At 46.2% G+C, this 70,527-nt stretch overlaps 3 protein-coding genes across 6 annotated transcripts; all 3 read right to left on the bottom strand.

The window, feature by feature from the left end:
• Positions 1-13,383: 13,383 nt before the first annotated feature.
• Hmgn2 (high mobility group nucleosomal binding domain 2) lies at positions 13,384-17,743 on the bottom strand. The gene is made up of 6 exons (XM_052715754.1): positions 16,567-17,743; positions 15,724-15,768; positions 15,532-15,561; positions 15,185-15,235; positions 14,657-14,752; positions 13,384-14,230 (listed from the first exon to the last, which is right to left on the bottom strand). The coding sequence occupies exons 1-6, from the start codon at positions 16,579-16,581 to the stop codon at positions 14,195-14,197; spliced, it is 273 nt and encodes a 90-aa protein (XP_052571714.1). The 5' UTR covers positions 16,582-17,743; the 3' UTR covers positions 13,384-14,194.
• A 123-nt stretch (positions 17,744-17,866) lies between these two features.
• Positions 17,867-46,510, bottom strand: Dhdds (dehydrodolichyl diphosphate synthase subunit). 4 transcript variants are annotated; one of them, XM_052715750.1, is made up of 9 exons: positions 46,332-46,509; positions 45,880-45,993; positions 42,588-42,704; positions 40,333-40,475; positions 38,629-38,745; positions 37,517-37,618; positions 30,710-30,824; positions 26,992-27,099; positions 17,867-20,054 (listed from the first exon to the last, which is right to left on the bottom strand). In XM_052715750.1, the coding sequence occupies exons 2-9, from the start codon at positions 45,940-45,942 to the stop codon at positions 19,815-19,817; spliced, it is 1,005 nt and encodes a 334-aa protein (XP_052571710.1). In that variant the 5' UTR covers positions 45,943-45,993; positions 46,332-46,509; the 3' UTR covers positions 17,867-19,814. The 4 variants fall into 4 exon arrangements, with proteins under 4 accessions (XP_052571710.1, XP_052571711.1, XP_052571712.1 ...); XM_052715751.1 differs by having other exon boundaries at positions 46,339-46,509; XM_052715752.1 differs by having other exon boundaries at positions 17,867-20,051; positions 46,332-46,508.
• Positions 46,511-51,344: 4,834 nt separating this feature from the next.
• Lin28a (lin-28 homolog A) lies at positions 51,345-63,441 on the bottom strand. Its single transcript, XM_052715575.1, has 4 exons — positions 63,411-63,441; positions 62,746-62,942; positions 52,550-52,734; positions 51,345-51,640 (listed from the first exon to the last, which is right to left on the bottom strand). The coding sequence occupies exons 1-4, from the start codon at positions 63,439-63,441 to the stop codon at positions 51,424-51,426; spliced, it is 630 nt and encodes a 209-aa protein (XP_052571535.1). The 3' UTR covers positions 51,345-51,423.
• Positions 63,442-70,527: the final 7,086 nt, after the last annotated feature.

The raw sequence follows: 70,527 nt of genomic DNA, 5'->3' as shown, positions 1-70,527 counted from the left end.
CTGACCATCGGAGCTCACAGAGTCTGGGGAAACAGCCAGGGAGCCTGCATGGGACCAACCTAGGCCCTCTGTTTGTGCATGTCTGTTGTATAGCTTGGTCTACTTGTGGGACTCCTAACAGTGGGAGCAGGGGCTGCTGTGGGATGTTCTGTATGATAAATGTGTTGCTCTGATCGGTTAATAAATAAAACACTGATTGGCCAGTATCCAGGCAGGAAGTATAGGCAGGACAAGGAGAGAAGAGAATTTGGGGAAGGGGAAGGCTGAGGCAGAGAGATGCTGCCAGCCGCACCATGACATGCAACATGTAAAAGATACCAGTAAGCCACAAGCCATGTGGCAACTTATAGATTAATAGAAATGGGTTAATTTAAGATATAAGAACTAGATAACAAGAAGCCTGCTGCAGCCATACAGTTTATAAGCAATATAAGTCTCTGTGTGTTTACTTGGTTGGATCTGAGCAGCTGTGGGACTGGCGGGGGAGAGAGATTTGTCCTGACCATGGACCAGGCAGGACCAAAAAACTTTAGCTACAAGGGGCCGTCCCTAACACTTTGGCAAGCTTTTGGGAACCTGTTCCTCATAATAGGTTGCCTTGCCCAGCATTAATACAAGGGGAGGAGCTTAGTCATACAGCAACTTGATATGTCATGCTTTGTTGATGCCTGTGGGAGGCCTGAACCTTTCTGGGTGAAAAGGAGGAGCAGATTACAGGGGCACAGAGGGGAGGTCAAGGGAGAGAATGGGAGAAGGGGTGAGTTTATAACAAAAGGTTAACTTAACACATAGCAAAAAAGGTTGATAATTAAAAATCTATACATGAGCTGGGTGGTGGTGGCACACTCCTTGAATCCCAGCACTTGGGAGGCAGAGGCAGGCGGATCTCTGTGAGTTTGAGACCAGCCTGGTCTACAGAAGGAGTTCCAGGACAGCCAGAGCTGTTACACAGAGAAAACTTGTCTCAAACAAACAAACAAACAAACAAACAAACAAAAATCTATACATGAGTAATTTTAATTTATTGCAATATACTCTATATATAACTTGGATTCAACTCCTATGTGAAACAAATTTGAAGCCAGGTATGGTGGCACACACCTTTAATCCCTGCACTTGGGAGGCAGGGGTAGGTATAGGTGGAGTGTCTCTGTGTCTCAGCAGCTGCTCCCAAATAACCACACAGAAACTTATTATTTATAAATGCTCAGCCGATAGCTCAGGCTTATTACTAATGAGCTCTTACAACTTAAATTAACCCATTTCTATAAACCTACAATCTGTCAAGTGATGTTACCACTCTTTCATCTTGCACCTCCTGTTTCCTCTCCATGTCTTCTGGTGATTCCCCTGACTCCACCCTTCTTCCCAGCATGCCCTCTGCCCCCAAAATCCTGCCTAGCTATCGGTCAATCAGCTTTTTATTCACAATGAGAGCAACACATTTTCAGTGTACAGTACTTCCCTTTTTTGTCTAAATAAAAAAGGAAGGTTTAACTTCAACATAGTAAAATTATATACAATAAAAAGTTATCAAGTAAGAATTACAGTTACAGCCGGGCGGTGGTGGCGCACGCCTTTAATCCCAGCACTCGGGAGGCAGAGCCAGGCGGATCTCTGTGAGTTCAAGGCCAGCCTGGACTACCAAGTGAGTTCCAGGAAAGGCGCAAAGCTACACAGAGAAACCCTGTCTCGAAAAACCAAAAAAAAAAAAAAGAATTACAGTTACAATATCCAGTCCATTTGTATTTGGCAAATTTAGAGAAAATACTCTATTATTTATCTTATCTTTGTGAGTCTAATGTTTTATACCTAATTTACATTTTATCAAAGCTAAGGAAAATTAAGTTTAGCTATTTAGTCTTTAACTCCATCAAAGACCCCAGAAGGGTGTAATGTTACCTGAGGACAAGGACATCTTGCTGCCTGGGCAGTCACCCTGGGTTCTTCTGTAATGTTGGGTTATCTATCTTTGATTATAGGTCTAGTGTATCTGACAGACTCTCCTGAGAAGCAGGGAATTTTGACAGACTGTCATACCTTGTCTTGGCGAAGTTTGGCAGTTGCTTTCTTTTGTGTCCTGCTGGTCCAGTTTGGACAGTATACTGTCAAAAATTGAAGCAAGGGCAGTTTCTTGCCCAGTGGCTAACTTCTGCCATGAAGAAAGTAAACTCCATATGGAGTTTCTTTGATGCCCATCATCTTCTCTGAAGTAAATTGGTGCTGCCAAGAGCAGATGTGTCTCACTGTCAAGAAAAGTCTTATGCTATTAGACATTTTAAATGACACATTTTGTAGGTCATTGAGTGTTTGAAGACCATCTATCTATCTAAATATATGTTTAACCTTGAAAACATATGTAATATGACTATGAGTTTAATTATTATAGATGACTACTAACCTGTATTTCTTAATTATACATTTTAAATGAGATGTATAAGCACACTATCCTAAATAAGAGTAGAAACATATAGTAAGTATAAGTTTAAATTTGTATTAATAAACCAAAATCCATATTAATGTAAAATATGATTTTGAGATCAATAGTTGTTTTTTGATTAAAGTAGATTCAATAATCTACCCTTTTCCTATCATTCCTATATCATATCCCCCTTCTTCCCTTTAAAAAGAGATATTAAATTTAACTATTTTGTTTAGCTTTTTTTTTTTTTTTTTTTTTTTTTTTTTTTTTTTTTTTTTTTTACTAAGACCAGTAACAATTTATAACCAACTCCCCTTAAATGATAGTAAACATGCATAACCCATCTTTTGGGAATGTGGATGTCGTTTTCTAGACTACTTCCTGTTGTCTGTGGATACTGGTATCTTTGGGGGAACCTTGAGAAAATCAGGATAATTGTTAGTTCTTGACTGGAGTAGTTTGTGAGGCTGGACCATCTCAGCCAGGAACTTTGAAGCTGTTTTCTGCTACAGGCCACAGAAACATGAAATAGGAATTCAGCTGACTATGTCAAAGCTATTACCTGGAAAAGTCATGGGTTTCTCCAGAGGAAGCCAAGTCTCAAGGTGTATTGGTGTTATTTGGGCTTTTTAATATATCAACTGTTTTCTGCTATGAATTTCATGTGTGCTATCATAGCTTACCCAATTGATTCTTTTTCCTAAGAACTTCTAAACAGTGTGGATTGATCATTCCTTGGGCATGTACAACTAAGGTATTTGGATACAGTTATGCAGGCAAGGCTTCCTGCTTACAGGCTTTCTGCTTCTTTTTTTTAGCATTAGAATTCTGATGCTGCCTTCTGCAATTATCTCCTTTAGCAAGCACACAAAGCCAGGGCCAGCTCTGGACAAAAGCATCCAAGGACAAATGGCAGACAGAAAAAGCTCTCCAGACCATCTGCTAGTCCCCTGAATTAAAGTAAATATCCATATGGAGACACTGCCTAGGACAGGTGGATGTTAGGTACATAGCTTTGCTTCTTGTACATATTAAGCTCAGAACCTCCTTTCTCTCACAGCCCAAGTGGCACCCCTAGACTTCCCCCTTGAGCACCCCTAGACTTCCCCCTTGAGCAACTTACTTAGAACAAAAGGGCTTTTTCATACCAGGTACAGTCAAGCTATGAGGCAGGTTTCCTAGATCCGAGCAGACTTACCCGCCCAACCAGAAAGCGTCAGGGCCAGAGTATTGATAATGGTAGGTGTATGGAGATGGGCCACGAGGAGAGGAGAGGAAGGAACAAGGATGGAGAGAGGAGTGAAGATGAAGATGAGAATGAGATGGAAAGAACTTAGAACCATGAGAGGACAGGAGGAGAAGGAACAGAGAGGAGCTAAGGATGAGAATGGAATTGAAGCTGTGTAGATGGAACTTTTTCTTAGAAGAATAAAGCCCACCCGGTGGTGGTGGTGCACACCTTTAATCCCAGCACTTGGGAGGCAGAGCCAGGTGGATCTCTGTGAGTTCCAGGCCATCCTGGTCTACAGAACAAGTTCCAGGACAGTCAAGGCTACACAGGGAAACCCTGTCTTGAAAAAACCAAAAAAAAAAAAAAAAAAAAAAAAAAGGAAGAATAAAGTGAGTGGACTAAAGAGTTTCATGTAAATAGATTCATTTGCTATCCCTCAGATTAGTATTCTCCGCCACCACTCCTAGGGTCTTCCCCAGGACTCTGGGAGAAATCTCCTCAGGGCAGGCACCTGAGGGGCTTTCAGTAGTTTTGGCTGTGGAATTTTGAGGAGACCAGGTGGTGGTGGTACATGAGTTTAATCCCAGCACTCGGAAAGCAGGGGCAGGTGGATCTCTGTGAGTTTGAGGCCAGCCTGGTCTACAGAGGGAGTTCCAGGACAGCCAGGGCTTTTACACAAAGAAACCCTGTCTCAAAAATCAATCAATCAGTCAATCAATCAATCAATCAATCAATCAGTCAATCAATCAGTGAGGAGACTGTAACAGAGGCATTGTGAGAGGCAGGATCACCTGGGCCATTAGTTTTCACTGGTGTCTGGTCTCCTTGTTCTGAAAATACATAAACTTTTAAAGGTAACATACATTACAAGTATGGAATATAGGATGTGAACAAGTCAGTTAAAGATGATTTTTTGTTTTACATATGAGCAATTAAAATATGCAGGATTTCAGGGGGGTCTTCCCTGATAAAACCTGATCATCTTTAACCTGGAATGAATCCACAGCCTCTCATTTCCTGTGGAAATAAAATCATAACCTCTTTCCCAAAGTAACATATCTTTTGACTTCCATTTTGAAGTCAAGACATTTTAAAAATACATAGGTTGGTTTAATTCAGCAGTTTTTATAATCCAATGTGTCTTAGCAGCTGCTGTTCCTTCATTAGCAATCAGAAAATCTAAAGATAGCAAAATAACACACAGAATCCAGACTCTCTGTGTATTTACCATCTTTACATGTTTTTTTCTTTTATATTACATTACTCTATTTTTAAGGACTTTATTATTTTAAAACTATATGTTTTTATGACTGTCTATATCCTTTTACTTTTGTTCTCAAGGCTTTGTACATTTTTTGTTTGTTTGTTTGTTTTTATGGTTTTTTGAGACAGGGTTTCTCTGTGTAGTTTTGGTGCCTGTCCTGGATCTTGCTCTGTAGACCAGGCTGGCCTTGAACTCACAGAGATCGCCTGGCTCTGCCTCCCAAGTGCTGGGATTAAAGGCGTGTGCTACCGTGCCCAGCCCTTTGTACATTTTTAAACACACATTTAACCCTTTATACATTTTTAATCTGTTTATGGAATTTTTCTGTCTGGATCTATCTTTACTGAGCATCTGAAACCTTTCTGTCTGCATGAGCAAAACCCCAAACCTGCCACACAGCATGCTGGCTGAGCTCACAGCCCACAGGCGGTGTCTGGGAGCCTCTCTATACCATGGCCCAAGTGAGAGACTGCGGAAACCTGCCATGAGGCTTAGCTTTTGGCATGCTGGCAGCTCTCAGAAGACATGTACTGTGGCCAGTGTGAGAGACACAAGACTAGGAAGCCATGTTTGGCTCTGTTTTTGTGTGTTTAGAACTTTTTTTTATGCTTTCTCAGGTCTTATGTGGATATCGGTGCCAGACGTTGGGTGCCATTTTTAGGAAAAGTTTTTGTATGTCTCAACAGTTGTTCCCAAATAACCACACAGAAACTTATTAATTATAAATACTCGGCTGATAGCTCAGGCTTATTACTAACTAGCTCTTACAACTTAAATTAACCCATTTCTATTGATCTACATTCTGCCATGTGGCGTTACCCCTTTCACCTTTCACCTCCTGTTTCCTCTCTGTGTCTTGCTGGCAAATCCTCTGACTCTGCCTTTCTTCTTCCCAATGTGCTTAGTGTGGTTCTCCTGCCTAACCTTATCCTGTCCAGCTATTGGCCAGTCAGCTTTTTTATTAACCCAGTCATATGTGTGACATATATTCACACGGTGTAAAGCAATATTCCACATGTAGGTGGTTCTCCCGGTTCAAGGCAAAAGTAATTTCCAGGAGAGCCAGGGCTATATAGAGAAACCTCATCTTAAAAAAAGACAATCAAAAAAGATGTTAAAAGACCATTTACTTGACTGGTGGTGGTAGTGCACACCTTTAATCTCATCACTTGGGAGGTAGAGGCAGGTAGATCTCTGTGAGTTCAAAGCCAGTCTGGTCTACAAAGTTCCAGAACAGCCAGGAATGTTATACAGAGAAAACCCTGTCTTGAAAAACAAACAAACAAATAAACAAAAAACAAAAACAATAATAATAATAATAATAATAATAATAATAATAATAATAATGAATAAATGAAAAAAATTCTAAGTAACAGGTCTTCTGGATAACAACTTTATCTCAAATATCATGAATTGAAACAAATATCTGCTGGGGATGTCTTTCTGTATGCTGTGAATGTGTGTTTCTCTGAATTGGTTGATAAATAAAATGCTGATTGGCCAGTAGCCAGGCAGGAAGTATAGCATAGGCAGGATAAGCAGAGAGGAGAATTCTGGGAACAGGAAGGCTGAGTCAGGAGTCGCCAGCCAGACACAGAGGAAGCAAGATGTGAAGGCAAAACTGAGAAAAGGTACCAAGCCACATGGCTAAACATAAATACTAGTCAGTAGTAGGCCTGAGCTAATAGCTGAGCAGTTTTAATTAATATAAGCCTCTGTGTGTTTACTTGGGTCCAAGCAGCTGCAGGACTGGCAAGTGAGAGAGATTTGTCCTGACCATGGGCTAGGTGGGACACAGGAAAACTTCAGATACAAATATCTGTTCTTAAGTGTTCTCAAATTCATTGAACCTTGGCCGGGCGGTGGTGGCGCACGCCTTTAATCCCAGCACTTGGGAGGCAGAGGTAGGCGGATCTTTGTGAGTTCGAGGCCAGGCTGGGCTACCAAGTGAGTTCCAGGAAAGGCGCAAAGCTACACAGAGAAACCCTGTCTCAAAAAACCAAAAAAAAAAAAAAAATCATTGAACCTGCATTTTTCAAACCAGAGATGATGTCATCTGATATATGCAAAAATTCTTCTAATAATTTTGCCAATTCTAGTTTATACTTTGAATAGAGGAAGAAGCCTAAAAAACTCCATTTAAAAAGCCATGGCAAAAGTGACACCAAAAGCAAAACCAAATAGGAGAGGAGACAACAGAAACCGTCTCATGGAGGAAAAAAAGTCAGGCCAGGCCCCTCCTGGTTTAGGGCTGCTTGCCTCTCTGGCCAGATTTTGATGCCAACCTGACAGTCTCGAGCAGGGACCAGCATCCCTAGTTGGGTCTTCTGATTAAAATATAACTGAAGCCGGGTGGTGGTGGCGCACGCCTTTGATTCCAGCACTTGGGAGGCAGAGCCAGGCTTATCTCTGTGAGTTCAAGGTCAGCCTGGGCTACAGAGTGAGATCTAGGACAGGCACCAAAACTACATAGAGAAACTCTGTCTCGAAAAACCAAAAATAAAATAAAATATAACTGAGAAGGACCAGCAGAGGTTTAATGCCATGAGGCAGGATCTGGCCAGAGTTTGGGAAAGACGAAAATTGCAAAAGTCTATATTAGTCTAGATAAAAAATGAAAAAGCTAAAGAGTTGGAGCCACATCCACAATTAACTAACCCTGGAGCCTAGTGTAACCATCCAGGTAACCTGTAGCCAGTTTTCCTGCCTGGCACATAGTCAGGACAAATCTCTCTCACTCGCCAGTCCCGCAGCTGCTCAGACCCAACCAAGTAAACACACAGAGACTTATATTGGTTACAAACTGTATGGCCGTGGCAGGCCTCTTGCTAACTGTTCTTATAATAATCTATAAGTTGCCACGTGGCTCATGGCTTACTGGTATCTTAACATCTTCTCATGGCAATGCTGGCAGCATCTCTCTGCCTCAGCCTTCCACTTCCCAGAATTCTCCTCTCTCCTTGTCCCACCTATACTTCCTGCCTGGCTACTGGCCAATCAGTGTTTTATTTATTAACCAGAGCAACACATTTAATATACAGAACATCCCACAGCAGTACCCATGAGTCTCTTGTCATTTAAATTGATACATAGGCCATTGGGATTATAGTTTCTGCTATAAATGATCCTTCTCAGATCTCTGAGGGTGTTGACAGCTAACTGTACCTTTATCAGTTTAGCAGCAGCTACCTGGTCAGTACATTTCATTTATAAAAACCAGGCCTTCCTTTTCTAGAGTTATTAGGTCATCTGATGAAATAGACAAACTCATAGGCAGGTTTGCCTGACAAACAGGCTTCGTATTCAAGGATAAACAGGTTTCAGATGTAACTTTTACTATTTAAAGGAACTTGCTTAGCAAAGACTACTCTCAGAAACCACCATTTATAATATGTCTAATGGTAAATAATTGGCTACAAAAGTGTAGGGTTTATATAAATTATAAAAATCTAAAATAACTTAAATTATAAACATCTAAGGATATAAAGCCTAGATAAATTTCAAAGGTCTAAGAAAATGATTTAAAATATATAAATACAAGTTACTCTATACTATTATATTATGATTTCAAAGTTTCAGAGTTTTAAATCAATGGAGTTCTGGTAAGTTGATAAAGTATTGACTCTTATCGGTCACAAGCTCAAGATTTTAAATTTCCTTAAAGATGCTTATCAGCCTGCTAAAAACGTCTCTGTCCAATCTATTTCTCCAGTCCCCTGGACAGGAAAAAAAAGAATGCTTATGCTTTTTTTTTTTTTTTTACCCAAAGCCATAGGTTTTGCTGTGACTCAAAGGCACGAGTCTATTCTAGTTGTTTTACAGTCAACTGTTATCTGATTTTTCTACAACATGGATTTCAATATAGATTACAAACAATGTTAATGCTAGTATAACTAGAAGTTGCATCTGTTTTATAAACTAAAAATATTCATGTAAGCCTCAAGGAATTGAGGAAATCATAAATTTGGATCCATCTCTCACAGGTCAAACAGACTCAGTGCTGGGTAGTGGTGGCGCTCACCTTTAATCCCAGCACTTGGGAGGCAGAGACAGGTAGATCTGAGTTTGAGACCTGCCTGGTCTACAGAGTGAGGTCTAGGACAGTCAGGGCTACACAGAGAAACCCTGTCTGGAAAAAAACAAAACGAAAGAAAACAAAAGCAGAGTGTAAGCTTCCCTACTTGCCTTTTCCTGAGGTTAGGATCTCTCTCCCCTGGACTTGGTACTCCTCCCCTCCCCCACCTACCAGGACTATGTTCCTGGAAGCTTAAAAGAAAATGTAATATTTTTCTTTTTTTTTTTTTTGGTTTTTCGAGACAGGGTTCCTCTGTGTAGCTTTGCGCCTTTCCTGGGACCTACTTGGTAGCCCAGGCTGGCCTCGAACTCACAGAGATCCGCCTGGCTCTGCCTCCCGAGTGCTGGGATTAAAGGCGTGCGCCACCGCCGCCGCCGCCGCCGCCGCCGCCGCCGCCGCCGCCGCCGCCCGGCATATTTTTCTTTAAGTTCCTTAACTTTAATTTCTGTCCCTAGTCTACAACTGTGTCTGCAAATTTCCACTTGGCTGGTACACACAATCAAGGAATCAGCTGTACACTACAAAGTGCTCCAAACAGCTACAAGTCTTGGACTTGATGAAAGCAGATATAAACCATTCTAGCCCACATGATTGCTCCCTGTCTCTTCAGCTAACCAGATGCTTCTGATGAATACCCGATTGCCTGACTCCCCTCCCAGCCTTTGACTAGCATTCTAGCTTTCACGAGCCCTGACAATTTCAACAGAAAGTAGTTACAGGGGAGAGTACATAACCCCTTATTCTTAACAAAGGCTGGAGGGGTAGATCCAAAGGAAAACCCCTGGTAAAGGGGGCAGAGTGACTGTACATATAACCAGTTCCCTCATTAACAGAAAGGTACCTGTTGAAAACCAAATAGATCAAGAGCTATCAATAAGTAATTAGCTAAAATAGTTCTACAATATGATAGGGTGTTCAACCTGCTCTATGCAGAAAAATGATGGCTTTAAAAAAATTATCCTTCTTATGCTAAAAATTATTCTTCTTATGCTAACCAATCAGACATAATTAGAGAGACCATAGCCATGATACAAATATTGTCTCCCTCCAAATAAAAAATATTATGATACTTGCCCCACCCCCAGCATTATCAGCCCATATAGCATATAAAAGTAACTGTTCCCTGCCGGGCGGCGGTGACACACACCTTTAATCCCAGCACTCAGGAGGCAGAGCCTCCTGTGGATCTCTGTGAGTTCAAGGCCAGCCTGGACTACAGAGCAAGATCCAGGACAGGCACCAAAACTACACAGAGAACCCCTGTCACAAAAACAAAACAAAACAAAAATAACTGTTCACTATTAAGGATTTGAAAGAGACACATAAGACAAGGTGGAAATGATGGACCAGCTTGACTCCATCTTAAGATTAAAAGCCACTGCCAGGTGGTGGTGGCACATACCTTTAATTCCAGTACTTAGGAGGCAAAGGCAAGCAGATCTCTGTGAGTTTGAGGCCAGCCTGGTCTACAAAGCAAGTTCCAGGACAGCCAAAGCTGCACAGAAAAACCCTGTCTCTGTAGACCAGGCTGGCCTTAAACTCAGAGATCCACCTTCCTCTGCCCCCCAAGTACTGGGATTAAATGTGTGTGCCACCACCATTCAGCTAAAAATATTTTTGAATTAAATATTAATTTAAAAGTTTTAGGACACTGGGTAGTGGTGGTTCAAAACCCCAGCTCAGGGGAAATGAGGCCAAAGGTCAAAGTGTGTCACTGGATAACGCGGGGAGAATCACACGCGCTAAGAAACTCTGGTGTTGTCATGAGGTATCTCCAGCAGCCATGGAGAAGGTCTAGAACCATTTCACAGGAGAGGGAATGCTTGAACTCCTGAGCCACACACTATGTAAACACAACACATCAAAGGACTGTGTTTAAGAGTACAACAATGGAAATGTTTTGGAATACACAGGTGTGAACCTTCTTGACCCTAAATGAGGCCATTGTTTCTTAGCTTTTCTAAAGGAAACAGCAACCAAAGGTAAATACATCATATCTTCACCAGAACAAGTTTTGTTTTGTTTTGAGTGTGCCAACTATATAGCTCTGGCTGTCCTCAAACTCACAGAGATCAGCTTGCCTCTGCCTCCAGAGTGCTGTGATTAAAGGCTCACATCTCTACACTCGGCTTAAACAAAATTTTTATGTGTGGTACTGGGACTGAACCAGAACCTTAAATGTAGTAGGCAAGAGTCTACCACTGTGTGAGTCACATCCCCAGCAATAAAATTTGCTTTCCAAGGACACTCTCAGCTGGGCACAGTAGCTGACCACTGTAAGTAACTCAGTTATAGGGAGGCTGAGGCAGAAGGACCAAGAATTTGATAGCAGCCTGGCTGCACAGGGAGACCTCATTTCATAACAAACCAGCTGGGCATGGTGCAAAAACCCTGCACTCGATGCACTCTGGAAGTAGAGGCAGGAAGAATCAGAGTTCAAGACCGTATTGGGCTAAATGGGGGCACGTGTTTCAAAGCATCAAACATACCCCACAGATATAGCAGCTTCTGCCGTAATCCCACATTTGACAGGCTCAGGCAGAACTGCTGTAAACTGAGGGCAGACTGGGCTACATAGTGAGTTCTACTGCAGAGTGAGACATCCTGTAAAAAAATAAAACAGCCTATAGAATGAGATAGTCATAAATTATATAAGGATTTAAAGTCCAGAATACAAAGCTCTTACGTGCCCAGTGTAAAAACAAACAAATATGGGCAAAGGATTTGAACAGAGGCATTTAAAAAGATCCACAGTGAGGCTGGGGCTATGGCTCAGTTGGTAAGGAGGAAATTAAAAAAAAAAAAACAATCAGGTAAGAATATTATTTTTAAAGGCCGAGTTTGGTTGCTTTGAGTTGGGAAAGATCCACCTTTATTAAAAAAAAAACCTTGTTTGCATATTATGTCTGTGCACCATGTGTGTGCCTGGTGTCTGTGGAGACCAGGAGAGGATATTGGATTCTCTGGAGTTTAAAGTGTTAGGTGTTAGCAGGTTGTGTGTGCTGGTAACCAAATTTGCATCCTTTGAGTCACTAAGGGCTCTTAACCACTGAGCCATGTTTCCAGCCCTCTAGGGGTCCACGTTTTGCTACTGAAATGGTTTTCATGTGGCCACGTCTGGTCTTCAACTCATGTAGCTTAGGATGGCTTTGACCTCCTGATCTTGACTAAGCCTCCCAAGTACTTGGGCCATAGTATAAAAGTATAGCCAAGTAGCACAGGGCTACATCCAGGCTTTAGTTCAGCACAGGGCAGACACAGGTGGTCCACTAGGCCAGCTATAGGATTAAAATTCAAAGCTCAAGCTCAACATACTTACCCCAATCATTTGGCAACAGGTGACCAGAACAGAAAAACCCCAGCCAGTCACTTTATAAACTCCACCTTAACAGTAACCATGCAGACAGCCCACAGATCCCCACTAGAATCGTCTCACCAGTCAAAATGAAGTGCCCTTTGAATAGAAGTCTGAGATTCTTAAGTCTGAGATTATTTGTCTTAAGACAAATAATTTGAAAACTCATTTCATTGTTCAGTATATTTATTAACCGTATGTTTGGGCTGGGCAGTGGTGGCGCACGCCTTTAAACCCTGCACTCCGGGAGGTGGAGGCAGAAGCAGGCGGATCTTTATGAGTTCAAGGTCAGCCTGGGCTACAGAGTGAGATCCAGGAAAGGTGCAAAGCTACACAGAGAAACCCTGTCTCAAAAAATCCAAAAACAAAAACAAACCCAGTATGTTTATAATCAGTATGGTAAATTTAAACTATGGTTTCTCATCTTAGTTTCTTCATCCAGAAAGTTCAACACACTTAGCACCCACTGCCTCAGAACACCCATCCCGAAGCTTCAAGAGTTAAACTGTCAACTTGATCTTTTGACAAGAGGAAGAGAATAAGGCAATTTCTGTAGTCTCCCAACTTATTTCCCTCAAATATAAGCCACATGAATTCTGTGAAACAAGTTCAAATCGAAGCCACAAATCCATCAGGTCTGTATTTCTATACATTTCCACCAGCAAAAGTCTCTACTAACATTGTTGCAGGTGTTAGTAGTGGTAGACCATATTGATCTACATGGTCAAACACAGGAGCATTGCCCCAAGAGACAGTCAGCAGATTGTCTGTTAATGTTAATCAGCGGGGTGCCCCACTGTTGGTAACCAAACCTTTGACTTGCCGATCTTTGCTCATACTGTAAGGATCGCCAAACACTTCAAGAACCATTTCCCTGCACCCACTCTCCTCAGTCTACTTCTGGGACGCACACCCACCTCCACTCACAACTGTGTTTGGGAGACTGACTGGATCTAAGACCATTCAATCAATCCAAGAGAGCTGGAAGCCAGGTTCTCCAATGCTGGAAAAAGATCAGAGGCAGCATTCCAAGCCAAACTGTATCCAGCTTTATTAAAGATACTTTCCATAAACAATCATGGTTTTTCAGGCAGGACATGGGCAGACAGTCATTAACAGTATACAAGAACTTCCAAACTCCCTTCTTGTATAGACTACCAAAATCAGAAAGCCACTATAAAACCCGATGAGTCTTCATTCGATGCTTTGAAAAGGGGGAGAGCTTAGAGTGAGGGCTGACAGTTCACATTGAGGATGTTGTTTAACAACTTTTCACAAGCCGACCCTGACTTTCAGGAAACCAAACGAACACAGCAGAATTATCAATCTGAAGATCCACAATCTTTTATAAAAGGAACCGCTGCTCTTTTGAGGACACAATGATACCACTGCAAAGTCCAGATTGCCTGATAGACTGGCAAAACCAATTTTGGGGGTCAGGTTCCAACAGGTCTCTGGTTTGAAGGGAGTTAAGTCTATGTTGATGGTCCAGGGGAGGAGGACACAGAAATGAATTTAGAGTTTCCCACACAAGGCATTTTGTGCCATGGTGGCCCATATGTCAACACCAGGACGTCTCTCCTGAGAGCCAAGAGGAGTCTTTCAAAATTAGCAGGGAAAGATGTTTTCCAACATCAACCATCACCAATCCAGCTTGGGAGACATTTTGTTAGTGACACATGTTCCTTCCCCCCTCAAAACAATGAAGTGTTCTGTGTGCTAACAACATAGCTTAAAAAAAAAAAAAAAGTAAAACAAAATTCTGCATTTTTATAAAACTTGATAAAAAATAGTATTTCAAACTGTACAGTCACCAGAAGTACACAGTTATCAAAAATGCACACATTTCACTTGGCATCTCCAGCACCTTCAGCTTTTTGTGCCTAAAAGAAAAAGAGATAAAGTCAACACATAAATTAAAATTTATCTTTGCTTATAGTCTACACATGGTATCACTGTTTCATTGATAAAACCTGGGTTTTTGGGTCCTTAAAAACACCAAGACTGCACTTCGAGAATGGCACTCATCAACTTTACTCAATCACTCCCTCCACTGACCAACTAGGGAAGATCGGAAGCCCCAAGGTCACTTCCAGTTTTAAAATTTCACACTGCAGCGTGAGGGACACTTTGGGACAGGCCAACACAGCAGTGCCTTTTAGACTGTAATACAGTTTTAGAACTGAGGATTCAGACAGGAGGAAAGTCACACTTTAGCGGAGTGATCCAGATATAAGGGGTAATAAACAATTTTGTAATCAAGACTCATTTGACTGCATACCCAGTGGAGAGCAAGGCTGCAGCTGTACCTGGTCTGTTTTGGCGTCTCCGTTTTCTGCAGGATTATTCGCATCCTTCCCGGCATCGGCCTTCCCCTTCTTCCCCTTGGGGACCTTCTCTCCCTTCTAAAACCAAGGAAGGGCGGGCGGAGAGAACGGTTCTTCATTTTGCACACCAGGACATAACCTACCAAGTCCTGAAAGCAGGCTTGCCTATGAAGATACACCCCTCCACGAGGCTAAATTACAACTGACACTGCTCTGCATACACCGTCCTTTAAACGTAAGTTACAGAACACAATAGCTAAAAATACTCGTTAACAGTCAAGTGTAGTTTTCTGGAATTCGTGCCAAGGATACCAACATGACAAATATCAGGAATTCGTGCCAAGGATACCAACATGACAAATATCAGGAATAAGGCTATCAAAAGAACTTACAACATCCACTGATGGAGTCACCATTATGTTGAATTAGGTTAAGGTGGTGAAGGACAGTTCTCTTTCTGCGAAAATTACCAATCTAGTATTAGCGCCACAGTCTCTGAGTCCCGCTTACCTTTGCAGGGGCCTTTTTAGGCTTGGGCTCTGGCTTTGGAGGAGCAGGTTTCTTATTTTGGTAGGCAGAGGGGAAGAGGAAACTATTAGTACGATGGACCAAAAGAAACAAGCCCCAAACCACAGCTGGGAAAGCCCCTCTCTGGGACTGCCTTTCTTTTACAATCTAGAAGTGAGCTTCCGCTTTGGTCATAACCATCAGAACTCAAGACAACGGTAAACTCCAGATGTGCAACACCACAATTTACTCAAAACCAGCCACAAACTATAATTCAAAGAAACCAAAGGGACCCCCAAAATGTTTCCCAACCTCAGGGTAAGTAGGAAGAATTCAAAGTATTCACTTACAGCAGACAACCTTGCAGATCTTCTCTGTGGCTATTAAAATAAAAACAAAGTCAGAAAAATAAGCACGAGTTTCACACCGTTTTTTTTACACATTAAAGTGAACAAGCAATCAACTCTAGGGCAACTTCCAGACCAGGGGCTGTGGTCAAATAACAAATACTACCAAAGGAGCCCCGTGGCGTTAAGACTCACCTCGTCCTTCACCTTGGCTTTATCTCCTTTAGTATCCCCTTCAGCCTACAAAAAAATAAAAGACCGAAATTTGTAACCTCGGAAGTAAATCTGTCATCGAGAACTTAACAGAAAGTGACACCACGTTTCGAAGACGTATCCACTCAGTTTCTCCTAAAAGTAGCTTCAGTGGGGCTGGAGCCCAACTCAAGCCGGAGGCGCGCACGGAGGACCCCGCAGGTCCGCCGTGCAGCGCGGGAGATGCTGGAGCGGGGCCCGGGACCCGGCGCCCGGTGCCACCAGCCAGGCAGGAGCAACAGCTGCAGATTGTGCAAACAAACCCCTCCGGAGGCGGAGCCCGGCGCCGTTGCTATGGCAGCCGTCGAGGGCGGGAGCTCGGGGAACTCGTGGGCGGCGACGCGCGGCCCCTGCGCCGGGAACGTGGGCGGCCGGGGGCGGAGCCACGCCGCGGCCCCGCCCCTCGCGGCGTCGGTTTTTTGGCGGCAGAGCGCTCCCCCGCCCGCCCAGCCGAGCGCCGCCTTCCCGCCCTTTCGGGTTTGAATCGCCCGCTCGCTCGCTCGCCCGCCCGGAGGAGGAGGGGAGGGGGCCGCCGGTGGGGGAGGGGGCGCGGGCGGCCGCGAGGAGCGGGAGAAACAGCTGCCAACATGGCTCCTCCCGCCGCCGCCGCCGCCGCTCCTCCAATATGGCTTCTGGCGCCCGCGGGCAGCGCGCCGCGCAGGGTTCGCCCGCGGCCCGACTCGGGCTGGAACCCCGCGCCGCGCCCGCTCTGCCCGCCGAGTTCGGCGCTCGAGGCGAGCGGTGGCAGTGGCGGCGCCTGGGCGCCCGCGCGCTCGCGCCACGTACCTTTCTTTTGGGCATGGCGGCGGCGGCGGCGGGGGACGTCGGCGCTGGACGCGGGGATGCAGCGGTGCGCGGGTTTGGTCCGTCCGGGGGTCGTTCTCGCCGCTTCTTCACACTGCTCGGGCTCCGGGGGGTTTATAAAGTTTTTATAGCGCTGGGAGCCCCGGACCGGTTAGAACCGGATTTCACCTCCCGCCGCCGCTCATTGGCCCAGTCGGGGTCACGTGGGCGGGGTTTAAACTCACCTCCTCTGGAGTGAGGAGGGGGTGTAGGGGGAGGGGGAGCGAGACGGCGGCGCGCCTTGGGGGAGGGGGCGCGGTGAGGGAAGGCGCGCGTCGGAGGCAGTGGATGAGGGGCGGGCGAGGCGGCGGGCTCGGGGTTCCGCTCCCGCCCGAGCTGGCTTTTGCAAACTACCAAGTTCCTTCCACCTTATGCAACCCTGCTACCCACTTCTCCCGGCCGCGCGACAGCGGGCACAGCTCGGCCGCTTCCCTTCCTGCTCCCGCTGGGGCCCCCAAGAGGGGTTTGCGAGGCCTGCCCGCGCCGCCCAGCTCCATCGGCGGCGGGAGGCGCGCCGCTTCGGGCGCCGGCGGCAGCCCCGGGGGCCACGGGCTCCGGTGGGGTGAGCGCGAGGAGGCTGGCTTGGCGCAGTCGGACGTGCATCCTTCCGAGCTGCCACCTTGGGGAACCCCTCCGTGCGCCTCACCTGGAAAGCAGTCCCCTGGAGGTGGGGGCATGGGCTTGAAGTGGAGACTCTCCTCCACACAGGGGAGCCTTTCGGGTACGGCGGGGCAGGTAGGAGCTGTCCTTTCAGCACCTACTGCTCAATCGCCTCCCCAAACGCTAACCAGCCCCCCAACATCGGCTGGGTGGCTTCCTTAAGTCCCTGCACGTCCGGCCCCCTGGACCCGTCACAGAATGGTGGAGAAAAGCCGCCAACACGGTCTGCGAGCACTCCCCTCCCCCTAAGCCCTCTGGGTCTCGGATAAAGCTAGCCCAGCTGCCCCCACTCGACAGAGGCCACCAAACCTGGGCTTTGCAGATGCCACAGCTGGCGAAATCCCTCCCAGTACACTATCATGCCGGCTTGCTTTCGCTTGCGTGAGGAAAAAGCCGTTGAAGGAAAGCGCCGGAAGGTTAGGAAACAAGTAGACGAACAGGTGTGATGGCCAAGGGGCCCTTCCAGTGCACCCCAACCCAAAGCCCAGCGTTCTGGAGCTAGCCAAGCGCCCCGGAGGGAGGCTGCTAATCGCAGAAGCAAAGCAAGGCGTTCTCTCGTTAGTTACTAAACAAATCTTACATCTAAGAATTAAAAAAAATTTCTATTTGACACCCAGAACACAACCGGCTAAACATCTGCAACAGGGTGTTTGGCGCTTAAGTGCAAAACACACAAACAGGTCCCACCTTATTTTTTGAGGCAAGGGTTGAAGCTAATTTGCAAACCTCCAAATCAAGCATTCTGCAGCCTTTGCTTCTGGGCAGCAATGGATCTGCCTCTTCTTTCCACTCCCACAGTGCCTCCTGAGGCAGCCCCCGCCCGCACCCACTCCACCCTGTGCACCTTTCCCAGAATACAGGCCCCCAGGCTGGAAGATACCTTCCCCATTAATCACCTGTACTGTACTCCTTGCAAGAGAGTCAGCCAGGACGCCACAGCCATGCTTGCTGGGCAGATCCGTTTGCTGCCTCCAGCCTCTCATTCCCGCCTTAATTGTAGGGCTCTGCATTATAGCCACATAATTCATGCCTCCCTAATTAAAGCTGTCAACAGCCTCATTGTAAAGCTGGAAAATGTACAGCACCTGCTCTTGGGGAACTCTGTGCCAGGGACTGGTTTTGGGGAGTGCCAGGTGTATAGGGGGCCTTGCCAAAGGGTGCATTGATTGGCTTTCGGGTGCAGTGTCAGGCTTTCATACTTGATTCTGGCCGAAAGGTCACCAATGACAGGTATCTAGGCACAAAACTGGGGGTGGGGGTGGGGGTGGGGGGCAAGGCAAAGAAAGTTAGAAATCTCAGAGTACATTTAACGTGCCTTCTAACAACCCACCCCTTTCTGGGAGAGAGGTGCTGGGGAAAAGGTTTGCAGACAGAATGAGAAACCCAGAGTGGCATATGGTCAGAGTTCCTGGCTAGTATTTACTGCTCTGGAGGCATCTGAAGCAGAATAGCTCTGCAGACCTTTCTTCAAAGGTAGTTACCTCTCCTCAACCCTGTGGGGTGGCAGGGAATCTTGCCTCTTCCTGTAAGTCAGTGTGGGCCCTCACAGGCTCAGGGCCTGCAGTGAGCTCTGCCATGATGAGAGTAAACTGTCTCAGGACCCACATGGGGAGTCAGGTCAGAGAGCTGTGAGGAGGAGCCTTGAAGGTTGGGCGCAGGAATCAGTTTGAGTTGGCAAGGGAAGGAGACAGTCAATCAGGAAATGCTCAGTTCTGTTCAGTCTTGATGTGTTACAAGTTGGCCTGTGTTGGATTAGACTTTAGGACCTCTACAGGCCCTTCTGCTACCCTGTAGCCATGGAGGGGGTTGGGTCTCTCTGGGGAGTGGAGCCTGGCCCCATGCCCTGCAAGGGGGTGTAAAGCTTGTGTGGGCTGAGTCAACAATAGGTAATTGGATTGTAATCACCCGCCTGGCTTCCATGAGCCATTGGGGGCGCTGAGCCTTTCAGTGAGCAATCAGTACTGGTGGTGGGAGGGATGGAGATTCAATAGCAAATCCCAGGTGGAGAGCCAAGGGGAGGGGCAGCAGATGGGCAAATTTTCTTCCTGTCCTTCCCACCCCTTTCTTCCCTGCCCAGTGATGCTGGCTGCCTATCAGTTATTTACCAGTAGATTCAAATCTTTTGTAAAAGTCACGTGGGGGGCTTAGGCAGGATGGGTAAAGGCCTAGGTTTTGGGAAGACCTCTTCTGCATGTTGGAAGGATATGCTAGTGGAAAAAGAACATGCATCCAAAGACGGGGACAGGAAACACAGGCGATGAGTTAGGGTCCCCTGGTCTCCAGATTTCAGTGACTGGTCTTGGACTTAGTGTAAGCCTGGGAGACCCTCCCTCAAACTCAAGTGGGGGTCACTGTCACAGGTAACCCAAAGGTGTCTGTCTGCAGGTAGTAGGCCTTGCCTTTGGGGTTCCCTGAAAAGCAAAGGGAGCACAATTCATCAAAAACAGAAAGGTGCCTTTCACAAAGAAAAGAAAAGGAAGCTGGGGCCCAAGAGGCACAGGGCAGGGCAAAGTGGCCGTAGCCAGCCTCACTTAGGCAGATGCAGTGCCCAAAAGTGCCAGCCAGTCAGCCCGTTTAAGTTCCAAGGCCTTCAGGAAGCCTTGGACTCGCTCTTCCCGTTTGGCGGAGAGTTTGTGCAAGCGTGTCCGTCGGAGCTGGGCATCCCCACTGGCCTGGGGTCCCTCTCGAAGCAGCTGCTCGGTCACTGCAGCCTGGTCCCTCTCCAGCTGGTGTCTCTTCCGCTCCTCAGCATACATGTCTCGGGCCTTCTGCTAGACAAAAGTGGGGTTTGGGGTAGGGAGATAGTTTTAGGTGTGGGTGGAGATGGGATGGAGAAGGTGGGAAGAGGGTATGGAGTGGCCAAGTAGACAAGCTTCGGAGAGTTTCCACCCGTGTGGAAAGGCACCCCTGTTACACAGACAAGCCAGCAGAAGTCCATCTTGGCTTGTTTTATGTGGAAATATCTATATTTCTTAAATTCTCTCAAGCTTACACTTGGAAACAGGTCAACAGTCTGACTTCTGATTCTCTGTAGCTGCAGGAAGATCCTCCCCACCAGTTTTTGTTTTTTTTATTCATCTGTAAAGTGGGGGCTGTGCCTACCTTGAAGAGAGGTTTAAGGGATTAGGGGTAATAAATGCAAAACTCACTCTAACATGCTAGCAGGCAGAGAAACAGTGATTTATATGTTGTTGTCTACTGTCTGAGACGATATGCTCTGGGTCTTCTGACGGTTCCTGGGTCAGTGTGAGGTGCCGTTCTCCAGCTCCCTAGTCTGTTTTTGGGGTCCAGCTCTGGACTTGCCTCCTATAATGAGACAGGCTTGACCCTCTAAGCAAACAGCCCTCCTAAGAACGCTAAGAAGCAAACTCAACTCTTAAGCCACTTACTGCTGCCTAGACTGGGTATTAGTCTCCTCATGTCTGCTTTCTGTTGGAGAAGAATCCCTCCACGGCTCCAGAAGCAGCAGGGCCCCAGGAATCAATTCTGACAGCTGGTGGTGATCAGAGTCTCTGCAGTACCTCTGAGACCATGCATAGATATGCCTTCAGACAACAAACTCTTCAAGAGGGCAGAGATGACTTTCCTCTCTGGCACCTGGAGCACTCTGCTCCATATGAAGTGTTCACTCACTTGACCATATGATCACAAGAGGACAGGAAGCGTGCTTGTGGCAAAAGCGGGAACTCCCTTTAGAACAGAAGAGGCTGGCTTGTCTCATGGACTGTCCCTGCCAATCTATCTGGCCTACAGAGTCTTGGCAGCAGAGCTCCTCACGCCGAACCTGTCCTGTCCGAATCAATCTATAAGTAAATCCTCACTGCTATGTCTCCACTCTTTTTTCTACATGCTATGCTCACAAACACTTCATCCATTGTCTCACTGACCTTCAAAATAGAGCTGTGAGCAGACCAGGTGGTGGCATACGCCTTTGATCCCAGCACCTAAGAGGCAGAGGCAGGTGGATCTCTGTGTTCTAGGCTACCCTGGTTTACAAATAGCAACCAGGACAGCCAGAGCTACGTAACTGGGAGACCCTGTCTCAAAACACCAAACACAACCCCAAGAAACAAACAAACAAATTACTTGTGTGTGTGGGAACAGCTCAAGTTGGATCCCCAGAAACCAAAGGTAGCAGAATGTGCCTGTAACCCAGGCACTGGTAGGGAGAGAGGACATCCCTGAAACTTACTGGCCTTCTAGCCTAGCAGAATAAATGAACTTTACCTTTACAGAGATCCTGTCTCAAAACATAAAGGTGGGGGGCTGGCAAAATGCATCGGTAGGGAAAGGTGCTATTTCATCCTGGCAACGTGAATTCAATCCCTGGAACCCATGAAAAGGTGGAAGGAGATCTGGTTATGGTAGTCCACACTTTTAATCCCAGCATTCAGGAAGCAGAGGCAAGGCAGATCGCTGTTAAGTTTGAGGCTAGCATGGTCTACAGAGGGAGTGGCAGGGTAGCCCAACCTACATTGTGAGTTCCAAGCTGGCCAGAGGTACATAGTGAGACCCTGTCTCAAAAACAATAAAGAAAGTGGAAAGTGAAAACCAACTCCACAAAGTTGTCCTATGACCTCCACATACATACTGTGGGACACTGTGTGTCTACCCACATTACACTTAAACATATACACTAATAAATAAAATTAAAAAAAAAAAAGGATGAGAAAGATCAAGGAAAGACACCTGATGTACGCTTACATATACACACACAAATAAGTACATGTATCATATACATACACTAAGCACATTACACAAAAAAAAAGTAGCATGAATTTTCTCAGGTCAGAATGAATTTGCTTGAAGCCCTGAAATTTGAGAAATTCCTGTCCAAAAGACTCTTACTTTTCTAAGACTATATTTCTTCTTCTAAAAAAAAAAAGATTTATTTTTATTTTTCTAATTGAGTGTGTGTGTGTGTGTGAACATGAGTCATGAATATAGGTGCCCACAGAGACTAGAAACATTGGCTTTCCCTCGGAGCAGGAGTTACAGGTGGTCATGAGCCCTTGAGTGCTGGAAACTGCTCTTCCTTCGGAAGAGCAGGAAACCCACCGAACGGCTGAGTCATTGCTCCTGCCTTCCTTTCTTTTTCAGTAAACTTTTTATTTCTAAGAAAAACCATAAATCACTCATATCACATACAAGAAATTTTCTTTAAGAATAATCCTAGCCAGGTGGTGGTAGCACACGCTTTCAATCCCAGCATTCAGGAGCCAGAGGCAGGTGGATCTCTGTGAGTTCAAAGCCAGTGTGGTCTTGGTCTATAAAGTGAGTTTCAGCACAGCAAGGACTACACAGAGAAACCATGTCTCAAAACCCAAAAGCAATCCTGAGCAATTACACTTTTTATTTTATAGACCAGATATTGAAATTTGGTAATATAACAAAAATCTCTAGTCAAATGTTTACATTAGCTATTGAATATCTTTTTTTTTTTGAAGATTTGTTTATTTATTATGTATACAGTGTTCTGCCTGCATGTATCCCTGCAGGCCAGAAGAGGGCACCAGATCTCATTACAGATGGTTGTGAGACACCATGTGGTTGCTGGGAATTGAACTGAGGACCTCTGGAAGAGCAGCCAGTGCTCTTAACCTCTGAGCCATCCCTCCAGCCTGCTATTGAATATCTTACACAAAACTTTTCAATCAGTTAAAATAAACCCGCTATAAAATTAGTATAATTTAGTTTATTTTTGGTTTATAGCATAATTTTAAAAATTACGTATTTATTTAAAGACAGGGTCTTGCTATGTGTCCTGGTTGGCCTGAACCTTCTAATAGAACCAGACTGGGCTCAGAGCTGTGACGAGCCTCCTACCTCTGGTGCCTGTGCTGGGGCCACAGTCATGTGTCGCTAGGCCAGCTCCAAGGCTCGCTCTCCTTCTTAATTTTGTATATTAATTTTATGAGTACGGGGCTGGAGAGATGGCTCAGAGGTTAAGAGCACTGGCTGCTGTTCCAGAGGTCCTGAGTTCAATTCCCAGCAACCACATGGTGGCTCACAACCATCTATAATGAGATCTGGTGCCCTCTTCTGGCATACATGCAGACAGAACACTATATGTAAATAAATAAATAAATAAATTAAAAAAGAAATTTATGAGTACAAATGTTTGCCTGCATATATATGTATATGCACCTGTGTATGCCTGGAGAGGTCAGAAGTGGGCACTGAACTCCATCATATAGATGTCTGAAACTGAACCAGGATCTTCTACAAGAGAAATGAGTATTCCAGTATACTGTATATATAATATATATATAATATAGTATAGCCATCTCTCTAGCCACCTAAGGCTTTTTCTTCTTTCTTTTTTCTTTTTCTTCTTTTTTTTTTTTTTTTTTTTTTTTGGTTTTTGGAGATAGGGTTTCTCTGTGTAACAGCTCTGGATGTCCTGGAACTCACTTTGTAGACCACCAGGCTGGCCTTTAAATTCACAGAGATCCTCCTTTCTGTGTAGCCGTGGCTGTCCTAGAACTCTACAGACCAGGCTGGCCTTGAACTCAGATCCTCTGCCTTCCAGTGCTGGAATTAAAGGCGTGGACCACCATACCACACGCAGCTTAATTTTTTTATTTTATTTTATTTTATTTTTTTTTTGGTTTTTCGAGACAGGGTTTCTCTGTGTAGCTTTGCGCCTTTCCTGGAACTCACTTGGTAGCCCAGGCTGGCCTCAAACTCATAGAGATCCGCCTGGGTCTGCCTCCCAAGTGCTGGGATTAAAGGCGTGCGCCACCACCGCCCGGCCTAATTTTGTTATTTTTTAAAGAAACAAGTTCAGATAAGGAAGAAAGTTTTTTTGAAGACTTACTTATCCTATGTGTGTGCACCTTGTGTATGCCTGGTGCCCCCGGTGGTCTGAAGAGGGCACTGCATTCCCTGGAACTGGGGTTAAGGATGGTTGTGAGTCACTGTGTGGGTATTCTGCAACAAGTGCCCTAAACTTCCAAAGCATTTCTCCAGTCCATAAATTAAAAAAAAAAAAAAAAAAAAAAAAAAAACAAAAACGGAAAGGAAAGGGGGGATGGCTCAGTGGTTAAGAGGACATGCTGCTCTTCTTGAGTGTGGTTCCCAGCACTCACATGGCCGGCAACTCACAGTCACCGGTAACTCCAGCTCCCGAGGATGACAGCTCTGGCCTCTGTGGGTAGCTGCACTCATATGTATATAAGCCCCCCTCCCATTACTAAAACTAACAATAAATGAAAACAACAAAAAGCAGGTTTAGGGCTGGAGAAGCAGCTCAGCTGGTCCAATGCTTGCCTAGTTACATGAAGTCCTGGATTTACTCTCCAGCACCAAAGGGGTTTAGTCTCTCAGCTCTGCCTCTGGCCCCTTAAAGTCTATGTGATTTTTCTCTTTATCAAATGCCCTATTAGATTCTGTCCATCCCTAAGTCCTCTGCTTGTGTTACTTCTACCTGCCAAGCTTTGCATGACTAAGAGGCTTGCCTATGTGCCTGTGGCCTACATGCCTGTGGCATATTTCCCAGGCCTTCCCTTAGTATTCCCTCAGGTAGGCGCTGCCCTCTCTCACTGTGTTCTATCGTCACACCGGGTGTTCTACATTGCCCTACTACAGCTGAGAATTCCCTGCCCTGTTTGCTTGTTTACTGTCTATCCAACTGAAAATAGAAGACCCATGAGGGCAGAGGCCTTGTCTGGGGGTAACTGCTGGTCCTCCTGTGCCTGACAACATGCCTGATTCGGACTAGGGAGTCAGTAAACATTTAGGAAGCAGACAGAGCCTGTGACAACGCCTCTACAAACCATATACAAAGCCCCGAGAAAGCTGAGCTAATAAAAGGCTTTGGGCATTCCAATTAGAGGTCTACACACAAGACTATCAATGCCCCAAAGCTTCACACACCAGGCTCTCTGGGCTTCCTGCAGAGCCAATTTACTCTCACTTTACATACACAACTACTGTGCTTAATTACCTGCTTTCTTTGCCTCTAGTTGATTTAAAACAGTAAACAGGAAGGAAAGGGAAGAGGGGAATGCTGTCGAAATCAGCCACGGACACAGCAGGAGACAGAAGAGGAAGGACTTAGAAAAGTGCACAAGAAGTCTCAAAACCGGGTATGTGGGGCCACCTGGCTTCACATCAACAGTCCTGCTCTCCAAAGGCATCACTGGACAATGAAGTGCTTGAGAGGGGAGTTACCACGATCACCATCATTAGAAAGTGATTATTCTAATCATCATCACCATTAGCAACTGCTAGGTACAGTGTAGGTGTCAATGAATTACAAGACCTACTTCAGAATGTTTTTCAGCAAGAATGTTTTCGTTTCAGAGGGAGCTTCAGTCAGGTGGGAAAATCCTGATTGGCAGCTAGTTTTCTTTGCGCTTGTTTTAGTCGCCTTATTCAAATCACTTTGAGACTCAATGATAAAACTCTCATAATTCAAGTGACTAATACCAGGAGTTCAGAACGGGGTTCCTGGACAGGTTTCAGGGATTCTGTGAACCCCAAAAGTAATCTATGTAGCTGAATATAAGTACAATCCTATGGAAAGTAGACCTGGTTTTCATTGGACATGTTCTATGGTTTTCATTAGTTTCCCAAAAAGGGTCTTAAGACCAACAAGCCTGCTGGCTTACATCATTCCTTCTTCCTGGCCATTATTTCTCCAGACTTAAGAAACAGCTGATTTCAAAATTCAAGTTCCTGGCTCTGTGGCCTTGGCACAGTTTGTCTCTCTGTCCCTGTTTTCCTATCGCAAAAATGAGGACCCGCAGTCTGTTATATTTAGGGAAGGTTAAACGGATAACTACAGGAGGACCCGCAGAGCCCCTCGATGTCAGCGGCCCCGCCCACATTAGCAGTGGTAATCCCCTACAGAGGCAGCAGGAAGACAATGCTGCTCATGAGTTCTGCAGACTTCTACTGTCACACATTTACTAATGGCCTTGAGAAATCCTCCTGCCTCAGCATCCCACTAGTAGTACAGGTGGGTGTCAGCAGTTATGACTTTATCTAGGCTAACATCTTCAGGAAATAATGGACAATCTGAGAAGCTTTCTCCTGTCTCTTTAGGACACCTTATTCTTATATCACATTGGTTCCTAAACAATGTTTCGTTTTCTTTTCCTTTTTTTTGAGACCAGGCCCTGGCTGGCCTGAAATTTGATATGTAGACCAGGCTAGCCATGAATTCAGAGATCTACCTGTCCCTGCCTCCCGAGTACTGGGGTTAAAAGCCTATAGTACCATGTCCCATCATTTTTCCTCTATTTACTCATTTGTATACGAGAGACTAAGAAGATCTACCTGACTGAGTTCTTGGGAGCAGTAAGAAGTGAGGTGCTGCATGTGAACTATTCAGCGTCTGCCACACAATAAATGATCAGTGGGTGGTAGGTATTATGGTTATAATGACCATCATTAGGTTTGTCAAGAAATGTTTGGTGGGCTGGAAAGATGGCTCAGTGGGTAAAGGCACTTGTCACCAACCCTGACAATTCGAGTTCAATCCTTGAGACCCACATGACGGAGAGAACAACTTCCAAAGGCTGTCCTCTACATATACACTATGACACATACATGCATTAATTATGGCATGTCTATGCACACAAACACATATACAAATAAATAAATGTAATAAAGATTTTTTTTTAAGTACACAGCAAGGTATAGCACAAGGTAGGTCTGTCAGTGCCAACCTCTTCCCATCCTCTCCTGCCCAGCTCGTACCTGAAGTGCACTATGGTTCATCTGAAACTGCAGGATTGCCTCACAGAGGTTCCAAAATGTATATTCTGGCCACAGAACAGGCTGGAACACCAGGCAGGAATGGGAGGTCTGGTAAAAATAAGGAAGAGAGAATGAGTTAGTCACACCCATGGAGCTTCACTGCTGGTCAGTCCTCCAATGGGGGGGGGGGGGGCAAGCTGAGGGGAAAGGCCTAGAAAAACAAGACGGCACAGGTTTCCAGAGCTCGGGATGTTTCTGCAGCCAGCCCATTTCCCTCATTGTTAGAAGACAGAGCACGGGGCAATTAGATCACCTGCCTGCGGCAAAGCAGGGCTAGACTAGATAAATGTTTACACCAGTCTTTTCCCTGTTTTTCTTTTTTATTTGAGAGACAGTCTCACTGTGTAGCAATGGCTGGAAAGGAATTCATTATGTAGAATTCAGGCTGTCCTGAAATTCACATTTATCTGCCTGCCTCCAGATCTAGGATCCTAGCTACCACACCCAGCTCCACCACACCTCTAAAGCCAATTTTAGGACTATGAAATAACATCTGGATTATGTTATTGGCTCTAGGAGGTCATCTGAGATGCACACAGTCCGATAAAGTCAGCCAGAACAAATGGTAGCTGCTCTTGTTATTTTAAGTAGCAACAGTATGACATTAGGTTTCAGCCCATGGGTTCTGGAGTCAAGCTGCCTGGGTCTATCATTACCATTGAACTGGCTGAGTTATTTAACCTCTCTGGGCCTCAGCCTCCTCAAGTCTAAAGTAGAAAATACTGAGAGTCTGGTTTTATTAACAATGAAGATTAAATGTATGAAGGAAAGTACAGAACAGCATGGACATGAACTATCATTACTACCACTGAGCTACCCCCGAGCCCCAAGTAGTCCTGAAAGCCAAGGCTTACCGTCTGCTGCATTAAACAACCAAATGCCTCACATGGGATAACTTGTTTGCTATTCTAGACCAATGTCACCTTCCCCACAGCTGTTACCAAGATACCAAGTATTTTCTCTGGGACAGATGGAAGTACCCCCACAACAGGGTTTCTCTGTGTAGCCTTGGCTGTCCTGGAACTCACTCTGTAGACCAGGCTAGACTCAAACTCATAGAGATCTGCCTGACTCTGCCTCCTGAGTGCTGGGATTAAAGGTGTCCTCTGCCACCACCTGACTGAGAAAGTGCTTTTTGTTTTGTTTTTAAATTGTGAGAAAGTCTCACTCTGAAGCCTGGCTGGCCTGGAATTTGCTGTATAGAGCAGACTGGCCTCAAGCTTCTTCTTCCCAAGGCTGTATGACTTGCTGAGAGTCTGGACTCGCCCAGCAGTTTCCCATTTACAGAGAGTAGGAGTGAGGTCTGAGTTGGTCACTGCAACACGTCCAGCACAAGGAGGAACTCAAGCGTTTTTTTCTGAGGAAACTGTGGTGACATACTGTGTACCCTAATAAACTTTGCCTGAAGATCAAAGACCAGAACAAGCCACTAGATTAAACATAGAGGCCAGGCAGTGGTGGCACACACCTTTAATCCTAGTACTCAGGAGGCAGAGATCCATCTGGATCTCTGTGAGTTCAAAGCCATACTGGACTACATGAGATTGATTCAGTCTAGGAAAGAAACAGGGCCAGGCAGTGGTGGCACACACCTTGAATCCCAGTACTGGGAAGCACACACACCTTTAATCCCAGGAAGTGATGGCTGGGCGGAGAAAGGTATATAAGGCGTGAGGAGACAGGAACTAAAGGGGTGTTTTTTTGACAGAAGCATTCCATTCAGCTAGAGGTTTTTTCAGCCGGAGGCTTTTGGGTGAGGACTCAGAGGATTTCAGTCAGAGGATTCGTGAGCTGGAGAGGTGAGACATGGCAGTGGCTTGTTCCTTTGTCTCTCTGATCTTTCAGCATTTATCCCTATATCCGGCTCTGAGTTTTTTATTGAAGACCTTTTTAATATTCGTGTTAGAGCAAACAGTCAGCTTCTGTGGATGACTCTCCTCTGCTAAGTCTCCTTTTTAAAGGCATGGGATTCCTTCCCCTGTACGGTGACCCTTTGGTCCTTTACCAGTATGTTTCTCTGTCTTTCTCTTTCTTCTCACCTTTCTAATTCTTTTCCTCTCTCCTCCTTTTCTGTCTTCCCCAAAAAGTTCCAGGGATCAAACCAGGGCATTGAGCATGCTCAGCAAGCAGGGTAACATTGAGCTACACATCCAGCCCCACAACTGTGGTTTCTTAAATCTCAGCTCAATGTAAACTTTAAAAATGTGATCTGAGTGCCGGGCGGTGGTGGCGCACGCCTTTAATCCCAGCACTCGGGAGGCAGAGCCAGGCGGATCTCTGTGAGTTCGAGGCCAGCCTGGACTACCAAGTGAGTTCCAGGAAAGGCGCAAAGCTACACAGAGAAACCCTGTCTCGAAAAACCAAAAAAAAAGAAAGTGTTTAAAAAAAAAAATTTAAAAAAAAAAAAAAAAAAAAAATGTGATCTGAGCAGCAGAATAGCCACAGAATCATTAAATATACACTGTATTTCCTTGAAGATACACAAAGACTAAAGAAAAGCATTCTCAGTAGCTAGCTGTTAGTTCCCTGGGCTCTTTCTCTGGGACTGGGGCTTGCAGATCAAGCAAGCCTGGCTGGCTGGCCAGAGCTCCAGAGATCCTCCTGTTGGCACTTTGTGAGCATTGGGATTTGGAGTGTGCACCATCACAGCAGGCTTTTTATATGGGTGCCAGGCTCAAATTCAGCTTGTCATGCTTATGCACCAAGCCTTACCAAATGCACTATCTTCTTAGCCCCTCACTTTTAAGACCGATCCATTAAAATTCCTGGACTTTGACACATGAGATATTTCCAAATTGAGTCTCCCTTAACCTTTCCTTTTTTTTGGTTTTTTGACTCTGTGTAGTCCTGGCTGTCCTGAAACTCCCTCTATAAACCAGGCTGGCCCCAAATTCAGAGATCCACCTGCCTCTGCCTTCCTAGTGGTGGGATTAAAGGTGTGTGCCATAATGCAGAGTTGTTTTTTGTTGTTGTTGTTTTTTCCGAGACAGGGTTTCCCTGTGTAGCTTTGGTGCCTTTCCTGGAACTCACTCTGTAGTCCAGGCTGGCCTCGAACTTACAGAGATCCGCCTGGCTCTGGCTCCCAAGTGCTGGGATTAAAGGCGTGCGCCACCACCGCCCGGCTAATGCAGAGATTTTTCAACAATCAATAGTCCTAATTGAATGTGAACTTTTAGGGACTCCCTATGCTGGGATAACTGAGCAAAAAGGCACCAGTAAGCCTGAGAGTTTGGATACAAGCTAAGTCTCTCATGAAATACGCCTGCAGAGATGTAGCCCATGTTCTAAAGAGCACACTACTAACAGAAGGTAAGGTTCTTGGTGCTAGAATGACTGCCAGGTTAACCAAGATTTCAAGGGCCCATTCTCTGAAAAGGGGCATTTAGGCAGTTTTCATTAGGGTAGGATGCTTTGCTTTCCCTTAGGACGAAAGCCCTGTACTTCAGATCGCAAGAACCACATTATACACGCAGGGTCAGGTGAGGAACGAAAAGTAAATGTTAGCAGGTACAGCAGCCTACAGGTATTGCTCTGATGTTAGCCCTCGCTCCTGTTCATGCAATGGTGCAGAATGGGAATGAGTCACTCTCATTCAGGGTTTGGGTACAGTTCTACAATTCAGCCCAACCCCAAAATAACATGCTCCAAAACGACCTACCTGCCAGAGCAAGAAGTCACTGAGCCGAACTTCTCCCGAGGTCCGTATCAAGATGTCAGGAGGAGGAGAGTGGTTGCTATAGAGGCACTTATCGAGCAGGGACTCAGAGACATCACTAAGGCCATCGGGAAACAGAAGCACACATCTCTTTGTAGTACCCTCTTGGTGAACTTCCATGCGCAGCTTCCCAGTTCATAGGCCATTATCAAACACATTTGCCAGTGGATTACCAACCCCAAGAATGACTTTAAATCTGCACAACCACATACAATACTTTTTTGGGGGGTGGGAACATTACTAGGGTTGAACCTAGGGCCTTGGTACAGGCCTGGCAAGTACTCTAACACTATATCATCCTAAGCCCTACGGAGGGTATTCATAACCCAGTTTTATAGCTACAGAGATGAAGAGTTTGCCCAAACACATTTCCCTCTAGGCCTAAACCAGACGTGTCCACTGTGCTGTTGCTATTCATTTGAAGTGTTGCTTTTAAAAGGCACCCGATGACCTAGCAATGTGAAGAAACAGAAAATTTAGGGCCAGGAGGTGGTGGCACATGCCTTTACCAGAGCTCAGGGGGCAGAGGTAGGTGGATCTCTGTGAGTTCAAGGCCGCCTGGTCTACAAATCGAGTTCCAAGAAAGGTGCCAAAACTACACAGAGAAAGCCTGTCTCAAAAAACCAAAAAAAAGAAAAAGAAAATTGAGGGATGGAGATATGGTTTAGTGGTAGTGTACCTGCCTCAAATGCATAAAACTCTGAGTTTAATCCCCAGTACTACTAAAACAACCCTGAAAACAACAAGGTAAGTCTGAATACACTGATTAGGAAAGACTTTCTAAGACCCAATGTTACATGAAAAAAGCAAATTCAGCAAACATATTGTGAAAAACATACACAAGTCTATTGTTACACATTATAAATGTGAAAGGAATACGGGAATATGATAATCACTATACTATGGAAACCTATTATATACGTGTGTGTGTGTGTGTGTGTGTGTGTGTGTGTGTGTGCGCACGCACGTGCGCAAAAAGAATGACATCAGGAAAGCCTCACATCTTAGTAACAGTGAGTTGGTTAAGAAGGAAGAAAAGACTTTTCTCTACTTATTGATTTACGCTGGAGATTGAACTCCAGGCCCTACACATGCAAAGCACACACAACATACCACTGAGTATACCTCTTAACTCACAGGATTGAAAAAAGGAACAGGGGCTGGCAAAATGGCTCAGTAGGTAAAGGTGTTTGGCATACTGGAGTCAGGCAACCTGAAATTCATTCCTAAAGCCCATGTAAAGGTGGAAAGAGAGCACCAACTCCATAAGGTGTCATTTCACATCCACACGCGAATCATGACTTACCCGCTCCCCATCAGAACAAAACAAAAAAATGAAACAGGAAAATGATGACTTCTCCTACGCTGGATAAGAGATACACTCCCAAGGAGACAGACCCTCAGAAACAGAACTGATGGGGACTGGTGGTGGCAGCATATTCTGAAGTAAAACTTTCCCACTGGCAGGAAGAGGATGCTGCCCCAGCTGCTGCTGGTTCCAGGGACTGTTTACCCATCCTAACAAGCACATATGGACAGGACTGGGACGCTCCAGTGTAAGATTTGCAGCTTGAGAAGGGGAAAAAAGACAAATTTTCCTGGGAGAACATGCTTTCGGTCACAGGGTCAAGAAAGCAGAACAGGGGCTGGAGAGATGGGTCAGGGGTTAAGAGCACTGACTGCTCTCGCAGAGGACCCAGGTTCAATTCCCAGCACCCACATGGTGGCTCAATGCATACGGCCTCTGCACATATATGGTGCACAAACACACACATAGGTAAAACATCCATACACGTAAGATAAAAATAAAGGAAAAAACATAAAAACGAAAGAATGAAAGCAGAAATATCTGAGATGAGTATTCAAAACGAGAATCTAAGCTACATGAAGTAGCACATGGCTATAATTCTAGTTTGGAGGCTGAGGGAAGAGGATCAGGAATTTGAGGCCTGGGGTACATAGGGAGGTTCTATCTCAAAAAAAAAAAAAATCACAAAATGAGGTTTAAAAACATACTCATTGCCGGGCAGCAGTGGTGCACACCTTTAATCCCAGCACTTGAGAGGCAGAGTCAGGAGGATCTCTGTGAGTTCTCTGTGTGGTCTATAGAGTGAGATCCAGGACAGGCACCAAAACTACAGTGAAACTCTATCTCGAAAAAAAACCACAAACAAAAACAAAAACAAAAAACCTTATTAACTAGGTGCTTTGCACATGTTTATTTTTCAGTCACCTTTTTGAAAGCACAGAGGAAAATGTATTTTCTGTATAATCACTGAGCAAACAATATTTGCTTATGACGGGGCAATAAGAAAGGTCCGGACAGCCTGGTCGAGAGAGTGAGATCCAAGACAGGCTCTAAAGCTACACAGAGAAACCCTGTCTGAAAAAAAAAAAAAAAAGGAAAGAAAAAAAAAAAAGAAGGGTCCTGGGCTGGGTGGTAGTGGCACACACCTTTAATCCCAGCACTCAGGACGCAGAGGCAGGCTGATCTCTGTGAGTTCGAGGCCAGCCTGGTCTACAAAGCGAGATCCAGGACAGCCAGGACTGTTTCACAGGGTTAGGAAGACAGCTCAGTAATGAAAGTGCTTGCTGATGGCTGGAGACTGGCTCTCCAGAAGCCTGTAAAACCCAGATGCAGAGCCGGGCGGTGGTGGCGCACGCCTTTAATCCCAGCACTCGGGAGGCAGAGCCAGGCGGATCTCTGTGAGTTCGAGGCCAGTCTGGGCTACCAAGTGAGTTCCAGGAAAGGCGCAAAGCTATACAGAGAAGCCCTGTCTCGAAAAACCAAAAAAAAAAAAAAAAAAAAAAAACCAAACAAACCAGATGCAGTAAGTCAAGTGTCTGTATGGGGAGAAGCAGACAGAGCAGAACCTCCACAAGTTTGAGGGCCAGCTAGAGAGGCTTACACTGCAGCAGAGACTGGGTCTCAAATAAGGTGGAAAGGTGAGGATCCACACCAGGAGGCTATCCTCTGACCTTTACGCATGCCCTGTGGCATGCATAAAACTGTACCTCCACACAAAAATTAAACAAATAAATAAATGAATGTAAAAATAATATGTACATTATAGAGTCTGGGGAGTAAAAGTGTCTGAGAGCTGAGTATGGTAGTAATGCCTATAACTGCAGCATTCAGTAGGCTGAAGTAGGAGGATCAAGAAATTGAGGTCAGTGCTCTCTTAAGAGGGCATATATAAAACTGGAACAATGCCGGGTGGTGTCGATCGCCTTTAGTCCCAGCACTCGGGAGGCAGAGACAAGTGGATCTCTGTGAGTTCGAGGCCAGCCTGGTCTATAGAGTGAGTTCTAGGACAGCCAAGGCTACACAGAGAAACCCTGTCTTGAACAAAATAATAATGATAACAATAACAATAATAATAATTAATTAATTAATTTTTAAAAACCTGGAATACAGAAAATTTGAATGGCCCTTGTGCTTACTCAGTAAATGGTCATAATTATTATTTATCACACAGGACGGAGGACCCCAGGAGGCCAAGCAGCCTATTCAAAGTAACTCCTTGACAGTTTATTGATCACCCTTAAGAGCCAACTTTATTCCTTATTCCCTAACTCCAGGCTCACAAACAACCTGTTAATTTGTTTTTTTTGTTTTGTTTTGTTTTTGTTTTTGTTTTGAGATAGGGTTTCTCTGTGGAGCCCTGGCTGTCCTGGAACTCACTCTGTAGACTAAGCTGGTCTCTAATTCACAGAGCTCTGCCTCCCTCTGCCTGCTAGGATTAAAGGCGTGCGCCACTACCAGCTACAACCTGTGAAGAGGTGCTGAGCTGAGACATCAGCCTCTTGACCCTGGAGATTCTATCTACCCTGTCAACCCAAAAGCCCCCCAGAGGCAGATTACAAAAGCATGGAGTCAGGAAGACAGTCAGGAAAGCCTCCCGCGAGTGAGCAAGGTGTAAGTCAGTGGGTTCTGAAGCATAGCGTAAGGGTAAAGCACGCAATAGCAGGAGTCAGATCAGTTCCTAGGAGCAAATATATATTAAGTCTGCTTGCTAAATTAGAGTATTCTTTCTAGCATAAATATTTTCCACTATTACTTCAATTATTATTTTATATATAAGACTACTCAAAACATGAATCATAAAGCATAATATAATGAACAACTATGAAATTACCCCAAAGCTAATTACCAATAACTTGCATCTACATCTACATGTTCTCATGTTTTCTCTGTCTCTCCCTTTCTCTCTCTGAGGAAGTGCTAGAAATTGAACCCAGGCCTTGCACCTACTAGGCTCGAACACATCCCCACTCCTGTGTGTTCCCCTTCTGCCTTAACAGCTTGACTGCCTCCATCCACGTAACCAGTGTCCTAATTTCCCTCAACAGCCAATTTATAATCTACAACTTAATTTACCCTTCTAGAGCATTAGCACCATCATGCCAACATGTGCCAACCTCCTTCTCAATCTGTACCAGCAAATCCCCTTTTGTGCTCTGTAACACCGTAAGTGCCAATCAGCCCTACAGGCTCATAAAGAGTTTCTCAGAACTCCACCCTTGGCCTTCTACTCACAGGAGACTCTCTTTAGCTCCCTCCTGCCCCTCCTCAATCCATCACCCTACATGACCTTCCTGCTGGAGTACCTGTGGTTGCTCCTGACCCCCCTGGACCACTGATCCAACATCTCTGTTCTATGACAACCCAGAACCAAACTATTGGTTCTGTTCCTTAAATGGGATCCTGCCTAGGGTTCCCTAGCACAGTGGAGGACACCAATGTCCACTTTTAAAATCCAGGGGTCAAACATCCTGGATAACATATCCTTTCTCCAGAATCAGTCCGTTGAGTTCTCCTAAATCTTCCTCTCTGCAGCTCAGTGCAGGGAGTTTTATCCATTCGAGCACCACTACACTCCAGGCTCCTTCCAATGGCACCCTACTATTCAGGAGTTGCTATAACCAAGGCTCACCTCACAGTCCCACCTTGTCCCCTAGCTACTGCTGCTTCTTCTCTCTTAGGTCACTTTTCCAGGAGGAAGGCCTTCTCTGCCAAGTCTTTCCTTTTATCAAAATCCTCACAGAACCATGCACAATGCCTTTAGGACACATATCACCACTATGTTCGTTAATTTGTGTCTGGATTAATGTCTGTATCCTTACCAGAGCTCCAAAAATAGAGAAAAAAAGTAGATCTTCACATTCTCACCAATGAATCTCCTGATATAGAGTACCTACAGCTGGTACTAGAAAATGAATAACTAAAAGGCTGAGCCAGGCATAGTGGCATACATCCTTAATCCTGACATGTGGGAGACAGAAGCAGGCAGACCTGGTGAGTCCAAGGTCTAAATAGCAAGTTCCAACCAACCAGGGCTACATAGTGACACCCTGAATCAAAACATGAAGAAAGAAAACAGTACTTTCTGGGGCTGGAGAGATGACTCAGTGGTTAAGAATGACTGCTACTCTGCCAGAGGACTGAGTTCAGTTTCTAGCATCCACTGGCAGCTCCAGCTACAGGGGATCTGATACCCTCTTCTGGCCTCTGAGGTCACCTGCATTCATGTGTACATTCCCCCCCACCCACCCACCCACCCACAGACACACATACACACACACACACACACACACACACACACACACACACACACACACATACACGCGCACACACACACACACACACACACACACACACACGCATACATACATTAAAAAAAAAATCTTAAAAAACAAAACAGTACTTTCTGGGTGAGCATTAGTCATTTTTTTAAAAAGGGGCAAACTGTCTTCTTCTTTGTTCACTTCCTCTTCTGTGGTGCCGGAGATCAAACCCTAGGTGGGACACCTACTAAGCAAGTGCTCCACAACTGAGCTACAGCCTCACTGTAACGTCTTGATAATTTTGTTGTTGTTTTGAGATACGAGTCTCACTATGTTGCCTAGGCTGATCCCAAACTTGCAAGCGCTCTAAGTAGTGAGATTACAGTTTTGGGCCACCATGACCAGCCCAATTTCATGATTTTTAGTTTCTAGCCAATCATATTACACCAGAAAAAGAAATCAGAAAATTCCCTGCATCCCAAGAGCTCATACATAAAGATGAGAGAGTCAAGGATTCTGGAATTGGTGTCTGACCTTGGATATGCAACTCTCGGTTTCCACATCTATAAAATGAAAAGACTTGACTGTCTCACATGAGGTCAACAGTAAACAGGGATATAAAATATTGCCTCAATTATTTCTGCTACCATTATTTTGCTATTGCTATTATTAGTTTACTAACATTATTAAAGATTATATTAGTAAAAACATTAGAAGGGCCAAATAGACAGATGGCTTCAAAAATTCCTCTATTCTTCCAAGCTTTAATAATTAGGATTCCACTGGTAATGGATTAAAATTTTCCCTTCCTTTCTTCCCTCCCTTCCCCCTCCACCCATTCCTCACAATACCTTCATCCTATGCTATGAAATTGTAATAGGAGAAACCTAACAGTCTCCTCCACAACAAAGCATAAAAAGAATGACTGGATAAGTGTTAACAAGGGACAGGAGGGCATCTTACTGGACAGAATGGCCTCGGCAGCTGTCCTGCTGTTTCTCCGTGGTTTGCTGGTGTGTGGTATACTCAGATGCATCTAATGTCTGTTTAGGGAACATCTCCTAAATCTTCCCATGTACGCCTCTGATGTGAGCTCTGGCCAAGTACATGGCTCAGAAAAGGTTTTAACATAATGCACCCCATCTTTCCTATCAGCTACCAGGAAAGACACCCCCCAGATACCTGGGTTCCAGTAGTCCTTGCTCCACTCCCCAGGCCATCTCTCTCACGGCGTTGGTGATCTCATGACGGGATGTGTATGCAAAGCACACATTGAGGAAACACCTGAGGATGGCAGAGCAGAATAATTCACCAAGCAAGGCCAGAGTCCGGTGGTCGGAGTCTGATTGTGGAGCAGCCACTCCCTGGCAGGACACAGGCACTTTAAGTTTGCAGCACACTTTTGAAGGGTGAGACTGTGGGTGGTTTTATGATTTCTAAGAGTTCTTGGAATAAGCATGTTCTTCACTTAATTAGATCAAAACTAAATGATCTCTGATTGCCCTCCAGACCCTCCCCCTCTACTGACAACCAGCTCAGAGGACAGAACTCCACTGTGATATTAGCACAAGCATAGGAGACCGAATATAAAATAAACCACTGCCAAACAGTAGTATTTCAAAGCCACAAACAATGTTGTGTGGATTACTGTACTCTCTCCTCTAAATCTGTCCATGAGCCAAAGAGTAGGATAGAAAAGATTCTTGAGCCATGTGGTGGTGGCACATGCCTTTAATCCCAGCACTTGGGAGGCAGAGGCAGGCAGATCTCTGAGTTCAAGGCCAGTCTTGTCTACAGAGTGAGTTCCAGGACAGCCAGGGCAACACAGAGAAACCTTGTCTTGAAAAACAAAACAAACAAACAAGAATAGATTCTTAAAAGGCATATAGACAAGGATCAGGACTGTTGGATTTTTTAGGCAGGGTCTCTCCATGTTGCCCAGGTTGGCCTCCAACTCACAGAGCTATGCCTGTTCCTGCCTACTGAGTGGTGGGATTAAGGGTATGTACAACCACACCTGGCCTAGGACTAATAGACATCTATCCCAACTCTTATCAAGTTAAAGATGTGTGGTGTGTCTGTATGTGTGCATGTACATTTATAGTTGCATAAACACATTGGGGTGGGGTGGACAAGTGAGGAGGAACTGGGTTTGTATGTGAGTAAATGGTAAGGCGGCTGGTGTCCTTTCCAGGTGCAAGAAGCATCACAAACTACCCTCTGGTTGTACTTCATACCGAGCACAGACCAAGGAAGCTCTGGGCGCCTCCCTTAAGGAAAGCCCGAGAACTTACTTGTTGTAGTTCTTAGTAGCCTGGACAGCATGTGCAATCTTCTCCTGGAGGTCCAAGGGCAACAAATGCAGGTCGCCTAAGACACGGATACACACCCCGTGCTTCTGGAGCTTCTCCCTGACCAGGGAAAGAGGCAGCATGTGATACAGCACCCGTGGGCAGCAGGCACCCAGGCAAGGAGCACCTGGGTGCTCTCGGCGCCAGGCACTGTGAATGTGCAGGATCTCAGAGCCTGTGTCAACACTTTGAAAGGCCATCAGTACAGCACTGAGGCTCAGACAGAAACTGGCCAACGTCATTTCCTGTGTCGTATCTGGCTTGAACCAGATCTGTCTGCCTTGAGAATGCAAACTCTTGGCCACATGACACCTACCTCAGCTGACCTTAGAGAGACTTGCATTTTACACATTCTGTGACATCTGTCCCATTCTAGCAAGACAGTAAATTGCTCCAGAACAGGAACTGTTATTGGTGACATCTGTTATATTCTGATGAAATAAGGTAACAATGATAGCTGAGAGTACATAGTTTGTAGAGTTAGGTGGTGGTTGGAATACTCAATCACTGCGCCATACTCTGATGTACATACTGGAAGTTCCCCTTTATAAACAAGGAGACTGAGGCACAGAAGACTCAAATGTCTAGAAATCCGGATGAATGAAAGGCCAGGTCTGAACCCGGGGGTCTAGTTACAGAGCCCGTACGTATAACATTCACAGTGCTCCCACAGGACCTCAAGCTGCACAGGGTGAGTACTCACGCTTCTACCCAGTCTCTCTTACTTGGTAATGCCACAAGGAAACCGGTGTTTTATGTTTGCAAAGCACGAGCTTATTACTGTGGGTTAGGAATCTTGGCAGGTCCTGAAGGACTTGACCCAGAATTAAAGGCCATATGCATGGCCCATCTACCCTCTATAACCTTCAATCACATTTTGTCAAAGTCTGTGAAACAAGAACTATTTACCTATTTTTGAGGATATACTAGATTATAAAAGATCAATATAGGGGACTGGAGAAATGGTTTGGAGGTTAAGAGCATTGGCTATTCTTCCACAGGTCCTGAGTTCAATTCCCAGCAACCACATGGTGGCTCACAACCATCTGTAATGAGATCTGGTGCGTTCTTCTGGCATACATGCATATATGCAGGCAGAACAGTGTATACATAGTAAATAAATCTTTAAAAAAAAATCAATGTATAGTCTAATCAAAGCAAAATTTGAATAAGACCTAGATTTCGATTCAAGTACCCCCGCTTTTGATGATCCTGCACATAAATCCTGGCATCTCTGAGCTCAGCCCCTATTTATCTCTCAGTCTCCCCCTACCTGTAGACTGGAGACAAGCAGCCCTGCCATAGTCCCATAAGCAGGTAAAGTGCAAAGAGATGCCCGGGAATGCTCATTCTCAGGGAACAGAGGTAAGAAGTTCTTGAGGTTTACAGAGGAACTGCAAAGACCCCGGAGGATCCAGGGCTGGGTTCCCACCCCGGCTCCGTCACTAACTTACTGTGGCCACCTTTTCTTCTCTCACAGGGATTTAATGTCCCAACCACTAAATACAGGTAGACTAGCAGTTTTCTTTTTCCTGTGTGTGCCTGCGGAGGCCAGTGGAGAAGCTTGGATGCCATCCTCTTGAGTAAGTTTCAGAGAAAAGGGCTCGGGGCTAGGGTTAGGGAGGGTCAGTCTAGACAGCATCTTACTGTTCTTCCATCAAGCAGCTGAACTTCTGTCGGGCTAGATCCAGTAGCCCGTCAACCTCACTCTTGGAGCGTTTGAAGTTTTCAATGCTGAACGCATAGACAGTCACTTCTAGGATGCCCAGGTTCAAACACCAGCGTAGAGTCTGAGGGAGAGAAGGTGAAGAGCTAGGACATGGGAGGAATGGGAGAGGTAAACAATGTTTCCGCCTGAGTCAGGGTTGGAGCAAGGATGTTTCTCCTCCCTAGACGAGTAAAGCAAGGGTAATATCAGCACTTATGTTAGAATAATGAACCAACCAGAAGAAGAAAATCACCATTCAAGAAACCGAAAAATCTGAGGCTGCCTATGGCGGCTCAGCTCTATTATCCCGGTATTTGAGAAGTTGGGACACGGATCAAGCTAGTCTAGACTACATAGTAAGATCCTGTCTCAAAAAAAAACAACAAAAAACCCCACAAAAAATAAACAGAATAAATTGATGCAGGCATGTTGGTGAACACTTATAATCTGAGCATCTGGGAGGTAGAGAGCAGGAAGATCATGAGTCTCAGGTCAGACTTGGGCTACACATTGAACTTGAGGCCACTCTGGGCTATAGGAAACAATATCTCAAAAAACAAAGAAAGAAAACTTAAAAACTGATCTGTACTTTATCCCAAAGAACTTTTCAGCAAGAACATGAAGTCCTAGGTATCTTCGCAGTGACCCCATTGTGGACATGTAATGAATGGAGGCAATCATTAGCCTCTCTAACTGCAGAAAGGGACTGCCGCCCCGTCCTGACAGGACGGCTAGACGGACTATACAGAGAGGCATTACGGCCTGGAACATAACGTTGATGACTACAGACCGAGGCTGGGAGGTCAGAACAGAAGCTACACCTGGAACACCGGGCAACACTTCAGAGTTGGCAACAGGGTTTCCTGTGTGTCACTTTCCAGACAACCATTTACAAGTGGACTGCTGCGTTCATGCTACTTTAGACATGACACATTAGTCAACGCTAAAAGCTGAATCATGTCCAAAGTGACTTCTGGGAGCAGCGACACAGCACACTGAGCACTCTGAAGAGGCTGAGGTGAGAGAACCCCGAGTTTACGTCCAGCTTGGATACACAGGAGGTACTGTTTTTGTTGATTTGCTCGCTCTCCTCTCCCTCTCCCTTTCTCTCTGAGACATGGTTTCTGTGCAGCCCTGGCTGCCCTGGAACTCACTCTGTAGACCAGGCTGGTCTCGAACTCACAGAGATCCACCTGCCTCTGCCTCCCAAGTGCTGAGGTTAAAGGCATGCGCCATCACTGCCAGGCCTGGCTAAAATTCTTAAAAGTCTAAATAAATAAATAAATCACCTGGGAGGTAGGTCAGTTGTAAAGAATTTGCCTATCATAAACAAAGCCCTGGGTTCAATGACAGCACAATATTAAAATCATGTACAGTGGCACCATGCCTGTGATCCTAGCACTTCTGAAGTAGAGGCAAGAAGAGCAGGGGATCAATGTTATCTTTGGTTACACAGATTTTGAGGCCAACCTGGCTATATAAGACACTGTCTCGAAAGTAAATATAACCACTTATGATGTCCCGTGCTTTAATCCCAGCACTAGGAGGCAGAGGCAGGTATCTGTGAGTTCGAGGTCAGCCTGGTCTACAAAGTGAGTTCCAGGACAGCCAGGATTATACAGAGAAACCCTGTCTCAAAAGTAAATAAACAAGTAAGCAAATTTCTGTCACTAGAGTATTGGTAAAAAGGAAAAAAACCAAAAAACAAAAAGCCCAACAAATATAAAGTCATTAGAATGATATATGTAATTTCAAAAGTTGATTTTGACACGTGTGCATTCATGCCCAAAACAAAATGTGTATGGAGGTTAGAGAAAGAGTTGTGGGAGTCGGGTCTCTCCTTATACAACAGGTCTTCCGGGGACTGAACTCAGGGCATCAGACTTGGCGGCTAGCGCCCTTCCCTGTTGACCCAGCAATTTTGTAAATGTTAAGACATTTAGTAGTAGCCTGGATGAGACATACAATAAAACAAAACAATAAACCTAAAGGTAGCAAGAGACCAAAGTGTGTTATTGATTCTAATACTCTAATATTCTGTGATTCAGTTTTGTTAATGCCAGTATGAGACCCTCGGCTGGCAAACCAACAATACAACAGAACAAAAATAAAAACCACTTAAACCACAGCGACTCCAATTTCCCTTTCTACTATCTAGTCACGCCGTTCACTTAGGCTCTGTCACCACACCCACCTCAGCGAGCTTGTTGAAGCCCTGTGAGTGGCCCTCCTGCCTCTCCACCTGGCATTTCTTGGCATAGCGACGGTTTCCGTCCATTATGAATGCAATATGTTTGGGCACTGGGCCAGCCTAGAGAATAAGACAAATGACAAGCCAATTTTATTCTTTTGGGGATAAAAGGGGAACAGGAGATCCTTAACGCATAGGTTTGAACAATCAGATAAAATCCCTGGGCTGGCAAGATGACCCGGTGGGTAAAGGTGCTTCCTGCTAAGTCCAGCGACCTGAGTGTGAGCCCCGGGACCACTGCACACACCAGAAGAAAAACGACACCTACAAGTTTCCTCTGACCTCCACATGTGTGCTGTAGCATGTATGTGCCTCCATACAACACACATACATGCACACACACACACAAACATGCACACACAACAAACAAATGTCAGTAACATACTCTACGACAAAACCTCTGAGAAAGAGAAGTCGGGATATTTTTGTTTTTCAATTGTACAGAATAAAGCAGTTCACGATACCTTTTCCATCCATGCATGTTATACTCTGGTCCTAGTCACCCCTCAGCTAACCTTTCTTAGCATCCTTTCCTCCCCCTCCCTCCCCCACATTGCTAATAGTCACCTCTGCTTTGACTCACCATTTCCACATATGAGAAAAAATACAAGTGGGACTAATGTTTGTAAGATGGGTTTATTTCATCTAACGTGATGACCTCCAGTTCCATTTTCCTATAAACTACATGATTTCATTCTTCATGGTTAAATAAAACATTAGTGTGTATATACGCCCCATTTTCAAAAAAATTCCATCTCTTAACTGAGAAGCGCTAGACTGATTTGGCAAGCTGGCTACTGTGAACAGTGAGCAATAAACCTGAGCTGGCTGGCATCTGAGAGGGCTGACTTTGATGCTTGTGAGCTACAGAAGTGACCTGGCTGAACCACCTGGAAATTCTACATTTCATTTTCCGAGGAACCTTTCTAGTGATTTTCACAATGACCACACTATATTCCCATCAGCAGCGTGGAAGGATTCTTTTGCCTGTTTATCTTTGCCAAAACCTGTTCTTTAAAATTTTCTCGACTGTCATACTGTCTAGGGTAAAGCAAGATACTTTTTTTTTTTTTGGTTTTTCAAGACAGCGTTTCTCTGTGTAGCTTTGGTGCCTGTCCTAGATCTCACTCTTTAGACCAGGCTGGCCTCGAACTCACAGAGATCTGCCTGGCTCTGTCTCCTGAGTGCTGGGATTAAAGACGTGCACCACCACCACCCAGCGCAAGGTACTTTTTAAAATTTCATTTTATAGCTGTATGTGTATGGATGTTTTGCGTGCGTGTATGTCTGTGTACCACATGTGCACCTATGCTCCCACATGAGAGGGTAGCAGATTCCCTGAAACTGGACTTACAGTGAGCTAGCTGCCCTGTGGGTAGTACTGGGAACTGAACCTGAGTCCTCTGCAAGAGTAGCAACTGCCGTTAGCCACAGAACCATCTCTCCAGCCCTTTCTAATTTGATCTTAATGAGTTTTGATTTTTGTTTTGTTTTTCAAGACAGGGTTCTTGTATAGCCCTGGCTGTCCTGGAACTCACTCTGTAAACAGGCTGACCTTGAACTCACAGATATTTGCCTGCCTCTGCTCCCGAAGTGCTGGGATTCAATGTGTGTGCCACTACCACCCAGCGAGTTTTGAGTTTTGTTTACCTTGTAGCTACAGATACTAAGCATTTTTTTTTCAGGTACTAATTGACCTTGTATTTATCTTAAATCTGTTCAACTGATTTAACCCTTTTATTAACTCACTATTTGCTCTTTTTGGTCTCTAACTTTTTCGAAATGACATTTATTTAGTGTGCGCGTGCGCGTGTGCTACAGCTCTGATGTGGAGGTCAGAGGACAACTGAGAGTCAGTTCTCTCCTTCTGCCCTGTAGGTAACGGGGGCTGACTTCAGGTTACTGCACTTGGTGGGAGGAACCTTTACCCACTGAGCCATCTCTCCAGCTCATCCCTCCCGCTGCCTTCTCCTTTTGTCCTGCTACAGAAAGCCTTTAAAAATCTAACCGAGTCAAGCAGCTCATATTTGCCAACATGAAGCTTTCATACAGTTTCCTGAGGAGAGAGTTTCCATTTCTGACCTGCTTGTGATTATTTGGCATTCGTACGTGAGTATGTGAGGATACAAAGCTTACTGACGGAAATTCATTGTTACATGCTGCTTGACTGTCTGTAGCAAAAAAAAAAAAAAAAAAAAAAAAAAAAGGCAGGCTGACTGGCTTTCATCAAAAACATGTCTCATGCACACAGTACGACATGGTTGTGATTCCTGATGAGGCCTTTCGAAATGGCTCAGCTGGTAAAGGTGCATGCCTCAAAGCCTGATAATTTGAGTTTAATCCCCAGACCCACTCCCGAAAGTTGTTCAATGACCTCCACATGTATAGCATATACCCTGATACCAAGATAAATAAAAGAGTACCACTAGAAATTGTACTAAGTTCTTTGCATATATATTTCATTTAATACTCATAAAGGCATGTTTGTTAAGCCACATAGCTAATAAATAACAGGAGTTTCCTTCATGGTTGTCTGCCTCTAGAGTTCAAAGTCTTAACCATCAAAGAAAGATTAACTCAGTAGACAGTATAAGGAAAAGTGGATGGAAACTCTAAAGCAGTGGTTCTCAACCTTCTTAATGCTGCAACCCTTTAATACAGTTCCTTATGTGGTGGTGACTCCACCCATAAAATTATTTCCGTTGCTACTTCATAAATGCAATTTTGCTACTGCTATGAGTCATAATGCAAATATCTGATATGTAGGATATCTTAACATGTAACCTTGTGAAAGGGTCATTCGACCCCCAGAGGGGTCATGACCCATAGGTTGAGAATACTGCTCTGGGGAGACAAATTTCAGTTCATGCTAATTCATGTTCACATTCTCTCTCTTTTTTCAAACTCAGGGTCTTGTACATACCAAGCAAACATCCTACCAGTGAGCTCTTTTGACATTCCCAACGCCAAAATTTCAATTTTCCAGAAGGAAAAATCTAACAGTCTATGTTGTCCAATGATATTAAGAGATCCTGGTTCGCCTTTAAAAAAAAAAGTCACTCGGAACAATAAACACTAGAAATGCAGCCCTGCAAGCTACATTATAAATTTAAGATTATCTCATTTCTTTGCTAAACTCCACTTAACAACAGGGATTGCTAAAATTTAATAATGAATTTTAATAAGATTACTCAACTATCCGAAAGGTCACCCTGCCCTCTGGGCTACTGCTTACCTTTATGACATTGGCACAGAACCGTTCCCAAAGTGACAGTTCTCCTTCCTTGATCCATGACATAGTTCCTGCTATGTCAGAAATCACCCCAGAACAAAATAACAACCAGATGACCTTGAATAAATGAAAAGAGAGAGAAGTCGTCCATGCTTGCAAATAAATAAACCCGACTTAAAGGGACTCTGTTGGACTTTGGCAAGCGGCCAGCATCTGAATCCAGAGACACTGGTCTAACCTCTCACTACTCAGGCCTGTACAAGCCAACGGGAGACCTTTGGGACAAGGTGGTTCCCATTTTCTTTTCCTTCTTATGTGCACTGATTTCTTCCTAATATCCTGCCACATCATGGTGCCTACGTCTTGGTGGCTCCCCGCAACTACCTACTCATTTCTTCTGCAAGCCATTTCTCACTCCGAGTTACCCAATCACTAGCCCCCATCGGCTGCCGCACCTGTTACCTTGGTGGTCTTAGACTCACTCCTCCGGCCGGACCTTAACGCCTGTCGCGGCCGACTCCTCACCACCGTCCCCTCCTCTGGGTCGCTCTGTTCACTCTAGGACGCCGTGGGAAGCCTATTTCTTCCACTCCCGGCCGACTCACGACGTGGCGCTGGAAGAACACGTCACCGCTGCGCGCTAGGACCACCTCCTCCGTCCATGGTGGGCGGAGCCACGCCTTGCGCCTGCGGACTCGGCGCGGTGCGAACTCTTGAGAGTCGGCTATTGGTGAACGCTCCCGCGGGGGGCGTGGACAACAGCGGCCTGGGAGGCCGAGGTCACGTGGTCCGGCGAGTTTAATTAAAGTCCGGCCAGGTCCTGATTCCCGCACAACGCCACCAATCCTGAGCGGCTTCGGGTGCTGGGGCATTTACCCTCAGGACGGCCGGGGGAAGTGGGGCAGAGCGGGGCGTGGGGGATGCTGCACCTCAGAAACCAGTTTCTCTTTGGATGACTGCTGTGCTTATACCTTGGGAGACACGGTAACATCGTACTGTCCGCAATCCTCCTGCCGCAGTCTCCAACTACTGGAATTATGATCGTAAACCGTGCAGGGCTGAACTGGATTCCTTTTAAAGCTCTGCTACAATTTAGTCTTAAAGTTGTACTTTTAGCGGAAAATAGTGGCTCACTGTCACTGAACTCAGCACTCAGGAGGCTGAGGCCAGGATTAGCTCAAGGTCTTCTCTGCTACATACTAAATTTGAGGCCAGCTTGATCTATATAGGCTATTGCTTCTTTTTTAAAAAATTAACGTATTTCTGCTTAACGCCTTTTAGTGCTATTAACTGATCAGAAAGAGGTTCCTTCCTCTGGTCACTGTTTGGACTGACTTAAGACATCCAGAGTTTATAACTTGCAGATTCCCAAGAACCACGTAAGTGACAGAAAGAGCTTTACTCTAACTGGCCGTTGCGCTGGGGAATAGAACAGAGGTGAAGCTTGCCTAGCACACCAGAAATTCTGGGTTCACTTTCCAGCCCAGCAGAAAACGGAGCATGGTGGCTGTGGGAGGCAGGAGAATCAGCACTTCAGGTGACTGGAGTTTGAAGTTAGCATGGGCTTCACTGGGAAACCCAGCCTCAAAACTAAAGAAAATTAGAAACAATTTAAAAAACAGAACAAAAAGACCATAGTGAAGCAACGTGAGAAATCAAAAGCATTGGCTGTATACCAAATCTTTCAGGACTTCTGGATACCAAACAAAATTGGAGCTACCATGGGCTTCAGGGGACATCTCCTCAAAAGTAGTATCTATGGCCTTTTCCTTAGTGATGCTGATTGGGAAGAGGTTGTTCTTTCTCAAAGCTTAAAACAAAAAACAAATCCCTGAACTTTTTGTATCTGATGCAACTAGCATTGGTTTCAAATCATACTTGCATCTGTACTAGAATTTCACAATTCGGAACCTTTGTACCTCATTTGCCCTGCAGTCTCAAGGACACCTGCAAGGAAGAGATGCCGCCCGTCCCTGAGCTTTCCCTGATGAAAGTGCAGTTTTAACAGAAATGTGATCAAACAAAGCTGTGGGGATGAATAACCCATTCATCAGGTCTTACACTTCCATTCTCTCTCCTCTGCGAGCTGTGAAGTTTCTGCTAATAATACAATTTTTCAGGAAGCCCGTTAGTTCAATGAAGCCCAGTAGTTAGCGTTGCTAGGTTTAACTTTTGGTGCAATTAGTTAAAGGGTCACAACCCCCCTGTGCTCTGCTAAGAGTGTGAGGATTTATTTAATCCACCTTCTATTAATACTTAGGTTTCCCTCTGGTCAAGTTCTCTCCCCGCTTCCCCCGTTAAAATCTTCCTCTCCTTTGGAAAACATTTAAGCATTCATTAGAAAGCTAGCAAACTGTATCTCAAAATCCTGGTTTATAGTCAGTGAATCTCCTTTGGCCTCAATTTCCCCAGTTCTGTCTGGCATTTTCCTTTTTGGGGTGTTGCAAGGGGTTAATTAGGATTTGTAAAGGGCTTTGAGGAGTAAAGGACAAAGTATTATTGGGGTCTCATGCCCTAAGCCCTGGCCCCATCCTTTCATCCCAGCCAGTGGCACAGGCATCCCCATTCTTATGCACACCAGGCCTCTAATCCCCTCTTGAATGTGGCAGCTTCCAAGGAAGGGACAAGAGGCCTTAACTAGAAACAAAAATCCAGTGTAATGAGGTGCTACAAGGGCTGAACTTTCAAGATCCATCCCTAACAAAGTGGGAAGGGGAAAACTTAATGCTTCTGTGACTTCCCAGTCCAAGGTGGGGATTATGGGAAGTGAAAAGCAGCCTACGTATCTGATGAGAGAACAGTGTGAGGACCAAGCTTTGAGTACCAATAAGTCTTTATTTTCCCAGGGAAGAAGGGAAGGGAAAGTCAGCATGTGTTACAAAATGATTATACGATAGGAATATAAGTACCCGGGTACAGGAAAAAAAAAAAATCAACCATGAAATAAACACCCCAGTGGTGGGGCCACAGCCCGAGGGGCTCAGTCTCCTGCAGTTCAGGACAGAGAAGGGATCAGGGAAAGGACAGACAAGTACATACTTTCCCCACCCGCCCTCCCCATAAATTCAAGATTTCTCACAAAGCTTTGGTTTCTAGCAGTAAACATGGAGTTACATTCGTCCGTCTCCTAGTAACAATCTTGTGGCCACTTTGACATAGGTTTCTTGCACCGGCATTAAGTTCCTGAGTGACTTGACTTATACATTCATATTCCTTTTCTGGTCTTCAGATGGAAGGCCCCACAATTGCTTCTCTTTACCTAAGGGTTATAGACTAAGTTGGTTTGATCCATCCAAAGGTGAATCACACCAAGAAATGGTCTTGCCAGGGAGAAGTGGCTCACCTGCGAGCCTGGCACTGAGGAGGCTAAGGCAGGAGGATAGCCAAGGATCTGGGGCTAACCTGGGTTACAGAGTGAGACCCTGTCTCAAAACCAACCAAAACTCTTGACTGAGTCTGGGAACAAGGGGTGAGTAAGGTTCATGGCTTCTTCAGAATTTTTACGTGGGTCATTCAAGAGTTGTAGAGACATTCCAAGAAGGAAATGTATGTAAGTTTTCTTACGAGGGAGAAGAGGGTAGTATAGGAGCTGTTTTAAGGTCAGAAAATGTGGTCCAAAACGGGAGACGGGAAGGGAACAGAAGGGGGAACCATGGTTCCAGAGGCTCACTTTGAGAAGAGGACCCCACCCTTAGGTTTCATGCTGTCATCTGGTGCAGAACTTTCTGTCAAAGATGCTTTGGCTATTTTTCTCTCAATACAAAAAGTTTTGTAAACAATAAAACCCCAAAACAACATGAAGACCAACACATTATATTTACACAACGAGGCCACCTAGCAATCACCAACTCAGACAGTGAAGTCCTACAAAGGCCAGACGACTACAATAACTGGGGGTGGGTAGCATTTGGGGGAGACAAGGAACCAGAATCAGACACACCCCACCCAATGTGCTCTATTGCATTTGTCCCGTTTCAACACAGTGAGGTAGGTTTGTGGTGATCTCACAGCATGTAAACGAAACCCCCTTTTTCCCTTTAGCTACCAACCATGACAGAGCAGCAGGACAGGACCCTTGCCACAGAGGCCCACACTCCTAGAGTCCCTCTGGAAGCCAAGGTGATGAAAGGCTAAGGATTCGAGTCCTTCTTTCATGTCCCCATCCCTAGACAGCAGTGTGGGACACAGGGTGTTGGTCTTAAGTCGCATCCTTACCAGAACTCAGTGGCAGGACATACCCTAGCACAAATGAGGCCCAAGGTTCAATCCCAGTATCTAAAAACAATCAAACAAAAAACCTCATCCTCATAAATTTGCATTTAAAAAAACCAACACACACACACACACACACACACACACACACACACACACACACACACACACACATACACTCACACCCTGCTGTGTATGGCAAACTTAGACTAATCTGGAGTAGGATGGATTTGGGATGGAAAATGACTCTTGTGCCTTTCACCTGGCCCAGCCTTTTGACATCTCTGTACCATCTTTTCCTGTGTAGACTAATTTCCTATCTTTTGCCCAAAAAAGTGAGATCAAGTCATGGGTAGCTTAATTAAAACCTAGCCTCCTGTGAGACATTTTAAGGTGGAGGGAGGTTTTAAGGACTATATGGCAGAAAAGCCATCTGTAATTGGCAAAAATGAGGTAGTTCAATAGGCTGTGCATTCCAATGGTTGGTCTCCATGGTGATCTAAACAAAAAGTATTCCTGCTGCGCAGACCTGGAGCTGCTTGGACTTATCCCTGAGATTGCTTGTGTACCTGAGAGCACAGTGCAGGAATGAGGGCCTTAAGCTTAAAATATACAAAAATACAAACCCATTATTTATATTAAGGAAAAAAACTAAAACGCACAAGATACGTCATTCGCACACAGATAGTGCAGTTGGCATCCTGGAGAAAGTAGGACCCAAGGTGCAGTTACCCAAGGGCGCAAATAAATTAAAATCACATTGGCCCAGACAGGGCTGGGAGTGAGGGAGCACAGCAGGTCTGTGACTGTCCCCCGCCCAACTACCCTCTGCCCGTCATCACAACCCACTGCTGGACACTGCTCCCAGCACCGCACCCCAGGACTGGGTTATGAGTAAGCAAGATGTGGAAAGAAAACCCTTGCCTGGCTCCTGCGAGTCCCTCCCACAGAATGTAGTAGCTGGAGGGTTAGGTTCATTGATGTGGTTTTACATTTGTTTCACACCCTGTCTGGCAAGGGAAATATCACACAGCCTTCTACAGAAGGACTTTCCTATCCCAGCCACTTTCAAAAGCATGTCGTGTTGGGTTCAAGCCTCAGCTAAGGCATGCAGGTTCCTTCCCTTGCATGTAGATAAAGCATGGTTGGAGTTTCCATTGACTCTCCCTTTCCCCCCACCAAGGGAAGACAGGGTGATACTGGGAACCCCGGCCTGAGAAACACGGCAATGCCAGCTACCCGCAACCCACCCCATCCCACTTTCTCCATCCTGCCGATTGATGCCTCCTCCTTGAAACTTCCCAATAACAAAAGAATAGCCCCCACTCCTGGGCCTCAATTCTGGGCTTCTGGGAGCAGGGCAGGGCTGTGGATCTCTTCCTCTTCCTCCCGGAAGTAGGCAGGCTTCCCCTGAGAAGTGGGGGCCTGCTGGGCCTTCAGTGGACATGAGGCCACCATATGGTTGATGCTTTGGCAAAAGTGGCACTTCTTGGGCTGGGGTGGCAGCTTGCATTCCTTGGCATGGTGGTCTAGACCACCACAGTTATAGCACCTGGTACAAGACAGAACAGTAAAGGTGAGAGCCAGACACGGGAGAAGTTTGAAGCCTCCAAAGGGATGACACCCTCATCTAGGCTTATCACTATAAGCATCTCCCTCCCCTTAGGCCTTTTCTAGATCTATTAGATGACCTTCAGATTTACATCAACTTCAAAAGACCAAGAGAACAAACGTAGATCCCAACTGTCAAGGACAGTTTGAAGGATGAATGAGGCGTCCTCTGGGTCCTCTGTAGGAGCAGTAAGTACTCTTAACCACTGAGCCATCTCTTCAGCCCTATTTATTTTCATTTGAGACAAGGTTTCACTATATATTCCTGCCTGGCCTTCAACTGGTGGCAGTCCTTTTTTGTCCCTGCCTCCCAAGTCCTGCATTAGATGCACATACCACCAGACCTGACTAAAGAAAGAATCCCCACCCCATTCCCTTTTTGTGTGACAGAGTTTCTCTGTGTAGCCCTGGCTGTCCTGGAACTCGATCTGTAGACCAGGCTGGCCTCCAACTCAGAGATCCACCTGCCTCTGCCTCTGTTGGGATTAAAAGCATGTGCCACCACCACCCGGCTAGGAGAGAATTTTTAAAGCCAAATTATATTACCTCTTTAGAGCTAAGAGGTTTTAAGCCCTCTAGTAAAAATGCAGACACTAACCATTCAGCAAGCCGGCAAAGGAACAGTAGGTAACAGATATGTACCATCATACCCCGGTAGCCTTTGCTTCTAAAGTCAGTATGGACAGCCAGTGTCACTCTTACCAATAGAGGCTAGTCTCAGGGCACAGTGAGTTTCAAGCCACCCATGACTGCATTGCCAAAGCTTGAGTTATCTTTGGTAACCTGATTCCGGTGGCACTTGAGTGAACATCAGTCTCAGCAACTTACACAAGCTGCCTGTGGCTCTTACCTGTCGCCTTTAGATCTTCGTTTCTGTGTGTTCTTCCCCTTTGGCCTCCGCTCACTCCCAATACAGAACACTCCACCAGGGCCAGTGACGCGGATGGATTCCAGACCCTTGGCAGATTTCTTGAAAGTGAACTCTACCGCCTCACCCTCCTTGAGACTCCGGAAACCTTCCATGTGCAGCTTACTCTAGCGAAGGGAAACACAAGATTTTACTATCTGCTTTCATTACTATACCATAGAACAAAACTGCAAACCTGGTACCTGTTCCTGTAAGGCAGGAAGAAAAGAGACAGCACTCCCATTTCACAGTGAGAAAACTCAACTCTGAGCATGGCGGCACATGCCTGTCACCCAATTGTAGGATCACCCTAAAAACAGCAAATCACCTCCATTCTTAGGAAATACACAGGGAAATACTTCAACAGAAACAAAACATACTTAATGCTATATTTACGGTTACTAAGGTGGTATCACTGAGCCACGTGTGGTGGTACAAGACTTTAATCCCAGCTGTTGGGAGACAGAGGCAGATGGATGAGTTCCAGGCCAGCTAGGACTACCTACTCTGTCTCTCTCCAACTCCCTCCTCCACCAACAAACAAACAAAATCCAAACAACAAAAACTGTACAGAGATAAGGACACAGTAAAAAGGGTGAAATGCTGAATCTGGGGAAAAATTAAAAGGGAATTTGTCTATTCCTGTAATCTTTAAATTTGAAATCATGAAAAAACGCCGGGCGGTGGTGGCCCATGCCTTTAATCCCAGCACTCGGGAGGCAGAGGCAGGTGGATCTCTGTGAGTTCGAGGCCAGCCTGGGCTACAGAGTGAGTTCCAGGAAAGGAGCAAAGCTGCACAGAGAAACCCTGTCTCGAAAAACCAAAATAATAATAATAATAATAATAATAATAATGTTACTGAAAATTGAAGTCAGTTTCGGGGCAAGGACTAAAATGGAATGTCATGTGTGGAGAAGCCAATACTATAGGTGACTATCTCTGGCTGTCCTGGAACTCCCTCTGTAGACCAGGCTGGCCCCAAACTCAGATCCCCCTGCCTCTGCCCCCCAAGTGCTGGGATTAAAGGCGTGTGCCACCACACCTACCACTAGCCAGCTCAACATACATCTGAAGGAGTGAAATCCCTAAATGCTAAGAAAATGACAAGCCAGCACTACGACACAACACTAGTCACAATGTTCAGGGAGAGGCGGAGACAGGAGGAAGGCAAGTTCAAGGCCAACATGGTCTCAAAACAGAACAAAAATGTAAACAGTCAGACACAATCAGACAAATCGACAGAAAGCTAATACGTACTTAGGGGGAAACTGCACAAACACCTCTCTGCCCACCCCACAATCCCAGCACTCAGGAGGCCTCCACAGAGAGCTCCAGCTCAAGACCTGCCTGAGCTACAAACTTTCCTCAAGGGCAGAACACCTAGAAAGACACATATTTTAAAAGGTTTATTGGGGGCTGGCAGGATGGTTCAGTGGGTAAAGTCAGTTGCTGCCAAGCCTGAAAACTTAAGTTTAGTCTCTAGAGCCCACAAGATGGAAGGACAGACGTGGTCTTCTGACCGCAAGTGTACTCTGTGGTACGTGTGCTATATACACACAAGCACACACAAATTAAAAAAGTACAAAAGCCAAGTTTTTGTTGTTCACACCTCATTTTGGTACCTCATTTGGGTACATTTTTGGATGAATTAATGAAGAAGTATGGGTTTCTGGTTTTTGTCTCACTATGCCACTCAGACTGGCCTCAAATTCATGATTCTCCTGCCTCAGCCTCCAAAGGGCCGTAACTACACCTGTATTCCATGGTAATGAGTTCAGTTTTGTTTATTTTTTGACAACTGTGTGGCCCAAACTGCTGCTGCCACAGCCTCTTCAGCAGCTGGGACGTGTGCGTGTGCAGCTGGGACCACATGTGCGTGTGCAGCGACAAGGAAAGAGATCACAAATTGTTTGATTTGGAATGAGGATAGTGAACAGAAATAAAGATTTACGTAATAATTTCTCGAAAATACTGCGTACCTTACCTGAAATTTGAAAAACACCAATAGGTATAAGCAGTTTGCAAATAGTCCGGCTCCTTTAAAAAGGAGGGGACCCTAGTCATCCAAGGAACCCAGAAGTCCTATGCACACAGGCGCCGCCTTACCACAGACCAGCTCTGTTGTTTATTAATGCAGAAGACAGCGCTTCCCAGCCCTTCTCAGGAACAGAACAGTCTTTACCACAGTGTAAACCAGAATGAGAGATTCAGTGTGTAATTACGTCACCAAGAAAGTCACCGTGGGACATGGGACTCAACGGTCATGCTTCTGCTTGTGTAGCAGTCAATGGATCTCACTTCCCCAAAGAGAGAGTAAATGACCCGGGCTTTGTGGTGCAGCAGAGGCTGTGTATCTGTTCCAGACAGGGTTATCTAGACACACACACACACACACACACACACACACACACACACACACACACACACACACGGGGTGGGGGTGGAGGGACAAAGATAAAGTAAATGAGTTCAGTTCAGAGAAACAAAAGGGACCACTGTGCATCTAGCCAGGACTGTCTGAGAGTGTTAACAAGTTCCACTAGTTGGTAGAATACTTCACACTAGGACTCTAGAAAAACAAAAAACTATTTATTAGCCATGAGACACAAATTCCTCAATCATTCTAACTTTTGGGGTTCTTTTTTTGGTTTGGGGGGGTTGTTTTTCAAGACAAGTTTTCTCTGTGTAACCCTGGCTGTCCTTGAACTCACAAAGATCCGCTTGCCTCTGCTAAAGGTGTGTGCCACCACCACCCGACCTAACTTGTGTTTTAATTTAGGTGATATTAAACAAAACCAAACCTCCATCAAGGGTGTTGGTGAAGAGCACAGACTTGGGCGCCATATCCATCCTCCATGCTCATAAATGTGAGCTCATCAACTAGGCCTTAAGATTCTTCAGAAATACAGATAAGCACTGGTTTTCTCCTTCCTTCTTTTTCTTTCTTTCCTTTCCTTTTTTTTTTTTTTTTTTTTTTTTTTTGGGAGACAGGGTCCTACTATGTAGCCTTGGCTGGCCTAGAACTCACTATGTAGACCAGACTACTCTGAACTCAGAGATCTGCTTTTTTTAAGCAGTGTTTATCCTGCTATGTAGTCCAGGCTGGCCTTGAACTGGAGATCTTTCACCTCAGTCTCCTGAATACTAGAATAAAAGATATAGGCCCACAGTAGGCATCTTAAAGCAAGCAAAACGTTTCGACCTAAACAGACCAAGAAGTCCAGATTCTGATGGGTATGGACTTACTAAGCTTGCAATAAATACTTTAAGATTATTTGTAACTGTTACATCACAGAAATATTCCAGATACATTCTTTCACTTTTTATAAAGGGGGCTTGGGATTAAACCAAGGCCCTACACTTGCTAAGCATAATCTACCCAGGTTCTCCCTAGTGTTTCACATCCACAGGAACATCCAGGGTGTGGTGCCTTCCTAACCCACTGCCTCAATTTGATGTGAGCAGAGGGAAAACTTAAAAGGAAATAAAAGTAATACAGTGTTCAAAAGGACCCACCTCTCTGCCCCAACTGCACAGAAACCACCCTAAAACCAAGAGGAGCTAGCTAGTGAGGTCCTGGAGGAGCCAGACCAGCTGCCTTCTCCCCAGGCAATTCCTGCCTAGGCTGGGTCCCGCTGTGATCCAGCAGATAACTGGTTAAGAACTGAGTCTAGGGGCTGTTCCCTCCTTGCTCATTTGTAAAATGGAGTATACACTGATTTTATGGTGATGATGTGAGGTTTTACACATGAAAAGTAGTTAACACTTCACCGGCCATGTAAAATCCTAAGGGAGGACCAATTACCTTCCTTCCAGGCTAGATGGAGACAGGGGACCAGTAAGAGCCGAGTGATGGGATGCTCAGATTAACTATGCTTTTATCACTAACCATTCTCAGGAACTCAAAACAAACCAGCCCCTCTCTGAGGTCCAGTTTACTGGTAGCAACACCATCCCTCTTCCACCCACTCCTAGGACTTGTGAGACCAAGGGGGGACAGTATAAACGGGTAAGGCAATGAGATTGACTAACCCCCAGCCCTTCCACCGCCAGCGATCTGCTGAAGACCGCCCCGGCAAGCACCTCAACATAAAGGCTAGGCAGGATTTAAAGTGGTGGTCTCCAGGGGTGGCTGCCCATCCCCTCCCCCACTCCTTTCTAAAACATAGTTTGAATTCTTCTCTTATCAGATAGGTAATCAGTGTGCAGCCCCACCAAGCCAGACTCCCAGGGCCAGCATCTAAAAGGAGCCTGAAAATTCTTCTACCACCCCCAACCACACACAAAGCAGGGCCCCGCCCCTCTCCCCATCCCCTCCAAAAAGAAAAGGCCCTGGGGGGGGAGGGGCATGGCCTGAGCTCCCCCAATAGAGCCCAGCCCCAGGGAACAAAGGGTTGACACTGGTTGGTTCTGGTGGTCGGATTCCTGGAGTTCCAAGGCACAGATCCCCCTAGGATGGCTCTCTCCCACCCTCCCCCACATTCAAAGCGGACCAGTTCCTTCCTTCCTTCCTCTACAATATGGTCAGGGTGAGAGGAATGGCTGAAGAACCTCTTCCCCAGTCAGACCCCAGGAAGGGGAAGTTTGCTAGTCAACTAACAGCCATCTTCTCTGCCCGCTACCCTCCCTGTACCTTCAGGATGCACTAATAAAGAGGAGGCCTCCCCTAGGAGGCCTTCTGTCAAGTCCTTCCCGCAGCAGATAAATATTTCATCGGGAAGGCGGCGGCTGGGCAGGAATCCCATTTTCCTTTTCCAACCTGTTGAAATGAGTCAGGTGGACAGCCTGCTTGGGCCACTGCGGGGGTGGGGGGGGGGTGGGGGGGGGTAGCGGTGTGTGTGACACAAACAGTTACCGCATTTCCTCCCTGGTGCCGCTCCACAGCACTTCCTGGCTTCTGCTTCTTTCTTTGGACGAATCCCCACCCGCCCCCACATCAAATACCCCACCCCAGCATCGACACTTGACTAAACCCACATATACTGTGTCATCTAAGAAACGTGGACCGAAAATAAGCAAAGGCTGGGATTCCGTTATGACTGTCCCGCCTCTTCCAGCCCGCACACAGCATTTCACTGTTTCTTTCTTTGTGGGAGAATTTCATCGTACTCCACCCAGTTGACCAGGACCAAAACTAGGACTTGTCTCTTCTCCAGCACCCTGGGGACAGTCCAATTTTGAGTGACCAATTCTGGGTTTAGTAGCCAAAATGCCTATCAATGTTGACTTTAGACCGAAGGGTGCCCAATACTCCTATCAAACCCACGTGGCACTACAACCAGAAGGTTCATAAATGCCCTGAAGGTTAGGAATGTCCTTCAGAGGAGAAATCTGAGCAGAAACCCTAATGAAGTGAGACTAGCCAAGTATATATTTGGGAGAGCCAGGCAGAGGGGGTGTCCTGGACAGGAGCTCCAATAGGAGCTTCAGATAAAAATAAGCACCTTGATCACAGTATCAAGAAGGGACAAGTGTTGAGCTGACTGCCACGAGCCTGTTTTTTCTAGCCAGCAAGACCCAATTCCTAGATATACTTTTAAACTCCTAAATAATACCTTTTAATTTTAGAGATTCGACACAGTGGTGACACTCTGGTGTCAAAGCTTTACCCAAGCCTCACTGCTAGAGGCCCAGAGCTTGGTGTCACCAATGTCCCCAGCCTAAGGTTGACCGCCATTCCCCCTCCGCTCAGTGGCCCAGGCCAGATGCTCCTCCGCAGCTCTCCACCAGAGGGTGCATCAGCCTATGTGAGGCTCTGAGCCGAGGGGACTTGTGGCAGCCCTGACACCTCAGCTCCTCAGGGTGGTTTTCTTAGTCCTTTCCATCTTCCAAGAAGCTGGAGTTGCAAGGACATGGGGCTTTCTTCCCATCCAACCCCGATCCTAGGCCATGAACAAGGAGTGCAGGGTGGGAATGGGAATGATGAGCTCCCTGGAGTTTATGCCAAAACCATAGAAATAGCCACCGTACTGGTTTCTAACAGCAACAAGAAATCATGCTTAAAAGGTTTTTATGTACAATTATGAACGTTTCCTGCTTCAACTTCCAACCTCCCAGACTTGGACTACACAGGCTTGCTTGCTGCTTGCTCTTCATGTAGGTGGTGATTTATCCAGGGGAAAAAAACAAATTCATATATGAAGGGTTTTTTTTTTTTTTTTTTTTTTTGAGACAGGGTTTCTCTGTGTAGTTTTCATGCCTTTCCTGGATCTCACTCTGTAGACCAGGCTAGCCTCGAACTCACAGAGATCCGCCTGGGTCTGCCTCCCGAGTGCTGAGATTAGAGGTGTGCACCACAGCCGCCCGGCCATATATGAAGTTTAAAACTGTCTGATTAGGAATGTTTGAGCAGTGGTTGTGCACTGTACCCTGGACCAAGTCATTGAAAACCACTGATATAGTACAGGTACACAAGGCAAAGTTTACCATATTGGAAGCATTGCTTGGGATGGTGGCAAAGCATTACCCAGGACGTTCTCTGGAAGCATGCCTCATTAGAAAGAGGCCAAATATTTCAAAAATGCCAAAATAACACACGGACTTTTTTATACCAACTTTACAAAAATAATGTATTTTTAAGCCACCTTTTCCTACTGACATGGGAATAACAGGTAGTGTCCTGGTTTTGATTCCAAGATGAACTTAATGAAGCCAAAGTTTGGGGGTTCAGGGTTGTGAGCTGTCAACATGTACCCCACAAATACTCACAGCATACTCTAAGGTGCCAGGCCATATCCTAATCAACCCAGAAAGAAAGCAGCTTCACCTACAGCCTTTCCTGTCTCCTCTGGAAGACAGAGCCTCCACTCCTGATCCTCCAAGGTCCTCAAGACACTGACACCTCCATCTCATTGTTTTCCTTTCCATATTCATTCATTTAGATCAAGAATGTACTATAAAAATCACCCAGACCGTCAAGTTCTTCTCTTGAAAGGGCGTTCTCATTGGGCATGCAGTGTAATAAACCACGAAGGCTATATACACCCCGCAACCCAGCTGTCTGAACCTCGACCCTCAGTTATTCTCTGCCATCCCTCAGGTATGTTCTGAAGTCCCAGCCATTGTGGCTCAACCAGTTTTAGCTTCAATTTTTGTCCAAACCCAACTTAGTTCTTTCTTTATAGTCTTTGCCTGTAAGCCAAAAAGCCAATAAAAACTCATCGGGGCTAGATGGTGGTCGTGCACACCTATAATTTCAACACTGGAGATATAGAGGTAGGAGGATCAGGCCAGCCTGGGCTACAAAAGAGCCTACCTTAAAAACATAAAACTATGTTCTGAGGAGCTGCTGAAAACCAATACATTTGTACTTCCCACTTTCTACAAATCTTGGTGGCCTCCATTTTGAGCCACAGGAAACCAGAGTTAAACCCAAACTTCAAGTGCTCAGCAGCTCCTAACAATTTCGATGACTATCTTGCTGTTTCTCAGTTAGAAGTGATTCTGCCTCCCAAGGGACACTGGACAAGATATGGCGACGTTTGGTTTTTATAACTCATCAATTCCAGACATAGATTTCAAGATCTAAAAAGACCTATGCCTACACACAATGGGCATTAGAGAAAGCTGTGTCATAGCCCCTCACCCTCAGCCTTCTCTTGTACTGGGAAAAGAATGAAGGGTATGCAAATCAGACACTAGAGAGGCCAAAGCAAAGGAATGTCACCCAAGTGTAGGTCAACTCGGCTAAGGTGACTTCCTGGCCTAGATGTGGACTGGCACAAAGACCGTCTTTAACAGGGTGTTGGGAACCCTATCAACCCATTCTTGGATCCCCTCCCTTACCATGGGTGACAGATGTTGCCTTGCGACAGTTCTTCCCTTCCACACCGTCCTACCTCATCGCCAGAACAAAAAGTTCCAGTAAAGATTTCTTACCCTCTCTACCTCATGAACACTCTCCTTCTGAGTAAACAAGTTTTAGAGATTAACCCCTATCTACAACATTCCTCCGGCAAGAGATAACTGGGGTCACCAGCCTAAATGATGCTGGAGTGGGGACCAGCTCGAGCACCAGCAGCCGGCTGTGGTAAGCCACCAATTACAGGGTGGGGAGTGCCAGCCAGAAGCCTTGGCTTTTAATCCCAATATCCAGGAGGCAGAGGCAGCCTGGTCTACAGAGCAAATTCCAGGCCAGCCAGTTAGACAGTGAGATCCTATGTCAAAAAAAGAAAGAAAATAGAAAACCAAACACAGAAAAACTGCAAATTTGGGCTGGTGGACAGAGATCTCCAGGCTGGTCTGTATTGACAATCAATGCTTTCCTCCAGTGACACCCTAGCTTTCCAACTGCTATGAATCCTAAGACTAAGTCTGAGGCACAGTTCTACCAATCTGAACCTCAGCTCAGAGGGTACATTCTCCTTAGTGTCTCCCTACTTAGTCTTTGGAAGGCGTCAAGAAAGCTTTGTACCTACTTTATATCCCAGCCTCCCAAAATTGGGAAAGCTGTCCAGCCCATCTCCAGACCAGGAAAGATTTTAATCTCTGTGATCAGATAAATGGAGGAGTAGGGGAGGCTTGCCACCCGCTGAGAAGGGCCATTCAAAGTTGGTTCCTGTAATAAAGTGATTTAATAGATCTAAAGAGGCCAATTCCCTTCTCTCTCACAATTACTTCCTGTGGGTTATCATTCACATATGTAAATGAGATGGGGGGTACAAAACCACCATCCAGAAACCAGCAGTCTGGTGGTAGTGTTGTGTGTGTGTGGGGGGCGGGTAGTTCAAGTAAGTAGCTAAGGGTACTGCTGCAGGTCCCTTAAACACATGTTCCAGAAGCCCAGTGACCCTAGTACACCAACAGCAAAGAGCTGGTCCCCAAATTCCTTCAACCCAAATCTACCTAGTTTCACCTCCTCAACCTCCTGACTGGAGGGCAGTGTTCTGTCTTCACAGCAGCCACCAGCCTCCAACCAGTCGATCCAGCATCTCCTTCCCCACCCCTCCCCCTCAAGAACGCCATCCCTCAGGCTCCAACTCTTAATCCCCACATCCTCCTTTCCCCTCCCCCACAGCTCCTAAAGCTAACCTCCCTGGAGTAACCCCTCCCTGCCCGGACCGGGTGTCAAGCTCCAGGGCCAGGGATTAGCAATTTCTTCTTTCCTGGTCCAGCCTTAACCACCAAATGAAGAGGGAACCTCCTTCCCAACCGAGGCTGGGGGACCGCTTGAATGCCCGTAGGATGTTGAGAGGGAAAGGCATGTTAGAGGGAAACCTGAGGTCTCTACTCCCTTCCTTGTTTAGGGTTAGGAATGTTAGGGACAGCAATCAATGACTGTCTAGGGCCATAAATGCCAAGCTGAGGAGAATAGGGCCAGAGGCCAGCCTCCTTCCACCGCCTGGCCCCTCGACACTGAATTTCACTCCCACTTCGTTGCCCTTCTTTAACTGAGAACTTGGGATTGCTCGGACCCAAGTCTCCTAGATTGGCCCAGCCAGGAATGAAGGCCCGGGCTCTTACGGTTTTCCTTCCTGGCAAGACCTGGTGGACAGCAGAGGAGCCGGCCGGTCCTGAACTGTAACCAGCCCTCTAGGGGAGCATTTCAGCCCACACATTGATCCTTCCGGATCTGCCAAACTTACACTGGCCACAGGACCTGGCTTTTTGGGTGGTCACCTGACTGCGGTCTGCACTTAAAACAGGAGAAGAACCTGACTTCAGAGGTTCATGCCCGTAGGCAGGATGGCAAATTCCCCACACCCTCCTGCCCTGGAAACTCCATTCAGACCTTCAGGACTCAAGGCGCTAGCGCCCGGCTCAGGCCCTGCATGTGCTTCCCTGGTCGGCCTGCTCGCCCTCCCCCACCGGCAAGCACAATACAACCTTAGTTTCTGCCACATGGGGTCACCTCCCTGCCCCCTGCTCCCTTCCCAGGGGAAAGAGGTAATAGACACGTGGTAAGCCGGAGGGGTTCCCGGAAGGGGGCGGGGAGGGGTGCTGGTAATCAGTGATGCCTCCTCCTTGCTCCACCGTAGTTACTCGAAACTCAAAATTGGGGTGTCCCGGCAGAGGTAGGGACGCACAATGAGGGTCCTTTATCTCCTCCAATCCAACAGGGGCGGCCACCAGCCAAGCCCTTACATACAACTCCCAGGTTTCCTTTTTTTTTCTAGCAAAGTTACCAGAATCAGTCTCACCTGGTGCACAAAGACGTCCACCGGGGGGTCGAGCGCGACCCCGGCGCGGGCGGTCATGGACAGGAAGCCGAACCCCATGCGCACGTTGAACCACTTACAGATGCCGGCCCCGTGCAGCAGCTGCGGCTCGTCTGCCGCCCGGGCCGCGTCAGCCGGCGCCTCCTCGGGCGCCTTCTCCGCTGCCTTGGCGCAGCCACCTGGAGACAGACAGGGAGGGCCAGGTGATCAGCTGGGGGCAAAGCAATCGCAGGGCCCTCTTGGGGACCCGTCTGGGAGATCTCGGTGTGGAGCCCGCGGATAGACACCCGGGAGGAAGCAGCTACCCAACAGCTGGGAAGAAGGAACCTGTCCTGGCTGCCTTCCCAAGGTTACACCGAGGATGCTGATGCCCCGAAAGTTTTGCTTGTCTTCCCACAACATGTTGCCCGTGCACACGCGGCGGGACAGGCCCCTCCTCTTCTCTCCCTCCGCCCCCATAGGCTCGGCGCACAAGCCACTGGAACACCAGGGTTCCCTGCTCCAGAGATGGCCCCAAGAAGGAGGAGGCCGCAGGGACTTGGGGGTCCCGCGGGCAAGTCCGTGGGACACTTTCCCACCTCCCTTCTATTTAGCTCTTGGGCGCCCTGCACCCCCGAAGGTGTGCCCGCTGAATCGCAAGCTCGAACCTGCAAACTGCTGGTTGGACACCGAGCCCATGGTCGTCGGCTGAGCCCGTGGCCCTGGGCCCCAGGTCGGGCGGCTGCTGGCCCCAGAGAAGTCCGGAGGCAAAGGGGTGGTTCGGAGAAGAGGCTGCTACATCTTCCCCCGCACAATAGCGGTGGGAGGGCCCACGGCTTTTCAAAGGCTCCCAAATTCTAAAAGACAATGACCCAACCCCCCGCGGGCAGCCCCCTCCCCTCCCCTCTCTCCTTACCCCTCCCTTTCCCTCCGGCTCTGGCTCCCGCCCTCCCCCACTGCTCTGGTCTCTGACACCTCTGGGGTGTCCCTTCCCAGAACCTTGAGACTTGACACCCCCTCCACATACACATATCTGGAGATGGGGAGTCTTTTGCCCTAGAAGTCTTGAGTACCCCAGAATTTGGGATCCTGCACTTTGAGGACTCAATGCGGGTACCCAAAGCAGACACAGGTGGGGGAACTGGGGGGGGGTAGTTTTATAACCATGTGACTACACACACACACACACACACACACACACACACACACACACACACACACACACACACACACACTTACACACACCCCACCCCCACCCCCCGGGCAGATAATTATACATTCCAGAGAGTTGGGGGAGGGAGGTGTGAGCCTGGTGGCGCTGTCCAATCAGAAACACAAACCACCTGTCAAGGGAGAAATGGATGAGCCCTCCCCCTCCCCCAGCCCCTCAGCGCCCCTCCCCCCCTTCCCCCTCAGGCCTCCGAGCTGACCCGGCTGCTTGGCGCTGACCTGCTCTCACCCCCCACCCCCGTGTGCTTAGATAGACCTGGAGTTCTGGACACTAGGAAGCCAGGACAGGGGTGCAGGGAAACGGCTGGAGACCCCACAGGGCTGATCTGTCTTAACCTAGGGGCTGCCTCTCAAACTCGGCCTGCCTCTAACTACAACTACATGTCTCCATCTCCAAGTCTCAACATCAGTTTCTGGGTTTGTCCCAATCAGAAACAAGCTCCTAACTGGTTCTGTGCCAAGAATCCTTTGCTTCCTTCCAAGCCTGCATCTAAAGTTGGTCCCAGGTAGAGAGCTTCCTGGGAGAGCATGGGGAACCCTGAAGGGTGCCCTCTATGGTAGCTGCCTTCTCATCCTGTCCGCCGCGTCCCGTCCTGTCCCATTGCTGGCAGAGGGTAACAGATTGTGGGTGGAGGCACTTCCTCCAGTACCCGGGACACTCTGATTCCCAGACCCTCCTGTTCTCAGTCACCATCCTAAATGGTGCTACCCTCCGGGTAGTGTGGCCGGTGGAAGGACTGGATAGGGACATTTCTCATTTGAAGAGGTAAACTCCCTACTAGAAGATAAAGAGGGTGGACCGGGGGGTGGCCACTGCCCTGGTCAGAGATGGACAATGGCCCGGGGCTCAGTGCACGGCCCTGGCCCTGCCCCTTCACTTCCGGTGCTCAGTTCAAACTGGACAATGCCAGCTCCGGTCAGTTCCCCTCCCCCACGGCTACAACCCATTTAAAGGGACAGAGCCTGCTTTCAGGGGCATCCGCTTACCCTGAATTCAGTCTTCTCCACAAACGTGTAGCATATCTTGTGGTTCACACGCTGCAGCTGTGTGTGTGTCGGTGCGCGCTCATGGGCACGTGTGTGTCTGAGAACGAGAAAAAAGATGATGGGGTAGGGAAATGGAAGATGGGTAGGAGAATCAGTGGCTATGAAGAATAATATTTTCCTCTTTCCTACGAAGTGCTTTGCACGAGACTAAAGTTTTGAGCGTAAGATATATGAGATGGGACTTTGGGGTATAAAAAAGACTATGGTGAGCCTTCTGCTACTTAGCTGAAAAAATATAAGTATCATTAACAGTGCCCTATTCTCAACTGGGGACTATTAAATCTTTTCGGAGTTCTCCGAGTGTAACCTCCAAAGCCATATTTGCATAACCCGCTCCCCTTAAGTAGCGCCTTTACAATATCTGTTCCCTGTACCTTTGCTCCTGAGGTTCAGAAGAAGGTGGCTGAGGTCTTCTGAAGGGAAGTGAAAAACCGAGGTGAGCGCTCAGGCTTCTGTTGGTCAGACTCCAACGTAGTTGGGTTTCCCCAGCAGACTGGATCAACTGCTCTGTCCAGGGTCCTGAGGGAGCCTGTGGCTCTGTCCCTGGTGCTGAAAATGCCACGCTCTCCTTCCCGGTTTCCTGCCTTGAGACCTTCCTGCATTCTTACCTCCAAGTCCTACACAGAAAGCCTGATTTTCACCCAAGGTCCCCTGACTTACATGAGCCAAATAGAGTCTTTATTTTTGCTTTTTTTTTGGAGACAGAATTTCTCTGTGTAACAGCTCAGGCTGTCCTGTAACTCACTCTGTAGAACAGACTGGCCTCAAACTCACAGAGATCTGCCTGCCTCTGCCTCCCAAATGCTGGGATTAAAGGCGTCCACCACTACTGCCCGGCTTTATTTTTGCTTTTTATTAGCACAACGCCTTGCTACATGGCACACGCTGACTTCAATCACATTGTAATCCTCCTGCCTCTGCCTCCTTAGAACTGGGATTACAGATGTATGCCACCTTGCCTGGCTGAATCTTTCTTTTTCATTTTATTTTATTATATTTTTATTCATGTGTATTTGTATGCCATGTATGCACAACTGCCCTCAGAAGCCAGAAGAGGATATTGGATTCCCAGGAGCTTAAGTTACAGATAGTTGTGAGTCATCAAATGTGGCTTCTGGGAACCAAATTTATGTCCTCTGGAAGAATAATCCATGCTCTTCACCACTGAGCCTTCTCTCCAGCACTGAATATTTCTTGAACACTGAAGAGGACATTTCTAGAAGCAAATGGTTCTGTCAGAGCACTGCAGGTATTGCAGGCTCGCCGTCAGGACAGAAATGTTCAGGCTACTCATGTGATCATAGAGAAAGGAAGTATCTTTGAATATAATAGTTTATTTACTAATCATTTTAAATTAGTTCCATTATTGAAAAGCACTTTCTATTTTTTTTGTTTTGGGTTTTTAATGTTTTGTTTTGTTTTGTGTTTGTTTGTTTTGAGACAAGGTTTCACTGTGCAACCACTCTGGTTGTCCTGGATCTCACTCTGTAGACCAGGCTGTCCTTGAACTCACAGAGATCTGCTTGCCTCTGCCTCCTGAGTGTTGGGACTAAAGGTGTGTTCCCCAAAATATTGTGTACCCTAATAAACTTATCTGGGGTCAGAGAACAGAAAAGCCACTAGATACTTAGGATAGGCAGTGGTAGCACACGCCTTTAATCCTAGCATTCCCGAGGCAGAAATCCATGTGTTCAAGGATACAGCCAAGCATGGTGACTCACACCTTTAATCCCAGAAAGCAAGCCTTTAATGCCAGGGAGTGGTGGTAGAAAGCAGAAAGGTATATAAGGCATGAGAACCAGAAACTAGAAGCATTTGGCTGGTTAAGCTTTCAGGCTTTCGAGCAGCAGTTCAGCTGAGATCCATTTGGATGAGGACTCACAAGCTTCCAGTCTGAGGAAACAGGATCAGCTGAGAAGTTGGCCAGGTGAGGCTAGCTGTGGCTTGTTCTGTCTCTCTGATCTTCCAGTGTTCACCCCAAATACTTGCCTCAGGTTTGATTTTATTAATAAGAACTTTTTAGATTCATGCTACACACCACCCAGCTGAAAAGCACTTTTTTATTGTGGTTTTGAAGTGGGGTCCCTGTAGTCCAGGCTGGCCTCAGAGGGACTATATAGCCAAGAATAACTTGGAAGTCCTAATTCTCGGCCTCCATCTTCCAAGTGCTGAGATTACAGGCATGCACTACCACACCCACCTTTCCACTTTCCTATGAGCACAGGTGCATTCACATTGCCCATGTTTGTTACAACTCTGTGGTTTGGGGCAACTTTCTTAAGCTCTGTGTGCCTCAGTTTCCTCCTCTGTCCAGTGGAGATAATGAGAATACCTTAGTGCTCAGAGATGTTGTGAGAGTGAAGAATAGGGACTAGGTATTCCAGGGAAATGTTTTCAAAATAGTACCTGACATGTAGTTTTTTTGGGGTTTTTTTTTTTTTTTTTTTTTTTTTTTTTTTTTTTTTTTTTTTTTTTTTTCGAGACAGGGTTTCTCTGTGTAGCTTTGCGCCTTTCCTGGAACTCACTTGGTAGCCCAGGCTGGCCTCGAACTCACAGCGATCCGCCTGGCTCTGCCTCCCGAGTGCTGGGATTAAAGGCGTGCGCCACCACCGCCCGGCTGACATGTAGTTTTTAATCACATAAGTCATTACTATTCTAATGGGGACGCAGCTCAGTTGGTAGAGTGTCCACCTAGTAGGCACAAGGCCCTGAGTTTGATCCCTAGAGCCAAGGCCTGAGCTTGATACACAGGACCTCATAAAACTGGGTGTGGGAGTTGAAGAGATGGCTGCTCTTCCAGAGGACTGGAGTTCAATTCCTGCACCCACATAGTGATCACAGCCATCTGTAACTTCAGTCCCAGGGGGTCCAACACTCTCTTCTGGTATCTGCTAGCACTGGGTACACATGGGGTACAGAGATGTACATGCAGGCAAAACACCCATACATAAAATACATAAAATTTAAATTCCTAACTCTGATAAAACATGCTCACCCCTATGTTTTATAAAGCAGTTACAATATTATTTTACATCCACAGGAATGTGATATAGCACTGGCCTAAATCTATAATACTAGAAGATACAATTTAAAATTCATGTTTGTTTTTTTTTCCCCAAACATCCTACTACCTAAGGCAGTAGTTGGGCTGTGGAAATCACCCAGGAAGAGTTTCCTAAACAGGCTATTATTTTTTGTTGTTGTTAGTAGGTTGGTTGGCTTTTTGAAATGGGGTCACTCTCTTTAGCCCATGCTGACCTCACACTTATGTCAATCCTCCTGCCTCAGCATCCTGGGTGCTAGGATTACAGGTATGAGCCACCACACCCAGCCTGAATAGGTTTTAACTGGTGCATTATTAAAATACTAGTTCTCATTTTCCTCTGCTGTCTTTTTAAATTCTATCCCCAGAACAGCTCTGAGTGTAAAGCCCTGGCCATCTGCTAACATGAATGGTAGTGTGCCCTCGAGAAAACTGTTCCCCAATGTGTCCCTCAAGATACCCGTCCCACCAGCTGTGTGTGCACACACAAGTCAGTGCACTTGCACATATCTGTAATCCCAGTACCTGAGACAGAGAGGCAGAAGAATTTGAGGTTCAAGGCCAGCCTGGGCTACATGAGAATAGTGTCTCAAAAGGACAAAACAAAACAGGAAAAGATGCCAGCTCCTTAGGACCTTTGATACATCGCACCGTGCTTTAAAGTAAAAGTGAAGGCTGGAGATGTAAGTCAGTGCCTGGGGAGCATGCCCAGAGCCCTAAGCTAGGTCCCTAGCACCACATAAGCCTGGTTTGGTGGTGCCTGGGTTGTGTAACTGTTTCCTCCAAGGTCCAAACATTCCGTTCTGCTGGGGAACTCCTGAAACAGGAAGGTAAACTACTAAAAGAAATGCTTCAAGACCTCCCTGAAACTGACCAGATTCACTAAGCCCCTCCCTGCCCCAGGGAACAATTCCACTGGCCTGAGAAAACTCTGAGGCCAGACCAGATGCTTGAAAGAAGCGGGAACCAGCCAGCTGTCTAGAAAAGGTTTAGACCAACTCAGGCACCTGGAAAGGATACTCTCCAGCCTCTTGAGCTGCCTGAAGGCTGTGAGTGTGCTTCAGGTTCCCATCTTTGTGAGCTGTCAGCCACTCTATGATGGGCCTTGGTGACTCAGCTGACTTTGAGTCATGTCTGCTCCTGTAAGTAACCCCTCCCCCACACTCCTACAAGTAACCCCTCCCCCACACTCCTACAAGTAACCCCTCCCCCACGCTCCTGTAAGTAGTCCCAGTAAAACTCACTGGGTCAGCTAGTTGGACTTTGGTGGTGTCTGGACTTTGGTCTGTCGTGGGGTCCCTATCTAGGGTGAGTAGACATGTGTTGTGTCTCCCCAGGAAAAGTTTTGTCACACCAGAGCATTCTGTAAACCCAGTGCTGTGGATGTGGAGGCAGGAGGATCAGAAGTTCAAGGCCATCATTTGCTGTACTGGAGGACTTGAAATTTAAAAAAAAAAACAAAAACAAAAACAAAAAAAACAATAAAAGGATCCAAAAAGCAGTGTATTTATTACGTTTCCTATGCAGTATGTCAATGCGCTGAGCTTCATCAAGAAAGGTCTATAGGAGGGCTCAGCAAGGACCCTGCCACCTGATTGCTGGGACCCACATGGGGGAAAGAGGGAACCAAGTTCCAAAAGTTAGCTTCTGATCTCCACATGTGTACTGTGGCACACATGCAGCCATGTACATACACACATGTGTGTACACTGAAAAGAAACATTATAATTGTTACTTTAAAATGGAGAAGTCAGGTGTGACGGTACTCACCTTTAATCCCAGCACTTGGGAGGCAGAGACAGGTCTCTGTGAGTCTGAGGCCAGCCTGGGTGAGTTTCAGGACAGATAGGACTATAGAGAGAAACCTTGTCTCAAAAAAAAAAACAAAAAAAATTTTTAAAAATTTACAAATGGAGGCACTGAGCCAGGCATGGTGGCACACGCCTTTAATCCCAGCACTCGGGAGGCAGAGGCAGGCACATCTCTGTGAGTTTGAGGTCAGCCTGGTCTACAGAGTGAATTCCCTGACACCCAGGGAGACCCTTTCTCAAAAGTAAAAAAATGGAGGGGCCCTCAAGAATGTTTAGTAGGTAAGTCACCTGCTGTCAAACCTGATGACCTGATTTCAGTCCTCGAGACCCACATGGCAGACAGAGAGAGAACAGCTGCAAGTTGTCCTGTGACCTTCACATGGGTGCCACAGCCTGGCTGAACACACAGACACTCGCACATGCATGCACAGGCAAGCACGCTAAAATGTCATTAAAAAGGGGACATGATGTGTGCAGGTCAGCAACTCATTGATGATACATACATATATATATAATATATGTATATATATATTATATATATACTAGCAGATACTTACTGAGCATCTACTTTGTATCGATGGCACTGTGTGAAATGCTGGGAACACAACAGGAAGCAGAAGATGTCAAATTCCTGTACTCGTTGATCTAGACAAA

The sequence above is a fragment of the Peromyscus californicus genome, unplaced genomic scaffold (genome assembly GCF_007827085.1).
Source record: "Peromyscus californicus insignis strain IS unplaced genomic scaffold, ASM782708v3 Scaffold_5__1_contigs__length_169319896, whole genome shotgun sequence".
Taxonomy (NCBI): Eukaryota; Metazoa; Chordata; class Mammalia; order Rodentia; family Cricetidae; genus Peromyscus; species Peromyscus californicus.
Note: the sequence above shows the minus strand (reverse complement) of the source record. Positions and strands in the feature narration are given on the sequence as shown.

Bases quoted from the DNA above. Each gene is read 5' to 3' on its own strand.
- Hmgn2 (XM_052715754.1), bottom strand. The intron at 15,236-15,531 runs GTAAGTGAATAC...TACCAAAATAAG, and splicing joins GATCTGCAAGGTTGTCTGCT to AAACCTGCTCCTCCAAAGCC. The intron at 14,231-14,656 runs GTACAGCTGCAG...TTTTTCTTTTAG, and splicing joins GAGACGCCAAAACAGACCAG to GCACAAAAAGCTGAAGGTGC.
- Dhdds (XM_052715750.1), bottom strand. From the start codon at position 45,942: ATGTCATGGATCAAGGAAGGAGAACTGTCACTTTGGGAACGGTTCTGT. The intron at 40,476-42,587 runs GTGGGTGTGGTG...TCTCTCCCTCAG, and splicing joins GCTTCAACAAGCTCGCTGAG to ACTCTACGCTGGTGTTTGAA. The intron at 37,619-38,628 runs GTAAGTTCTCGG...TGCCATCCTCAG, and splicing joins GCTACTAAGAACTACAACAA to GTGTTTCCTCAATGTGTGCT.
- Lin28a (XM_052715575.1), bottom strand. From the start codon at position 63,441: ATGGGCTCGGTGTCCAACCAGCAGTTTGCAG. The intron at 62,943-63,410 runs GTTCGAGCTTGC...GTCTGTCTCCAG, and splicing joins GTCCAACCAGCAGTTTGCAG to GTGGCTGCGCCAAGGCAGCG. The intron at 51,641-52,549 runs GTAAGAGCCACA...GTCTTGTACCAG, and splicing joins CGAAGATCTAAAGGCGACAG to GTGCTATAACTGTGGTGGTC.